General features: G+C 38.0%; 1 protein-coding gene across 1 annotated transcript; it reads right to left on the bottom strand.

The window, feature by feature from the left end:
• Window positions 1–1,591: 1,591 nt before the first annotated feature.
• NOX3 (NADPH oxidase 3) lies at window positions 1,592–42,101 on the bottom strand. Its single transcript, XM_066180466.1, has 13 exons — window positions 42,057–42,101; window positions 41,303–41,398; window positions 40,990–41,100; window positions 39,109–39,193; window positions 30,138–30,283; window positions 26,877–27,058; window positions 24,001–24,130; window positions 20,698–20,790; window positions 19,418–19,671; window positions 15,787–15,949; window positions 8,110–8,256; window positions 4,803–4,927; window positions 1,592–2,510 (listed from the first exon to the last, which is right to left on the bottom strand). The coding sequence occupies exons 1-13, from the start codon at window positions 42,099–42,101 to the stop codon at window positions 2,384–2,386; spliced, it is 1,704 nt and encodes a 567-aa protein (XP_066036563.1). The 3' UTR covers window positions 1,592–2,383.
• Window positions 42,102–61,708: the final 19,607 nt, after the last annotated feature.

The raw sequence follows: 61,708 nt of genomic DNA, 5'->3' as shown, positions 1-61,708 counted from the left end.
TCTCATTTCCTTCAAGATTTTCAACACACATAAAAAAGGAAGCTTAATTTATATTAGAAAATGTGTCAGCTTACCCTGAGGCTCAGCATGGGCACCAGGGGAAAAAATAAAAGATAAATGCCTCTAGGTGAACTGGCAGAGGCTCTAATTCTCTCCTCACTCTACTGCTAACACAGTATGTTCTGCATTAATCATTTCACATAGGCAGCCATTAAAAAAAAAACAAAACAACTTCAACTATTTTAAAACAAAGATGCATTGCCGTAAACTTAACAATAGTACAATGGTATGTTGTGAAACAATTTCAGTTCACACATACCGTACCTCTAATAGAAGATGTATAAAATTATATTGGAGTCTTCTCTTTCATAAATTTTATTGTTCTCTTTCTTTCGTCTATATAGTTATGTCCCCTGTAGTGGACGTATTTTTGTCTGTGGGTAAGGATACACATATAATGTCCTCTGTTTGTCATTCAAATGCTGACGTACACAGGATGTTTCCTATCTCCCATTTTTATCATGTGGCTGGATAAATGCATTATGTGATCCTAGTGAACTGTTACAGCTCAGTCCAACTCAAATATGGGGTGTTTTTACTCTCTGTGCTTGGATAGAGGGAAATATTTTTTCTCCCTTTTGTAGCTTATGGGAATGTTGCTTGATGGGGAGGGAGTGGATGATCAACAATCAAATGAAGGGGGTGGTGGACTGGAGCAACAAATAAATTGCACAGGATGATGTGAACAGGAGAGATGTCACAACCAAAAAAACGGGGCAGAAGGAGGCCTACTCCAAGGTATCCACACAAACTAGAAAGTGCCTACAGAAAAGCAGGTTGGAGAAATCTCTAACACCTCTTTTGGAAAATGCACATGACTGGATGCCTTTCTGAAGTGCATGTACACTAATACACATGGCATGGAGAGGACACAGGATGATACAATGCCTAGAAGTTTCCTATGCAGTGTGGTCCTAGAGAGAAGAGGGGTCAAGGGGAACTGGAGGATTTTCAAGAATCACCTTCCCCATGTTCAAATATGATCCCTCTTGCTGTGGACTAAGCCAGTCAAAGGTGGTAGTAGATCCATATGGTTGAACAAATCCCTCCTGAAAGAACTGAAGCACAAAAGGAGGCATACAAAAGGTGGAAGCAAGGACAAATGAAGCAGGGAATTTAGAGACAATGAGTGTGCAGAGATGGGGTCAGGAAAGCCAAAGCCCACTGGGAGTTAAATATGGTGAGGGAAGAAAATGGGCAAGAAGAAGAGCTGCTGTGCATGCCTTAGTAGCAAAAGGAAGGGTAGGAAAATGTTGCTTTGCTGCTGAATGGGGTGGGGGCTTGACACCCAAGGCCATGGAGGAAGGTAGAGGTACTCAGTTCCTGTTTTGCCTCAGCCTTTACAGCTAAGGCTGACATTCAGAGATCCCTGGCTTCTCAGGCAAGAGGGAAGATCTGAAAAAATTCATGTTTCCCCTCAGTAAAGGAAGATTAGGTTAGGGATATTTTAAACAAGTCCATGGAAACTGATGGGATGCATCCGCAAGTGCCGAAAGAACTTGCCATTCTTTATTTTTGAATAGTTACGGTGATGTCAGAAGGTTCCTGAGGAATGGGAGAATGCTAATGTCACTTGTCTCTTCACAGAATCAGCTCTCAGCAAGAGATCTGGCGTAGAAGCCAGGGGTCCCCTCCCACCTCAATCACTCTGTCATGCAACTTTTTTCCGCAGTTTCTGTTGCATGTCTCACAAGATCCACTTGCTGAGTGCAAAATTTTCTGGAGTTCCCTTAGCCAGTTAAACCTAAGTACATATTAAACCATGGGACACACAGATACCATTCCCATAGAAATGTCAAGTTTAAATGGTGCATAGCTTGGTAGGGCAAAATAAATTTGCTCCTTTGGAATTTGACAGAGTGTATAGAAATAGTATTGCTGTGGCACAAAAGGTAATGTGGATATGGATGTGTGTGCAGGGGAGGGGGGGGGGGGGTAAAATCAGAAAACCAGGAAGGAAAACTTTCAAAGGACATGATTTAAACAGCAGGAATGTATTGCCTGCAATCATACCCAACCGTAAATGCAGCTCTTAATGTCCATTTTACTTATGCCTTTTTCTTTAAAGGTTATGGTTTGTGTGTGTTTTCACACAGGTGTAGAGGGATTCACAGCATCATTAAGTAAGCAATGAAAAGGCCAAGGAAGGAGTCCAAATCTTTAGCTGGCATAGGATAGCATTTTTCTGCTGAAATCAATATATCTATTTCAATTTGCAACTCTTAATGTCTCGTCTTAATGCTGCAGAATGAGCAGAGGGTGGGAGAAGATGGAAAAAAATACGCAATCTGGTAATATCTATTATACAGTTAAGAAGTACAGCCTAGAAACTTTCTTTGTTATAGTGAAACTGAACTCCTCTTGGATCAACTGACGAATATGAGTTGCATGTCTTCTGCAGGATCTTAGAGAGAGCCTTGGGTCCACAGAAGAATACACCAATACTGTTGCTGTAATCACAATAACAACAAAAAACATGAGAGTAGCAGAGGAAATGGATACACTGTACTTTTTTGCTGCCTCCAGCTTTGTATCTTTGCAAATGGCCTTTTGAGATATACATTTGAAAAATCTGTTACTGTATACTTTGTTATGCACTGTATGATTTGTGTTGCTAGATTAGAGTATAATAATTTTAATACTTTCATGTTTATTATGTCTTATTACATTATTTATTAGATTGCTATATTGGAGGTCACAAAATATTTTAAATGGTAACTCCTTGGTTTTGATATTCATAGCTTTTTCAATCAGAGAGGCAAACATAGTGCTTGTGCTGAAAATTTTAAGTGCTTTTTCTCCAGCTGAGTTAATTTTTTCCTAAAAAATATTCAAAATGCTCAGTTTTCTTCTCCTCTCCCCCTCCCTCCCCCCTGTCCCCCCTGTCCCCCCCCCCCCCCCCATCCCGCACTGTAACACTTTTCTGCCTACGGACAATTTTAAAATGGCTGATTTAGTAACAACAGTTGCAAATAGGTACTTCTTATAAAATAAGAATGTGACAAATGTAACAAACAATTGTGTTCATATGTGCACGAGCAGGCAGGGAGCTGGTAACCTGGTTGCCTGCTAGAAACTGCCTAAACTGTTTGCCTCCGTGTACACTACACATATTGTTCTAAAACATATTGACAGACACAGATACACAGAAGTGCTGCACTGCTGGGGAAAGCTCAATCTGCAGAAATGCAGAGGAAGTGACAAGTGATAGCATGAGTTTAAAAAGGTTTGCTCCTGTAAAGGAGGAGCTGTGGATATGATTTTGGTTCCCTAGTCATAGCCCCCAGAAGTCGTGCCCATATTGCTCTGGTTCTCAGTTGCACCAGGTTTAAGCTGAAGTGGTGTATTCCACCTGAAGTGGCTAATCTGCTAAAAGACACTGTTGCAGCCAGGGGGAACTCCATCAACCTAGGCGCGGGGACACGAAATTTAGTCAGATCCTAAAAGTTCAGTGTTTCATCACACAATAGAAACTCAAAGAAGAGTCTGTTTGACTCTTGAATCTTCTGTGAGTCAGAGCAAGAAAAAACAGGTTATTCTTTTCTCATAAGCAATCCTTATTTCATGCCAGGGTTTTATTTAAAGGTTTAACATTGAACATAAACACGGGCATCTAGGCTCACAAAAAAAAAAAAAAAAAAAAAAAAAAAAAAAAAAAAAAAAAAAAAAACCACCACCTGTCAGTTTTGGACTGGCTTTCTATGGAACTACCCCAAGATCCAGTATAGAAAGTTAATGCCCATATCCCCTTTGAGCAGCAGAAAAACATTTTTATCTCATCTGTACTAACAGTTGCAAAAGTAACTAACAAAAAGTAATGTTTCAACTATAACTTTAAAAGCTCTGTTTATGTAGTAGAATCCCTATGAAAGGTCTTTCAAAAGTCATATTTTCTATTCTTGGCCTTTTAATGCTTTTAATCTTTCATATTTCCTGATTGTATTTATTTTGACCTCCATCAAGTGAATTCTCTATTACAGTTATTTTTGCAATTTTATGGTATTCTTGTAGCTTACTGTATTCTCTTTGATCTCCTCCCTTTCAGCTTTTTCTTGGGTCTTTTTCATCTTTTAAAAAAAGTTTTCTCCTTTTTCTTTTCGTATCTCTGTCTCCCAAGTGCAAGCCTTTATTTTGCATTAGCAGGTAAATGTTTGGAAATCACAAAGTCACAAAGATTCTGGAATTTTCTACTACTGAACACAAAATATTTCAAATTCTTGCTTCAAAGGCTTTCAGGAACAAAGAAGCTTTTCTCAGACCACTGGCAAATCCACCAAGTTCAAATGAACTGTCTTTGCCAGCAGAGATGAACTAATAACAGAACAGCATAGTCTTGCAAGAGCGGCCAAATATGTTAGGGGAACAAACATATCCTTGACATCATAAGAAAAAAATCACAGTTTATCTCTTTAATAACCATCTTCAAGGGAAATTAATGCTACTTTGTCCTTTGTGCAGAACAGTAATTGGATTGTGTGTTTCAATTATATCTGGACAAAGGCCAGGATATTGAAATACTTCTAAATATTAGATTTTCTTGTCCAAAAATTAGATTTTATTGGCATTCTCTTTCCGAGATTTCTTCATTAAAATCTTCATTAAGCATAAATCTTCTTTCCACACAGCAAAAAAAGAAGAAATTATTTTAAAAGGGTCATTTAGAAAGGTTTGCTCTCCCCTCCTCCCACTGTTTGTGCTGAGAGAAGAGTTACCTAACAAGGTTAGAAACCAGCCTGCCTTACCTAGGATGGTTTTCAGCTAGTTGCTTGAACTCATTGTCCCAGTTTGGCCTTCCATAACAGGTTTTCTGTCTCAAACCAGTAATTACGTCCATCTTGTCATCACAATGTAGGGCTATGTGAGTAGCCTAAGGCAAATTTACAAGATAGTAATTTTAGAGTCAAAAAAATATATTCCAAGTAAGAGGCAAAAGCAATAATGTTTCTTTTGCTGGGAAAGATGGAATGAGGGAAAGAAAACTGTAATTATCAAATGGGGGGAGAGGCGAAGGAGAGGGAGAGGGAGAGGGAGAGGGAAGAGGGAGAGGGAGAGGCAGAGAGAAGGAGATGAGTATTTGAGAGTTCACAATATTACTAGAATTGTAAAAAACATTTCCAAAGGTACCTAAGAGCTAGGTCTGGAGCATTCTGGTGCTGATGGAAAACACAGTGGATATACCAGCTCTGCAGGGGTAAAAACAGGGGTCCAGCAGAGGACCACAAAGATCATGAGGAATCTAGAGCATCTCTTGTATGAGAAGATACTGTGGGAGCTGGGCCTATTTAGTCTTGAGAAGAGAAAATGTGAGGGATCTCATTAATGCATGTAAGTAGCTTAAAGGCAGGTGTCAGCAGGATGGTGCCAGACTATTTTCACTGGTGTCCAGTGGCAGGATAAAGAGCAATGGCCATAAACTAAAACACAAGAAGTTTCATCTCAATATGAGGAAGAATTTCTTTTCAGTGAGGGCAGCAGAGCACTGGAAGAGGCTGCCCAGGGAGGTTGAGGAGTCTCTTTCTGGAGGTATTCAAAACCCACCTGGGCAAGTCCCTGTCTAACCTGCTCTAGGTGACCCTACCTTGGCAGGGGAGGTTGGACTGGAGGATCTCTGGGGGTCTCTTCCATCCCTAACTATTCTGTGACTCTGTGTAAAACCCTCAAATGTTTTGAATTTTCTCCTCAGGTAGAGGCAGGTGCAGAAAGTGAATCACCTCAGGTGAACAACTGAACCAAGTGAGCTCCTCAGCTCCCAAGTATGAGGAAAAAATATCTGATTTTCTGCATTTACTGTCCTTCAGCTCCTAAACTACACCCATCACCGTGCTATCTGAGTACTTCTCAGGTGCATTTAGAAACAAAAACCACTGTCACTCCTAACTGTGTAGGAGTAATGTGCTTGTTTCCACTATGGACTATCATCATTGCTGTCACTATCAAGAAATTAACAGAGGAAAGTATGTTTAAAAATGGACTTTGCATTTAGTCCAGGCCCTAGCATGAACTAAGTATCATTATCATCTTTTGCAGAGGTGGTTGCTGAAATTCAGATCCATTTCCTAGGAATACTCTATATTTCTTCTTCTAATGAGTCTTCCATGTTCCTTACCAACTCAATTATTCTCGTCAAGCAAAGTTGTCAGAAGAGGTTGTGTTTCTAAAAGCTTCTTGTTAATTTGAGCCACTGTCATGAAGGATTTGGAATAGTCTAAGAAAGAACTTAAAGTGTTTGGTAAGAGTGGGAGGTAGAAGACTGCAGAATTTTTGAATTTTTTTGCAGCAAAATTGTCCCATTGAGAAGATAGGCTGTTCTCATTAAGTGGAAGTTTCCCAGGATTTTTGATAATAGCCTTTGCAACTGCTCACAGTGTTAAGGTTGCCTAGGAGTCTCAGGGGTATTGCAGGGGGCTTGCCCAAGCAGAGGCAGACCATGTGCCTTATCTGCTGACTATCAGTCGCCAACATGGAACCTGTAAAAACTCAAAGCATTGAAAACATGTCTGATGAGTAGACACATGTCAGTAAAGAAGAGTGTAATAGAAGGTTTAAAATGCCCATCCTCAACTTCACTGTATGGTGAGACAGAGAACCCAGAGAATGTTGTTTTGTTTTTTTGCTAGGGGAGAAGTAAAACATCATTTAAATACTTTTGGTGCTGAAGCTCAGGTTTTAATGGGTGATGAACGGCAATTTACTAAAAACAACTGAGTCCTGTAAGATTAGGGAGCTTTGTGTGTGTGTCTGAAGAAGATGATGTTACTGAGCACAGTGCCCAGGTCAGAGTGGGAGAAACAGCCACTGAATAACATTCCTCTGACAGGAACTGAGATATTATGGGGTTGAAGAGAAGTCCTTTCAGAAAAGTGCAGGGCACATGAGTGAAGAGAGACAGATGCCCCAGCAAGAACAGTTGTCACCTTACCTGACTTCTGGCCTGATGTTTACCCAAGAGGGAAGTGAGCTGATAGTTGAAAATGACGGCAACTTTGTGTGTTCTTAGGCTCCCCAATAGCTTCTTTAACAGCAGGTTTTAGGTAATACCCTGTGATATTGCTAATGCAGAGCAGTAGTTTCTATAACTGCCATATTCTTCACAATGGCAGTAGATTTTTCGGAATACAGCTTTATGTACATACCTCATTACTTGACAGAAACTCCAAGGAAAGCAGAAAGAAACAATGGGGGTTCAAACAAGGGTATCAGCAGAGGCAGAAAAGGAAAAACTCTATGAAATCTGTATTTTTTTCACTCTACTAGGCAGTTCTTCATTCAACAGAGACAGCAGGAAATAAAACAGTAGAGCAAAGACTTCCGTGTTAGAGTTTTTCTGGCATGTGCCTAACTTATCACTGCATGATCTGAGTGATCTATTAAAAAGGGAAGAGAGAGAGAGAGAGAGAATCAACATATTTGTGTTCAAGTGAAGACTAAAGAAGTTGAATAATATTGACCCAGTCTAAGAATTAAGCACCTGAGGTGGTATGATCCAATGAAATTATGAGATGGAAAATTTGAAGTCAGTCAGAGAAAATGTCTTTTCAAACAACATTAATTAGACCATGGAGTTCGTAGCCAAAATGTTCCAAGTGCAGTACTTTTCAAAAATGCACTGAAAAAACATATATATGTATATATGAATGTGAACAACAGAAGCTATAGTAAATAATAAGAGTAAATGAAACCTACACTTTTTAGACAGCCCTCCACATTTCAGCACAAAAATGACAGAATCTAATGAAAGACTGCTCCTAAGACATAGACAAAATGTCCCTTCACGAGCTCCTGAAAGCTGTATGCTTTTTTTCTGTGAGACACCTGGTAACCATCTTTGTCCAAGACAAGACAAGATGCAGGACTGAAGCAATCACTGGTTTGGTTTCTCCATTCCCATTTCCCTAAATGTGTGATGTAAACAGACATCTTAGTGTCTTCGTATTTACAGTTCTTTGTCTTTGCTTCATCCATCACTTATTCAGCTGTTCCTGTTCCATATGTTACCATACTGGAAAAGCAAGGTACATTAACTCTGACTTGTAACAGTTTCATCATTACCTGACTTTCATCCCAGCCAGTAAGAAATATATGATAGCTTAGAAAATCATTTTTCCATTTTTCAGCCATTTTTGTTTCCAAATGGAACAGAAGATCAGCAAACCACTCAAATGCTGATGGGTCTCGACAAATCCAGTAAAAATAAACCTGTCAAATAAAGCAAAGAGATTTAACAAAAAGCAAACTTTCAATAAAACTTCCTAATTACTGGCTCAATTTGTTAACCATATAGTGTGTGATTCTTCACCACTCTAAATTTATAGTAAACATAATTAAACATCATTTTGAAAATTTAAAATTTTGATTTTCATCTTAAACAATGACTGAATATATTAATACACTAGTGAAAGTAGCCTGTCCTATATATTCCTGCCAGTGCATCTCTGCTTTAACTTATAATACCTGGCCCTTCATTTTTTGCAAATAATTTGATGATTATTTGAAATTTTGGATTTATTTAATTTCAGTTTTATTCGGCACCAAAGCAAGGAATTCTCTGTTTCTCAAGACCTTATGCCATAGGCTAACTCTTGGTGTTGCCAAAAGGTACTTTGTAAATATCCCTTCGCAGCCCCCCTGGGACTAGCTCAGTTTCTTGAGGGGCTTTGGAAGGATATCTCAGAGGGACAGGACAAAAGATTCCAAAAGAGGCTCTTACTCCAGGATTATTCCAAGGCGTTTATTCTTGAAGGGTTCCAGGGGGCAAGAGAAAGAACAAGGAAATACAGGGTCTTTATCTAGTCTTCCACTCAGGAAGGGATGGCTGGCACTCAGGCAATTAGGTCAAGAAAGGAAGGAAAGGTCAAACCATATGGTTACAGGCATTAGGGGTCTTGGGGGGAATAACCATTCCCCAGAGAAATACAACAGTACTTGTGTTCTTCAAGTCATATGCCCTGTATAAAACAGGTGAGAAATAGTCCCTATTCCTTTTTAAAAAATGTATTTCATGTTTAAATTGGAGCATTGAGTTCCTAGAGAAACCTGAAACTAAATTTACAATTGCCAAAGGGGTAAAATGAACTGCTATCCCATGATCGGTTTTCTATTGCTTTGAAACCCTCCTCTCTATCAAAAATTGACACAATTTCTCTCATCCAGATTTCACTAGTTTCACTTTTCATCTTTTTTGTTTCTTGTCTATTGGATTGGAGAGCCTGTTATCAAATTTTTGTTCCATAGATAGAAACTAGAGGATGGGATCAAATTATCCTATAATTGTGTCTATGGCAAACCAAACATTCCTGGGATCTGTCACTGAGAGGCATCCTTTAATCATTCCTATGGCTTAGTTTTTTCTACTCTACTGCAGTAAATCAAAAATATAGCAGAGTTTGTTGGGTTTTGGTTTTGGTTTGTTTTTTTTTTTTTAAAGAAAAAAGCTAATTTATTAGTATCTTGGCATAAAGAAATGCTTGCATAGGAAAAAAAATCTTTCAAACTAGACTGTTAGTCATTGTCCATAAGATGATGAGTTTCTATTTCTAGAGTCATTCCTCTGGCACCTTCAGCTGGTACAGTGGGAGTCCACAAGAAACTTTTTCTGTGAGGTTTTTATAGCCAGCTGGCCCAGGGATCATTGTGACCACTCCTGCATATGCATGATCTATTTTGATCCGTTGTCTTAAGTGCATATAAAGCATCTTCTAACTAATTAGTTATTTCTAGAAGGCTGTCCTATAGTATTATGTTCAGAAACCACTTCTGCAGGAATGGTTTCTGATGACCATTTGCAAATGTCTAGTCTTTGTGCAAGTTAATAAAATTTGCAACAGGAACTGCCTCAGGACTGGTGAAATTCCATTGTCAAGATCTTATCAATGCACTGAAACTCAGTCATTCCTAGGCCCATCAGGAATTACCTCAGGAAGTCTTTAGCACCATCATGATTTCCCAATTGGAAATCTCCTCTAGCAATGTTATGCTGTGTAGAGGACTGGGTCCAGTCTATCACCTGGTTTCAGCTCAGTGCCTTGTATGAAGCCAATACAGATGTGGAGACAACTCAGCTGTGAGTTTCTGTTCTACCCAGAGGATGCATGTCTGAAATTCACAGGCTGTCTGCCCAGGCACTACCCTAATGGCAATCTGGAGCACAGTTACAAGATAAATATGATTGCAATTCTTATTACTCGAATTCTGTAGCTCTTGCCACACACCGTACCATTATTTTGACCAGATGGTGCCAAACCTCGAATGGGCCCCTGCAGGCTGTGTATTTTCATAACTTATCCAAAGAAGAAATTCACAAACATAAAGAAGTCTAAAAATCAGTTTCAGATGTGAAAGAAACAGCAGGAAGGACAGTGTATAAGCTTATAAAAACTGAATGATTGGAACTTATTTTATTGTGACTGTGATTTTTATTTTGTTGCGAAATCCCTTAGCTTCCTCCAACCCACCTCCTTTTCTGTTCACCAGCCCCTCTGTCTTTTATTATACTGCAATATCAAAGGTGATCTGGAAGATATGTCCCCAAGGCAATCATTGTGGTGAATCCAATGTTTTGGAAATTGTAGCCCTTTTCCACCGGATCAATGAGGTAAAAATGTGTATTGGACACTTCTGAAATGAAAAACCAGAGAAAGAAACCAGAAAGCTATAAAGAGATTTCCCGAAGATTTAATATACTAGGTTGTCAGACTTCTGGTAAGGTGGTGGAAGAAAAATGTGGTAATACCATGCTTCAGTGGAGATTTGGTGGAAGACACTAACAGTAATTTGAGATGTTTCCTAGATCTGAGTGTACTGTAAGGGACCATCTGCGGTTTATGTAAGAAATATAAATGATGTATGATCCCAGGGGCAGAGATAAGGCATTCAGGGTTAAGTAGGGTGTTTTTACAGCCCAGGAATAAGACTGTTGGTGGAACTTTAGTACTAACCATCTTGGCTGTTTGCTTTTTCCCCTTCTGTTTCAATATTTTGTCTTAAATATGACCTCATTGCTTTGTGGAGGGGGTTGCTGATGATTTACACTGGCATAGGTTATGAGTAAAAAAGCAAGCCCACTGACTTTATAGAATTTCATATTTGTGGCCAACTATAGCATTATTTTAAATTACCAAAACTAGGTAAGATTTATAGCTTTAACCTTTCTGTAGCTTTTTTGTGTCTGAGTCCTAAAGTCCCCACTTGTTCTATATACTCAGCACCTTGAAAATCAGCCCACTGAGTGCTGTCAGTCTGTATCACAGCATAGCTGTTGATTTGTAGTGAGAAATTTCTTCCCCCAGACTCTACTTGATCATCTTATTTCTCAAGTTTTTTCAGCAGTTCATTTTATGGAAATGTATATTTAGTACATGTGTGTGGAGAGGAGATATGTATTTCTAAACCAATAAAGGATTGTTCATGGGGTAGCAACTAGGAGCATGTGGGCAGGACTGGGAGATAAGCACATTCAAAGAAGGAGGAAGAAAAGCTGGCGAATGAGTTGAGACAATACAGTCTTCGAATTTGGGAACTGGTTTCCAGAACATCAGACTATGGATCTTGAGGGAATGCTTTGAGCTGTTTGCAGGCCTGGCTGTCACAGTAACAGCCATTCCAACTGGTTGGATCAAGCCACCTCTGGCACAGTCCTCTCAGGAAAGGATGCAGCTTTCTGAAGCTGCAAAAATTCCTTAAGCTCATCCCGCGGCACCCATTGCATTGCCTCTGATTTTCACATTAGAGGTGGCAAGCATTTGGTGATGAAGGCCTGTAATTATTAGAAGTATTTTTGGCTGTGATTATAATCTTAGAAAGAAAAGAGATAGTGAAGAAGGATGGCCTATGGGTAAAAGGAATTAATTTCCCTTATATCAAAGAGGACTTCTAGTCTAATATGTTAAAATAAATGGTGTTTACAAAGAACTCTTCCTTTCTTTACACTGGCTGCCCATAGCACAGCACAACACATTACATACATAATTAAAATACAATAAATGCACAAAAATATTAATCCTCATTAAAACAGTAGAATAAAGTAGTTCCAGTACATTTCTATAATTAAAGATGATTATGAATCTTGTTTTTTCTTGTAAGCCTATACTATTAACTGACTGCAATTATTTAGGACCCTTAAAATCTGGTTTAGATTTATGTTTCGTTAGTCTCCACCCACCCTACTGCCATCAATTGCATTTGTCAGCTTGATGGCTTGCCCAAGTAAACTGTCTTAAATTTTCCAAGTGCTCTTTTTGCAAATTGAGTTAGATGCAGTATTGCTATTAATCAGATCAAAGCAGGGGTTTGAATAGTTGCTTATTTCTGTAATGCTCTGCTCCCTTGCAATTCATAGATATTTATCCTTCAGCTTCCCACATCCTGAATTTTGTACAATGGACAAGAGCAAGAGCTGTATTACCTCTTTCCTGTAAGGTGAAAGAGCATTCTTTGTAAATCAGCTTCAATCATGAGGAAAGTCATTAATAATTATCTGTTGATGAGCATCCGTCTGTTTCTCCCTGCTCCCTTAAGGCAGAGGTGGAGCTGCAGCTCTGGGCAAAGCCAGCTTTTCACTAAAGGGGTGTCCAAGGAGGACACCCCTCATCCCTGACTCTTGCTGCTCCCTCTTAGGCATGAATATCCCTGCAAAAAACCTCTTACACCTGCAGGTGGGCACCTCCCTGCAATCATTCAGTCCTTCATGCTCTTGAGTGTACGAAATTACCTGTGGGCTGTAGCATACAAAACAAAAAAAAAAACCCAACCAAACAAAAAATCAGAGGTCTTCCTCTGTGAAATTAATTCAGGGAGCCACTCAAGGTAAGGCACAACAGTGCCTGCAGCCTGGGGCATGCAGGGGGTGGGGGCTTGGCAGCCTACAGGAGGCACTGACCCAGAGTTAGGGTGGCAGCAAACGGCCTTTCCTATAAATGCAAAAAAGGTTGAAATCATATTCCTAAATTTGAAGCAAAAAGCTTAAACTGTTATCAAAAAAGATCAGAAAGATGGTTACATTTGACAGAAAAAAGGGCCCAGGTTTTGAGATTTTCAACACATGATTTTTGTGCAGAAGAACTGGGGGCTGGTGCAGAGATTTACCTCAGGCAGGGAAGTCAGTCTCAAAATGAATGGAAGAGGCTGATTGTGTTTTCCTCTCAGTATGAACTGAACTTACTGCCATACCATCCTGTGGTTTTCTATGGTCTACATGGATTCTAAAAACAATTATACTACTTCATGGAAGAAAAAGTCACAAAGAGATATTAAAAACAGAAGCGCAGCTCTTGAATCAAGGCATTACTGAGCTACAAGTCACTCAATGGTGAGAAAGTCTCCTGTGAAAACCAATCACCATCTGATTTTTCTGGTCTATATACTTTTCTCTAGGTGTTCATGAAGAGCCACCATTGGAGACAGGATATGTGGCTGGATGGATATTTGGTGGTACATAGTAAGACCTTTCTTATGTCTTTTGTAGGGAAGAGAAAGTGAATGTTTGCTAAGACTAGAATCTGATGGATCAGTACAATTTTATCAATTTCAGTAGCAATTGATCTGAAAAATGAGACCACTAATGTGGAAAAAAAAATCATATTATGCATAACTAAAGCCAGTAGAAATTTTCCAGCCATGACTAGTAGTACATGCAAAAAATGATGGGGAAATGAGGGCTCTAAGGCTATTTAATTGTGAAGAATCAATTAGATAAATGTGTAATCCTTTTGATTTGTTGGGTTTTTTAAATTATACAGCTGCAGACACTATGGAAACTCTGAGTATTTATATCTCAACCATATGTGGGCAACACTAAGAAATATTAGTTCAATAACCATAATGATAGCTGTACTCAAATCAAAACGAAGTTGTTGAAAAAAAAGAAAAACCTCTTATTTATTTCCTTAATAGACATTTCTATGGTACTCATCATGGCAGAAAGAGAGGGCTGAATACTTTGAGGGAGATTAAATTATTTGTAATTATACCACAAGTGGAAGCTTTTAACCAATGGGGAAAAAAAAAAGTGGAGCTACCCTGAGATTAATCGCTCTCACTGAGATGACTGCTAAATTTTTTTAAGTAATGCTGTGAACTTCCCCATGACCTTTCATCCACACTTTCAAAATATTTTACAAGCACTGATGAAATTTAGCCTCATAACACCTGTGAAAAATAAACATTGCTATTCCCACTGCACCAATAAGGAAGCCAAAATATAAAAAAATACAAGTAGAAATCCTGATAATTTTGTATTTCACAGGAATTCAGAAAAACTGAACTATATAGCAGAAAACCGTGGCAGAACGCACGATGCATTTATCTTTGCAGGCACACCTACACAAAATTCTTTCTAATTCTCCCTATGAATTAACACCTTAAAGTATACTATTGATGCATAGTTAAATTTTGTTATTTTCCCCTTAAGATAGCAGCAATGACAATAATAACAACAACACTTCTACGTCTATACATGTAGAATATACATAATCTACATATATAAAGTTTCTGTGCATATGCGTAGCTCTCCTTCCTGTGAAAAAAAATCCTGGTACAATTGTAGAGTTTGCAAATATACTTCTTTTCTCAAAAAGCATGTATTTCCATTTTTATTTCTCTTCCTTCTCAGTGCTTTTTCTGCCTCAAAGATCCCCCCGGCAATTTGAACCTGTCCTCAACTCCTCAGTTACTAAAATCCCAGATGCTTTTTCAGTGGCAGCTCGTCATTAGGATGCCAGTTTTAACACTCTTTCATTTAAAAGGATCAGCCCCTTGGTCCTGCAATCAGCTCTGTATGTATTGACCCTTTCAGAGATCTGTCCCCTCCAATGCAATTTCAATGCTTGTCCTTAAATGCGAAATGTTGAACAGTTCCTGATTCAGCTTTTACACTGGAAAATGGCCTAAAAGAAGCTGTAAGGTCCACAAGGTACCACTTGCCATGATGGATATGGAAGAGAATGTTTAATGCTGACTTTTTTCTATGCTACGTTCTTGCCCTCACCCCACTTCACCCATTGTGTCCTCTTCACCTATCTTCCCCAGTGCTGCCTCACATGCCATTAGAAGAGGGTGTATAACAGGTTAGAAAATTAAGAGTATGTTAATTTAATTGGTACCATCTTTACCTTATAGATCTGAACATATTTTTTCAACAAAATAATTAAAGTGGTTTGAGGGAGTAATATGCATCTTGATATATGCATCTCATCCAGAGCTTAAATGCCTTTTATATTCCTTCTGTGCTAGTTAATATCCTGACTTTGCAATGTGAGAAAAGCAGCAAATGGTTGCTTAATGCAGCCTTCTGGACCAGGACATGCTGCCGAAGGACCCTCATGAAACTTGCAGCTGGTCAAAGAGCAAGTGCTGCCCTCCACTTCTGATTGAGATGATGTTGCAGGATTTATTTTTGGTAAGAAAGAGGGTAAGTTTCTCTTGCAGCTCTCTAATTATCTGTCTAGCTATGAAAGACATTCCACAGTTATCTCCAGTTGCTGTTGAAAATCTGATCCTTCAATTGTCACTAAAAACACTGCAGCTAGGGCTACCTTCTTTCTCAGGGAATGACAGTGAGTTCAGGAGACTTCACCCCACAACAGTTCCTATGGCAGTTGGAAAGGAAGTGGCTGCTTCCCAGAGCGAGTTAAAGCACTCAAGTGAGCCTCTAGCTTTGAATTGCCTCTCTCCCCCAGCTAAGTAGGCTCACTTGTGCAACTTTTTAATGAAGCAATAATCTTTCCCACCTACCTTCTGCAGTGCCAGTACTGTGTTAGGGTTGCAGCACTTGTACCAAATGGATTTTAAAATAGAGGCAAATGGTGTGACTCCAATTCCTGCTGCAATGCACACACTGACTCGGTAGTGGAAGATGTCTGTGGTTGCAGATCCATATGGTCCGTCCACAGCCAGTCTACAGCAACAAGACATTTAGTCAAGAGTCTACAACACATAAAGTGACAGAAAGCTTAATATTTGTTGGGCTACACGTTGTCAAAACTGAATTTCTGTTAAAATAAAAGAGAAAAGATTTGTCTAGGATGGCACATAAATTGCCCATACAAATGCATTTAATTTTCAGTGGGTGCCATTTAATAGCAAAGCAACTGTCTTTTCTGAAATGAGAGAACAAGAGCACCCATGTGGATTTGGGGCCTGGCCATCTATTTAAGCATGCAATTGCAATTTTCTGGCTTTCTGAAATGTGATTAGTCATATAATTGCATGTCCAAATTTAGCTGTGGAATTTGCATATTTAATTATGAATTACTGAAAAGCATCCTGTTTTAGAGCTTTATTTGTTATATTGTACATATCAAAGTAAAGAGGAACAGATTATATTAATCATTTTTAGAAGTTCTGTATTTGAGTTAAAGTAATAAAAGAAAGCAAGAAAAAGGTCATCATATGCAAGGGAACTACTATTTTCTCATCTCTTTCTGGAAAAGCAGTATTTCAGGAATACATTTTTGGCATAATACTGTACTTAGTATCTGATGTAAAGGAAAAATGTATAAGGAGAAATGCTTGTTGGTATTACTACCTCCTGTAATCTATGTTGCTGATGCCAAGAAATTAATTTTGGTCAAAATTAGAGATGAAAAAGATTACTGAATAATCAGATTCATTCCTTTAGCAAAATGAAATGTAAATACACACAGTACTTCGCAGTGCTCTTTCCAGCCCTGTCTTTATACAACTTACATGCTTGGAAGATGGTTTCAACATCTTCCTTGGAAAAGTCCTTGGGAAAAAAAAAGGTTTTTTCTTCCTTTTAGATTTTCTGTTGTTTTGTTCTCTTTATTGCATGAATCATCCTTAAAATTTATTCTTTAAATAGTACAAACAAATAGGCACACATAATTAAAATGAAGTCTTATAACAGGAAAAGAAAGGGGGATCCTTTAGCAATGCTATGCACAAATATAGGGACACAACATATCTCAAATCTTATTGTTACTTTTTAAAAAGTCCTAGCAAACATTTTCCCTTTTATTTCAATATTCGAAATGCCCTGCAAGTGCAGTAACAAACGAAACAGCTACTCTGGCATAACTTCTGGAAATCTGACCCTAGACATAAAGGATTTTTTTAAAAAATATGTACAGTAATTTAGATTATTTCCCAGACCAGTATTTTTTGAGCAGTCAAAACTTCCTGTAAAAAAATATGGTTAATTTATGGTATATATGTATTGTGCCTAAGAACATCTTTCAGATAAGCTTTCTCTGTAGTTCAATGTGAGGCTGGAAGCAATTCTCATTGTTGTCAGTAGATTAAGAAAAAATTGATCTAAAAGAACTTTCAAGGAATCTCTAGTCTGTTGCTGTGCTATAAGACAGGTTCAATTGTTTCTGAGTCATCGCTTGAAGAGATTTGTCTTGTCAGTCTGCTCCTAAATCCTCAGGTGACAGTGATCCCATCACTGGTTTGAATGCCTTACTCAGCCATAGCTATACAGCTTAGCCAAATACAAAGCCTCAGAGAAGCAGGGAGGAGAAGGAGGAGAAGGAGAAACTGAGCTATGCAACTCATTCATTTGATCTAGATAGAGTGGACGAAGGTAGGAAGATAGTAAACAAAGTGACAAAAAAAAATTACATTTGCATTTGCCAAAAAGAAGTAGAAAATAGGGCTATGGACTTTCTCACTGTGGTTTGGATTGTCCATATTCTTCCTATCCATTTAATTAGAAAATAAATTAGATTTATGGGGAAGGCAGGAGAAATACTTAGTTTTGAAAAAGTATCATTAACAGATTCTATGACTATTTTTAGAATTTAAACATCTGCTGATCATCATGATGATTGTGTAGTACTCCTGACTGTAAGAGCAGTTAGATTTTGGGGCAATGTATTAAACCATCAATTAAGTCAGCCAAAATCCTGAAGAGACATAACATGAAACTTGATTATTTTCACATGAATAGTCTATTCTGTGATTTTAGCTCCCAAATTTTTCAGAAATCACAACTGTCTTTGCTACCTATATATATATGTATGAACATTTTACTTTAATTCTCTTTAAGTAATTTAAATCCACATATTTTATTAACCCTACCTTATTATTCAGTTGCTATATCTTCTGTCTTCTGCACAGTTTCTGCTATATGGTTTTTTTTTTAATATGGGCATCAATTTGGTGTATAACTTTAGATGCTGAAACTGTGAAAAGGACCTGGTTTTTTGCTTTATTGCTTGTTTAACTATTGAAATATTCTTTTTAGTATATTGCAAGAACGACAGTGAAGGATGTCAATAGGCACCCTAACAAGATTAAAACGAGGAGTGTTTATATATGACAGTACTGTTAATTTCAACCCTGCATTGTGGCAAGCAACATTTGATAACTTTTTTCTCTTCCTCATTTTTCACACTTGCTGTCAATCACTTTGCAAAATTTTTTGCTCCAGTTCTGCTGAAATGGCATACTTCTCATTCCAGTTACCTTTAACAAAGGCACTGATTTCATTTCTAATTCTTATTAACTGATACAATGCAAGGACTGGACCAGACTTTCCTGTCTGCACCCACCCTCTAATAAACCTCGGGAGCTCAGTGGTGTCTGTAAGCGTTCCAGGGGGAAATCAGTCCCTCCAGTCCCAGGCCCTACACACTCCACCAGAATTTAAATGATCCTGTGCTGGGCTCTTTGCTGAAAATCTCCCCTACTCCTGCAAGCAGTGCAGGATTAGAGCTACGTGGTTTGAATCCTTTCTGTATCGAGCCAGGTCCTTGGCTGGAGTAAGTCAGCATGGCTCCTTTGACTTCAGAGGATCCCCGCTAACTTGGAACAACAGAGAATCAAACTTTTGCTTGTATTAAGATGCCAAAAATACATAATTTGAACACAAATAACTTTTATAAAGTGGAGCAGGGTTTGGGAAATAGAGATGAGGTTGAAGGAGCCTGTCGGAAAGAAGGTTTGTGCAGACGTTTCAGGGACCACAAGATATCTAAGTAACTGAAAGGGAAAAACTGGGATTTTGGATGGTGAGTGATGGGTACCATCAGAGCATAAGCATAGAGGCACAAATCTAGCAGATATCTTCCAGTGTCATTTATTAAACAACCATCTTCCAATATAGATATCTTTAGGTGTAGATGTAGGTGTCAGAGATCCAAATGGTAGCAACAGAGATAAGGATTCTGGTATAGACTTTAAATCTTAGATTAGTCATCACATCCTCTTGATAGTTTCTGGGCCCAGTTCATGGCTATTTGTTTGTGGTGTTTTTTAGCATAATGTATTTATGAATCCAGAACTACAATGTAATAATGTATCATAAAAAACACATGCAAAATTAATAAAAATTAAAATGTTAACATTTCTTTTAAAATGTAGAAATAACATTTTAAAATATACAGTCTCTTATTCAAACCTTGGTAACATCCACAACTCCTTGAAAACTTTTTCCTCTGCTCCAAAGGCCTTGAAAAGGGCTGCAGTCCAATCCCCGACAACCCGTATGTGGACACTGAAGTAGTCCTCCTCGGGAGCTGAGGTGAGTGTGAAAGGGTGCCACTCCAGCTGTGACACAGATGGGCACTGTAGAAATACATATTGGCCAGCTCCCATTTTAAAGCCATGTTTCTTCATGTGAAGCTCAAGGACTCCAGAGGAATGTGTCACCACCTAAAGAATGATAAAAGGGCAAATTTTATTTTCATTCAGAAGCGTAAATGTTTTCATTGGGTCATAGATATCCTAACCTGCATGTTACAGTGTTGTTGCCCAACGGCTTGAGAGCATGTAGGTTATGTATTGTGGGAGAGCTTGACTTCTGTGTGCAGGATGCAGAGGAAAGGCTGTAACAATTCAACAGTTTGTCAATTTTCTTGGTATAACCTGGGCAAAACTATTTCTTAATTGATTAGAATAGTTCCTTAATTCCTAGTTTTGCTCTCATGTAACACTTATAACTCTGTGGGATTACAAAGAAAAAAGCACAGTGAGCTCAATTCTAATACTCTTTTATAAAGAGGTAATCTCAGTTGAGCAGCAGTTTTGTATGTCACATATAATATACTGAGATGTTCAGAGGACAGGCACTTTGTGAAATCAGCAGCAAGACTTACCCAACATCCTGTTTCCCTCACACAAGATACACCTGTTCCTGATCCCTGGCTTGATACACATGGACTCAGCAACATCCTCAATCTATTCTGATGTGACTTAAATAATCCCTTGGCACACAGGTGGGAGAAATTGTTACAGTGGTATTAGTGAAGTTTCAACTATATATGGTAACTGATCATATAACCCTTCAGCTCCTTGGAAGCCTCCAGATTTTAAAGTAAAAACTGTGTGTTACTACAGAAGTCAAGGTAATCTCCGGCATTAACTGCAGTGGAACATGGTTTTAATTCATTAAAAAGACAGACCACAAACAGATGTTTACATTATGGTGGTGTAAAATCTGGTACTTCATTAATCAAGTTTGGTCCCATACAGAATATTCTTATGGACTTGCTATTGGAATAAATGCAAAATGTAAAATCAATACTTGGCTGAAAACATGGTAATGATTGAAAAGTTGCTGAAGCTAGGAGTGAAAAGTGAGGTTCTAATATAGAGAAGTTACCTAAAAATGATAAAAAGTCTGATAAAAATGATAAACATAATAGGGGTTTTTTTTGCAGACTGAGCTACGTTACATACCTTAGTAATGATGACTTCCTGTCGAAATCTCCAAAACCTAACAATTCTTTCACAGATGTACAATACCATAGGACTTAAAACCCACTTCCAAGCCTGTAGAAAATTCCATATTAAAAAGCAATGTTTATTTGAATGTCTACAAAAATACTTTGCTTTCCTGGTTTAAATCAGCAGATAGCCTAAAATTAAATTACTTGATCTTCTGTGATTTTTGGTTTGTCTTTCTCAAGTGAGTATTTGTGTTGCTGCTGCTGCTGTTCTGGCTATCTTGTGGAACAGACATATGGGACTCCCTCACAAACACACTCCAAAAGCACTGCCAATATCTCTCTGTAGTCTGGCCAAGAAGAGTCCTTTAAAATCTTTTCCTGTTAAAAGGTAAAGGATTAATCTATTTAGGTGTTGTTATATGTAGATGTCATTGGACCTGAAGCTGTATAGATGCATGCATTTATACAATATTTCCCATAGCCTCACCTTTTTTTTTTTCCCCCCGAAGTCTAAAGAATTTCAAAGCAGTCAGATAGGAGTAGCTGTTATTGTTAGCTGTGAGTTTTCTTACGGTGCATGAGACAATATTCAGTCCCAAATATTCAGTTAGAGAAATGGGATACATTTCCATTTAATCCATTAGTCAAGTCAACTCTCTATCAATAAATGGTGGTTTTTTGGGTTTTTTGGGGTTTGTTTTTTTTTTTTTTTTTTTTTTTGATCTGGGATACTGAGTTGGTCATACTTCAAGTATAGCAGATGATTGCTGTGCTTTTACTTGCTAATGGTATGTACTGATCACTGTAACAATCAGAGATACTTGGCTATTCAAGTATATGAGCTGATCATTTCACTGAGTTGCACTGATAGATAAGATAATTAGATATAATTGAATCTTCATGATTTAAAAAGAATATTTTTTTTTCCCAGGGAAGAGATACTATTTTGTTTCCACTTTTGTTAATTACACCACTCATTCTAGCAAAATGAATACTCCACAATCATGTGGCTTTTAAAATGGCCAGAGAGTAACTTTACTTGCTGAAGCATTGACTTTGCTCCACAAGCTGGCTAGCAGGGATTATAAAGTATCTTTCATGAGAAGCAAGCCATAAAATTATGTGGCTTCCTTAGAAAGTGCTAAGAGGATGGAGTGGCAATTTCCCGAGGTTAAGTCTTGAAAATTAAATTAAAATAATAAAAAAAAGCATAATTTTATAATGGGAAGAAACCAGCATTAGCCAGAAGATTCTCAGCTAAAGCAGAAGCTCAATACATCCGTTGTCCCTAAATACTACAGGTGTCTCTGCACAGTGGGTAATCTCATGTCTTGCATACATTTGCATATATCAAGGCACAATAATGATGAGATCTGTTTTTTTCCTCCCTTCCATTTGGGCTACCTGTAAATAAAAGCATGTGACAGGAATGATAAGGTTGCAGGCTACCCTGTGTGAGAGCTCAGCTGGGATTTTAAATGTGCCATCACTCCAGTGCAATGGAGCATTCAATCCAAAACATCTCTTGGCTGGGTTGGGACAACGGGGCATCCAGCAGGAGAGATGGGCTCCTAAGCTACATGGCTCCTGGCTGGCTAACCAGGACATCAGTATCCTTGCCCAAGTAGCGTTTTCTCCTGTAATGAGAATGAACTGGGATGGGGCAGTGATGACTCAGGCAAGGCAGTGAGGACAAAGGTCCGGATGCAAGAGAAGTGCTCCATCCTCCTCAGCAGAAGCCAGACTGGGCAGCTTCCTACCTGCTGAAATATGGAGCAGGGGAGCAGGTGTGGTGTGACTGAGAGAGGGGCTCTGTCATGGTAGCCTCCCCCAGGAGCCATGGCCAGTGTGGTGTGCCCTCTGGTCACTTCACAGTGTCCATGTTCACAGCCATGCACAAGGCTGTCCCCTCCCTGCTCCAAGGCTGTCCCACCTGCACCAGCCCCTGCCAGTGCTGCACAAACCTCGCCATGGCTTTTTAGCCTCTGAGTGAATCTGTGCTGTTTGTCTGAGTGTCTAGCAGGTATCACACCATAGCACATTACACATCCAGCAAGGCACTGTTCGTATAGATGATCTATATGCCATATGGTATTATCACAATTCATTTAAAGTAATGTGACTTTGCAAATATGGCCCTGGGTAGGCAGGAAAGTGTGACAAAATAGGTTTAACACAGAGAAGTGGAAGTTCTTTCCAGTTAGTTTTATGATAATGAATGTCAAGACATGCTATTGGAAGCAAGCTTGTGTCTGTATTCATGGTGTGTAGCCATGTATTGATTTTTATGGTGACATTGTAGCTGAAATTTTTAGAGAGGCATTCATTTTCTCATTAATATGCAGGTTGGATAGTGGCTAACAATAGTTTAGTTTAAGAAAAATCTATGTCAGCCATTAAAAGAGCTACCAGACACTGAATGCTAATTTTTCTCCTTTACTTTAGGATTTCCTTTGGTATGTTTTCTCTTTTTGGAAGAAACAACAGAAACTTGCATATGAGCAACCTAAATCTTGAGCTGAAAATGTTAAATGATTTTGTTTGTATGCAAGACATCTGACATACTGTACAAGTCTGCTACTTAATTACCCCCTGTGGATTTGCAATCTTCTCATAGCAAAATCACCCTTCCATGGGACATTTTTCCTGCCTTTTGCCTTTCCCTTTCATAACTCACTGTTTCAAATTCTCTCCTTTTTACCTAACTTAAGACATCAAGACTGGACAGTATGAAGCGTGTGCCTCAAAGCAAGGACATGATTTTCTCTCCACCTTATTCTCCCTTGGTATTTAAACTCTCCATACTGAAGTATTATTAGTTAAAATAATAATATTAATTTGCATGCCTAGCTTTACAGTTCTGTTGTATTTTCTATATCTCTACCCTCATAGGGTTTTCTCTTGGAAATCACAATTTATCTTTGTGCAAGGATATTGGTGATACTGAATTATTCAAAATAAATGTATACAACAGATCCGAGAGAGTAAAATTTTGATATTCATACCCTTCAAAGAGAGTGTTAGTTAGTGTTCTCTAATGAAAGGATCTTCCAGATATAAAAATTGCTGTTAATGACATCAAATTTGTATACAATACTCTTCACCTGCATGTGTCTGTATTGATTACAGAGGAGATTGGGATCACTATCATAATGCACAGGGAGAGGTCATGGAACAGGAACGTGAAACTACTCTCTAAACATGACACTAAGTGCCAGTCACTGGCATATGCTCCAGCCCCCTGCTCCCCAAAACATTTGGTCTCCCAAGAAAGGACAGTAAGTTAAAAACAGAAGACAAGCATCACTCTTACCACAGGTTTGTTGCCAGAAAACTGTGGCAAAGGGCACTGAGTGGCATTCTCCCATTCCCAGTAGTGATCTTTACAGTAAGTGACATTGTGAAGCAGCAGGCTCTTGGGCGTCTGACCTCGGACAAGCTGACTTAAAACAAAAATGTCCATCAATGAAATGCTTCTTTCCAAGGTTTCTGTGTCTCTAGGCTTTGCAGTAGTAATCGAATGCCAGTTCTGTGACAAATGGAAGTTTGAGAACTGGCCATTTCAAACCTGTTCCGCTCTCCTGTTCAAATTACCTTTCCTTTAGTTTTGCAGTGAATTTTTGATGAAAGATGAGAAGTGTGCTATAGTATTGGTATCCATCAGTGCAGCTGAAGTGTAGAGAGCCTTTGCATAGAATATATACATTTTACTGTATGTGGCAAAATTTGATTTCCAAGTTCTTTGGAGTAAGCTCTTTGACCTCCTCTGTATTTGAGCATCTAGTAGTGTTTAGTAAAGCGATAAAATTTAATACTGAAAGACTTTCTCTTTCCTGCTTTCTAAATGTATTTTTCAAAGCTACGAATAAAGTTTGAGGAGTGTAATTAGGTGTATACTCTCTAAACATACTAAATTCTAGCTTACTTCTGAGAATGTTAATTATGTGAATTTTTAAAAATATATCAGTTCTGACTGCTCAGTTTAAATGGGTTTCATCTGGTGTTGATTATGGGCAGAGAAAGAAGATTTTTATGGAGAAATCCTATTTGTTTCATATTGTTACTCTGAATTTTCCCTTCCATACTTAATTTGGCTCTGCCACCTGTTCAGACAGAAAGAAAAGGAGTTAGTTTTGAGTGAGGTTAGTTTTGAGTGAGGTTTGTTCAGCCACCTGGGAAGGAGGAAGAAGTGGGAGGTGGATGAAACCTTGGGATTTGACTCTTTTTCATTAGCAGGGTAGTGGTAGGGATGTTCTGGGGCGGGAGGAAGCTCTGTGGCAGTGCACTCCCAGCCAGGAGAGAGCAGAGTGCTCATTGAATGGTATGGATAGGGCTCTTCAGCCAGTGCCCTGGTTTTGGGACAGTCTCTGGCTGAACAGTGCTGGTCAGCTGGCTAGACAGAGGGAGCTTACAAAGCTGAAGGTTTTAAAGGGTTCATTACAGTTTTTCTAAGTTAGATTCTAAAAGTTTTGCCAGAGAGGGACAGGAGGGGGAGCATTTTAATCAGGCCAGGATAAAGTTTATAGCATTTGCTTGCAGCTCTGCCTCTGTGAAATGGGACTAATTAATTGGGCCAACTTCAGGAACGCTCAAAACCAAACTGGATGTGGCAACTCTGAAACCACAAGGAAAGAGGTGGGAAAAGTTACACAACACAAACCATTGTACTGGCCTGTTCCCTGCCTCATGGTGTTGCCATCCATGTACCTCCAGAGAACGAGCATATGCACATGCTGCAGTGGGCTGGGAAGTTCCACTCTGTCAAATAATTGTGGTCTGCTCATACTTTAGTGGTGGGCAATAACATCCGAATATTTTATGAAATAGACATAAAAAGTGTATTTTGATCACCAGGGCAAGCTGATAGGCTTTTTAGCAAGTTGGCCTAGTGGGAGGTGTCCCTTCCCATGGCAGGGGAGTTGGAACTAGCTGGTTGTTAATGTTCTTTCCAACACAAGCCATTCTGTGATTCTGTGAACACCAAATGACTGTCCTCAAATCTGAAAAGCTTAACTACAAGGTAGCCAGCAGGAAAAGATCTATAGAGTATAGCAATCTTTGTTGAGGGCCCCTCACTGGACATTACTGAGGGCTACCTAGGGCTTAGGACTAGCTCTGGCTTGGTCCAGTGAATGGATCACTTGTTAATTCTTGGAACACAGAAATGTGTTCCTGTCAGTGTATTTCCACCTCAAACCCTGGGTTATGCCGCCCAGGGATTGTACCATGGTATGAGCCAAGTCCAGGGGGCGAGGAGGACCATGAGAATTGCCTCAAAAATGAATTAAAATGTGAAGGTAAATTAACATGAATGCTATCACACAGAAATGAGAAAAGGAAGTGGAGGATAGCACGCCAGGGAGAAGCAGATGATGCCAGTGGAGCTGGAAACAGAAGATGGAAGTGTTTTCAGCTCTAGCCCCTTTCTGCTCTCACTCTGCATTGACAGAGGATTTATCAGTCCCTGAGCTTCTCAGGGAAGGTCCCCTACATCTGCTGTCCCTCACTGTAAGAACCAAAATGTTCTACTAAGAGGACAGACCTTTCTTTTGTGCTGAGGAACAGGGAGACAAACAGCAACCAGGCAGTCATCTCTGTCCATAAAAGCCATCTGACTGGGTTAGTCATAAGCCTGATTTTTTTTGTTACTGTAATCATTGAAGCCTGGTTTGTAGTATAGTACCTGGCACTACTACACATTATGTCTGCATGGTGAGGAAATTTGGGGTTCTGGTCCTTGCAGAGAAAGGTCAAAATCACTTTACATTTATGGAGGCAGAGGAGAATGGCCACAGAGACACCTATAATAGGGTAGATGACATGCTGAAAGCTTCTCAAGCTTCTCTTGCAAAATGTCTTACAAGAGCTATGAGCGTAAGGTCTATCCCTTGCTAATTTGAAGCCACAAAAGTTTGATTCCTGGTCTGTAATGTCCTCAGTTCCCAAGCATGAAAGTTCATTCATTGATAAGGTACAGGTTTTAAGATGGTAGAAGAGTGGTTGAATAAACTGAGGGATGCTTTCATTCCTCAGAAAAGTGATGTATTTTAATTTCAGAATGTTTTCATTTTGTAATCTCACCAAAGATCCCAGCAGTTTGTTAGAAGATAAGCATGGGACTGTAGATTGGGATGGTGTTTCATCTCAAACTGTGTACATATATCCCATGTAGTTTACACAAACACTTACCCCATACCATGGATTATTAAACCAGTGAAGAAAACCACAAAGAGGTGATGGGTGTACCAGAAAACCTCATAGCATGACCTTCTGATGAGCTCAGTGGATGAAGTCATGATCAGAATTAAAGCCACAGTTATCACAACTCCAGTTATTCCAGCTATTGTGGTTAGTACTTGTCCTGTTGTGCTCTAGAATAAGAACACATTATTAGTATTAGCAGTAGTAGTTATTGTTGTTATAACTATTATTTTTATTACTATTTCTGTTGCTTTTATTATTGCTGCTGTTGCTACTATTACACGTGAAGCCAAAATCTTCAGCACGGGAACAAAACCAGAACAAGATTAGGAGGCAAGACCATCCTTCATTTTACCACAGAACAGCATTGAAATACATCCCTCTGCTCCATTTCTACTCAGGCTTATTCCAAACAGATATTTAAATATTTGCTGCCACTTACTTGTTCCAGGAATTGAAAGGAGGAAATGAGACAGTCTCATTCAAACTTTTATCAATTTTGGTTACTTAAACCCTCAATGAAGGTGTGTCACAAATAAAGAAAAATTATTAGAGAAATGAGAGGATTAAACCTAGAAGTCTACTAAAGAAAATAGCACTGGAAACCAGCTTCTTTATGTGAGGGTGATAAAGAGAGGTGCTAAGACACCTGCAACCATAAAGGTGTGGAACTCTTTAGTGCTTACTTTACTTCAAAGTTTGTGGGCCTGTAGCAGCCCTGAAATGGTACACAAAGATGGCATAATCCCATTTACCTACAAAACCTATCTTGTTTACTTACCTGTTTCTTACATTTATCTGGAGATACACTGCATAATACTTGGGTTTATTTTTTAAAATACATATTTATATTAACATTTCTATACTTGTCAGTGATGAAACATCAGTATGCTGGGCTGGAACATGTTCCTTCTTGTTCATGACTCGCAGATGTCAGCACAGGTCTGGTATATCTGTCTAAACTCACCAAAATAAACTGAGGTGAGAGTGAAGATATATTTTGAACACAACTGTCAGATGTTGATTGCAGTTATAAAGTGCAAATTGTGAAGAACAACAGTAAAAATCTCACACACAAGATGAGAATCAAGCTAAATATGCCATCAGAGTGTAAATGAAGTCCCCCTTTGGCCTACAAAGCATGTATATCTGTTTTCCCACTGCTGAAGCACAGCAATGAAGGAGCCCAGCATGTCTTCTGGATCCTGATTTGGTTTTACAGCTTAATACACTAGGAGAAAAAAAACAGCCCACTATTGTATTTGTAAAGTGCACTCATTTGATATGGAAATCCTAAGGTGATAAAATTCTACAATGCCATTTTTACAGTCACTTTTTACAGTAAAATCATTCTTTCAAATGCTCACACTTGACAGCACACAGTACATTTTCAAATTGGCACCTGTGAAGAGTGTGTTCATATCCTATTACATATTAACAGGATTGATCCAGGTATTTTGAACATTTCCACTACAGTGGCTACTTTGGATGTTGAGATGAAAAAGGTAAAATGTCAAAGACACTTAGTACATTGTTTCAATGGCAGTAGGATAAAACTGAAAAGAAAGCCTGAATTGTTGATCTCAGAACTTCCTTCTCTGAAGTTAGAAACAATCTTTTGTTTGCTTCCCTTCATAATTTATTAATTCTGAGTTTAGCTACTGAGACACAAGTGAGTGATAAAAGAAATATAAATATTAGAGGTTAGAGTAAAATGTAGGCTGTAAATTGAAAGGTAATTGTGGAGTGTATTGCTGTGAGAAATCTGAGAAAGAATCTCAAAATATTCTAGCCTTCCTCCTCAAGGGTATTTAGGATCTTAACGCTAATTAGAGGCCTACCTCACATTTATATCACTATGAGAATTCTTAGTGGAGAGAAAAAAGCTGCTTACTGAAAGATGATAAGCTCCTGCTCAGAGCTGGTAGCTTTGTTCTGCTCCTGGGAAGCACCTCATGGGCATGTAACGAAAGTGGTCACTGGGTGTACTGAAAGACTGGGAAGCTGAGCCCTTGGCTTGCTGTCCTGTTCTGATAAACGTGACTGCTTTGTCAACACTAACAGGAAGAATTTTGCATTCATACCACTGACTATGTCAATTTGCTTGATTTTCTTCAAATTTGAAATTGTTTACTTGTTTATTTTGAAGGATGAAAACCCCATGGTATCTAGACTAGAACGGAACTAAGGAAATGCAAAACAAGGTTTGCATCTTCAAAGCACTGTTGAATCCTATCAATGGCTGCCCAGTTATCTTCTCACTTGGCTTCCTGTTTCAGTGAAGCACACCCCTCATGGAAAGAGCACCAATCCATTGTGTTCAGGCAGTCCTTATTTCATGCTGACTGTGGGCATTTTCTAAAGAGCAGAACAACATGCATGGGAGTCTCACTGGGGCCATTTCAACCCTGGAATATGTAACTGTGAAACAGGCTACACAAGGAAACATACAGTATAAATGTGATGTGTGCTACTATGGAATACGGAAAGAAAAGCTGATTAACTTTTGCATGGTTTACATACATTCTCTGCATGCTCAGCTTTTCTTTATGTTATTAATATTATAAGGGAGAGCTTATAATGCGGTTGTGGGATATCCAAGAAAGCGGGCAGGAGGCACAGTCACTTTTTCCCCCAAAACAAGCAGAACCATTTATGGGTTGAGGGTCCTGTAGCTCTGCTAAGCTCTGAAGAGCACGCAGCAGCCCCCCTGCACTGCTTCCTGTGTGCAGCAACCCCCTGGTTGGTTTCAAAGGTGCTGTTCCCTGAGCAACCAGACTTGACACCTAAGGAGGCAGAATCAGCCCCCAGATTGGGAAGGTGCAGGTGCTGCACCACCGTGGGGAGAGACAAAAAGACTATGCAAAAGAGATATCGTGAAGTGCTATTGCTCTTTGGTTATTTTTCTTTCTGAAAAGAAGTTGTGTTTGTTCCATGTATTGATAGTTTAGTTTAGGGGTTTTTTAAAATTCTTTGCAGGTTTATTTAATTGCCTACTCTTCACAACACTCCTTATCCTCCCCCCACCAGCTGTCTCCTGACAAACTAATTAAAATACTATAGACATTTCTTTGAGCTTAGTAACCTGAAAATTGCAGCTCTGAGTAAGTGTTTTCAGCTGAAATTGAGGTTAACCTTTGGCAGCACCTTCTCACTCTGGTTAAAAGGCTTTGAAATACAGTTTTACTGACAATAGAATTCACAGAGGAAAATTTTTTGGATGAGGAAACCTAAAAAGTGTCATCTTACTGTTTCATAGGTCCTGATTGGGTTCACATAGCTTTCATTTGGGCTCTTGCCAAGACCAGAAAGTTTATTCCGTAACTCTCCAGCTTCTTTTGACTGGCTGGAATGATACCGCTCGATGTTGATGGAGTGGGCAACGATATGGATGGCTGCAGGAGAGATAGAGGGGTGTGAAATTACAGGCACACTTGTATGTGCCCACAGTGCCAGAAGGAACTTCATTATGCACACTGTGAACTATTTGAAAAGCTCAGGCATAAATTGAGAGTTTTGCATGGATTAAGCTGACAATAAAAAGAGAATTTTATCAACTGCATGTCTAATATGAAGAGACTGCTTCACAGTGGAGAGGACAGGAACAGCTCCAGGGTCACCTCCCAGGTTTACAGTCAAGTGCCCCACAGTCTCCAGTGTCATCAAAGGAGGACCTCTTGAGAGCTGATATAAAAGTGTATGCCTCTGACTTTAAACTGTTTGAAATTAAGTAAACTGACTAAAATTCCTATTTTTATTTAGTGTATTAGGATGTGCCGTGGCTTACCCTTGCTACACGGGACACTGAGTTGACTGGCTTAGACATGGACCAGTTTGCGAGTTGCACTTGAGATGCTTTCAAAATCTGTCTCCTATTAGCAAATAACTGTAGCATTACTTTATGCAGGTGGAGCCTGAGGAAGCCACAGGAACTATGATTTAAAGGGAGAAGAGCAAATCGCTCTGTTAGATCTGATTTGTCCTGAGTATCATATCTTGCCCATCATATATTGCCTCTGCTTCTGGCCTGCTCCCAAAAGGTATATGAAATAGTCAGATTAGAAAAATGCCTTAGATTGAAGTAAGAACTCTCCTGTAATTATTTTCTTAGGTGGAAAGAGTATAATTTCAAGAATGGAAAAGGAAGGACTTTGTTTTATTATTGGCTAACATAGATAAAGTTGTAATCAAGCTGGGTGCAGAGTTTCATTTTTCAATATGAGAGATTCTCAAATCCATTACATGAAAGTTGTAATTAATGCAAGATATTAAATGCCACAGGATGAAAAAATGACAATGAAAGATAATTATATGTTTACAGTACAGCTATTTCTAGTTTTTATAATTAGCTTCCTGTTATCATCTCTCCTTCAGTAGTTATCTGTTTCTGTCCCTGACCATTTAAAAAACCTTTCTAAAAGGCAGTATTTGTAGTAAACCAAATATGATCTTCTTCCCTGAGCAATATTCTCAAAAAAAAAATTCTTCTCTTCTCTTCTCTTCTCTTCTCTTCTCTTCTCTTCTCTTCTCTTCTCTTCTCTTCTCTTCTCTTCTCTTCTCTTCTCTTCTCTTCTCTTCTCTTCTCTTCTCTTCTCTTCTCTTCTCTTCTCTTCTCCTTCTCCTTCTCCTTCTCCTTCTCCTTCTCCTTCTCCTTCTCCTTCTCCTTCTCCTTCTCCTTCTCCTTCTCCTTCTCCTTCTCCTTCTCCTTCTCCTTCTCCTTCTCCTTCTCCTTCTCCTTCTCCTTCTCCTTCTCCTTCTCCTTCTCTTTCTCTTCTCTTTCTCTTTTCTTTCTCTTTCTCTTCTTTCTCTTCTCTTCTCTTTCTCTTCTTCCTTCTTTCCTCTGCATGATTTTCTCCTCTTTTTTAAAAATGTGGATGAAAGTAATGTCTTACTATACTAGTCACTGTTTAATCATAGATGCGAACACAGGATTAAATGCATGAGGACCTTGGTATTGTTGGTCTTTTATGTCTTTTATGTGCCTATCCACTTAGCGCGCTCCCTCTCTCCACGTGTTGGAGTCCAGCTCCTCTTCAGCACCTGGGGACAGGTGTGTCCATGGGAACAAGAGTTAAAGTGGGATGCTGGCTGTGGAAATGGTTAAAGCAGCCAATGCAAGAAGGTAAAATATTCCCCCCAACAGTAAGTTGTTCCATGTGTCCAAGCTGGAGAGAGGCTATTTTCACTCTACTTCTGAGGTGATCCTTCTAGAGCAGTAGATGTGCTGTGGTTGGTTGATTGTCAGGATGTACTTCATTCAAAATGTAATGTTAACTTAGGGACTCCCCCACCACTCCCTGACACCTGCTTCACCTCATTGCCTCATGGTTAGATATTCACTGGGCGATGAAAGATCTATTTTAAAATCCTTGTTACATTAAATTTAAAGTAAGGCTTTAAACCAAATCACATGTCCTAGTCACTGGGTTGACTGGTTATTCTCTTTTGAGCTGTCTCCTGATGAAGCCCTTAATAAAAATAATCCAATATTTATTGACATAGGCATCCCAAGTGAATATCCTGAGCACCCAAACTGCAAAATCGACCTCCCATTTCTCCTGAATCCTGAATAATAAATTATTTATACAAGCTGGAATAGCTTCAGCAGGATGGAGACTGAATCCAAATGGGTATGAATTGCAGAGAGATAAAATGAGCCTGGAAATTAGAAGACAGATTGAAGACATCAAAGGAATAAGACTCTAAAATAACCTTTCGATAAAGGGGATAATGGGCTCAAGCAATCTAAGCAGCTTTCAGCCAAAGGTTGGTCATTTTATGAAACTGTGTGTATGTCATGACTGTGGGCATCAGAGGGTTCTGGACTCAGTGGCCTGGCATGTCCTGCATGTGTTGTTATGGATTGATTAGGTGCTGCATGTGAAACAATCTTGCCAGCATCAGGTGAGAGATGCTTCCTGGAGCCTGTGCATGAAAGTGTGCTCCCAGCACCCCAGCAGTGCTGGGACACTGGAAGAAAGGTGGCACTGGACCACAAGCAGCAAATGAGATGTGTGGATTTAGACTGTCAAAACTCAAGAGTCCAAGAAGCTCTGAGCTGCATGGTTTAGGTGGCAGCTGTGTGGGGGCTGTGGCAATCTGTTCCCCAGTGTACAACTGGTGTATAAGCAGTGTATAAACACTGTTTATGTATTTAAGTGTAACAGCACATTTAAGTGCTGAGTGGGAAGGGGGGAAGTCTTCCTACAAGGGGCTTCTTTCAGAACAGATGTGTTGGCCTGGTAAGGATGTTATCTGATCCAGCTGGAAGGGAACCAAGTCACTGTTTGATGAGGACCTGATTTCTTTGACATCTGAAAGAGCTCACTCGTCGGACAGGAGCGTGGGGTAACAGATTGCTGTCTTTGATAAATTGTGGAGTCACATGCTGCACATTGTCTGGTATGGGCTAAGAGAAAGAGTAAAGAAAATTTTCAAAGGATTGAAAACTCTGACAAATGAGTCTTTAAGTGGACATCTACTAAGCAGTTTTATTTTAGCATCTACTAGTAATTACTGTAACTTGGGCCTCTTGCCCTCTATACCTACAGGATGTTCTTTATAACTCTGGTATGATGTAGTAGTCCCCATAGCCTAGGGACCACGGGAGTTTCACAGAGTCAGGATCCATAGTGCTGTTTTACCAGAGCTTGCCTGCAGTCAGCTGCAGGTTTTGGATTATCTTTGCTCATTTAGAATTGTGACACTGACTAATTGCAGAGGTTTGAATCTGTGTTCATAACAAAAGACACTTTCTCCCTTTCACCTTCAAAACAGTAGATTTTTTTTTAAATGATACTGCATACTATAAAATATTCACATGAAATGATGACATTTCTGTTCTTTAGAAAGCTGCAAAATCTTGTACTTTTCCCAAAGTGAAGGATTCTACATAATTTGCACAAGGTCTAGTCATGTCAGCAGTGACAGGATATCTAATGCTATCTGTTAAATGCTGAGTGCTGAGAGTGAAATGAGGTGCTAGTTTTCTCCAGACAGACCGAGGTCCACATTTCCTAACAGAGTATTTCTAGTCTTGGACAGAAAAAAATGGGTTGAATGGGTATAGTTTCTCAAGAAGGTCTTGAGACTATAGTTGATGAGGACTACTCATGTTGCAACTTTCCCCTGGAAGAGATTCACTTCCAGCAACATAACCTAGTAGGATTTTTCTGCAGGCTATCAGAGGACACTGTCTTTTCCATCTGCATATTGTTGTATTTCCCTGTGTTTCTGTCAACGGAAACATCATCATAACTTCTTCTTTGGGATCTACCACACCTTCCCTTATGGGTGACATTCTCTCCAGTTTTCATCTGACAGGTAGAGAATATTACAAGTGTAAAAGACTTCCAGAATGAACAGGAGAGTTGTTGTTTTTCTTTTCTGCAAGGTATTCTGTGGTAGATGTTAATGTACAGAGCACAACGATACATTGAAAAATATTACATTCGAACTAATGATGTACTGAATATGTTGGTTTACCTGAGTCTCCCATGATATTATATATTGCCTGGAGTCTTATTAGATTAATACTTCTGAGGGATTTTTTGGGCTGCTAGCAAAAAACGGTGCAATCTAAAAATGAATTATAGCTGGATGGTAAGTGTAATGCAAAGATCTAATTCCATTTTCAGTGTGGTTCATTTAATATATAATAGTTGCAGCAGAATAAAAAGTCTGGCTCTGAACACATTGCCATTAACTACAATATTTTACATCCCTAAACTGCATTTTCTAAAGGTCTTTACATCTGCAGTGTATAGAATTTACTAAGCAATTCCAAAACTAATATGCAGATTTCTGAAATCTGAGCTTACCACAGTTTGTAGTTCTCTCCTCTACACCACTTATCTAAGTTAACCATGAGGGCAAATTTTAAGGGACTACGTCTCAGAATTTTCGGTTCAATTTTTTCCTCATTCTGCATGTCCAAATATAACATATGGAATAAATCACCCAATCTTTTAAACAAAGTTCTTTTTTACAACAGTTCATGAAGACTGAAGGATTTTTGTTGTTTTTAATGACATCTGGAACCTCTGAATCACTTAACATACATTAATTTGTATTTGACCCTGAGATGTTCTATCTAGTCTACCTCTGAGATCAAATAAAAGGCTTTATTGGAAGGAGAGAGGGAGGAAAAGGGTTGCTATTAGATCATGGTGTTTACTGTACATATCCTTAAATACAAAGAGATTTAATTAAATTATCTTGAAAGTATGGTCAATTTAGTTACTCTTATTCAGCCAATTGTGCCTTCAGTGAAGCATGCACAACTCTCATTGAACTAAACAGAAATTTCATGTGTTTATCTGTGGACAAGATTTCACTGTCTCTTTTTCTGCATGCCTGTACAGGATAATAATCAAATTGGAGCTTGCTGCTAGCAGTTAAACATTTTGATTAACCAGCCTATAATGATAAAGTCAAAGGGTCAAATCCTGGCCTTTCTGCCCACAGCAAAGAGAGCAATTTTGCAGGCAGATAACCCAGGCATGGAAAATTCTGCTCCTGACCAAAGCTGGCGTTCTTTTTGCACCCACTGTCTTGTGCCATTCCTAGTTATTCAGACCCCCTAATTTAACTTCATTGTGTCTTTGTAGACTAATAAGGTGCAGGTTGTATAAAAATTAAAATAGTGACCACACGTGTACTTACATTGTATTTTAAGAATAGTTATAAACATCAAAGAAGAACAAGACTTGGACCATTTTTTACCCTAACTGGAAGCCTATAATCTTCAATTTAGTGTAATTTCCTTCCTAAAAAAAAAAAAAAGAAAAAGAAAAAGAAAAAAAAAGTTTTTAAACGTTTTCTTTCTCTTTTTTTTTTTTTTTTTAAAGACTGAGGAAAAAAAAGAGGTTTAATGGAAGTTGGATTTTTTCTAATTTCTGGAAGTAAAACACTGACGTAACAGCTAAACCTCTTTTGAAGATAGGCATCTTCTTCCCTGAAAACTTAATCACTTACACAAAAATGTGACTCAGTTCACCAAAGCCATTCACATAGTTTACCAAAAAGTGGTTGAAAATGGAAAGATTTCCTAGTATTTTTAGCTATAGATTTTTCAGTGCTTGTCAGAAGCCAAACACACCTGGCATCACCATACTTCTTTCTGCACTTTTCATGTTTTTAAAGAAGAACATATTGCTGGAATTTTTAAGGAGCAGGAACCACCATTTCAAACATCCTAACTCCAACAAACAACCTTGCTGTCCTTCCTCTATTTTCCCTGAATTGCTTACACTTCATTAATATCATAATTCAAAGACTGATGGAGCAAAATATCTATATGACCTTTCTGCAAACACCAAAACAATGCAAGTAGTTTCTTCTTTAAGATAAGCCCAACATATCAAAGTAAAAAAAGAGAAATCCCTCCAACACTCCCCACTTCAGAAAATGTATGAATGTGCTTTTTTGAGAGGGTAAAAACAGTACTGTAAGAGGTAGGTGTTGTAGAAAACATTATTACTATCTTTTGCAGTGTCTTTCAGTTTCAGTCCACTGTGTCTCAGCTGAAAAGTCTCTTTTCCATTACAAAACCAAGAATTATTTGCACTGATCAAACTGAGAGTGCATGAAACTTTGATTTTATTCTAGCAGAGTTACGGGTCTATAAGGAAGATTTATTAGTGGCTGAATAACTCCCAGACAGCTCTTATCAGAGACAGGCATGCAGAACGCAGGAAGCCAAACTAAGCAGAATTCCCTTTACTGAATTTTCAATGATGCCCTTGATTATAGATAGCATTGTTTACTCTCTCTCTTTCCTCCAACCTCCCTCTTCCACTAGTCTCTAATTATATCCCTTTATGACCTGACCAATTAAAGCCTGCTCTTGAATTTGTATTAGAGCTGATGAAAAATTAAAGGTACAGAAGTACTTTTTCCAAGGCCAGGCCCACCTCAGCTGAGCTAGATGCCTCTTAGAAGCCAGACAATACTAATGTTGCACTGACTATTTTTAGCACACTATTAAATAAACATGCTGGAATAACACCACCTGGCAAGCCAAGATGAATACATGTTACTTTAATAATAAAGGAGTTTATAATTTTATATTGTGAGGCTGAGCTTACTGATCTGATCTTCAAATTGGTTTAACTTCTTGCTGCCACATTTAGTCTATTGATCATATACAGGTGAACATCCATTTGACTAAGAATTACTAAATTGCAATAGACTAATAGGAGCTGACTATGTTTTTGTGTAATAACAGGCAATATAGGTAGTACTAGGATAAATAATGTGTCAGTTGAGAGGAAAATGGCATCTATTTAACATTCTTAGATTTTATTGAAAAGGATTCAGTGTACTTGTGGGTACCAGTCTGAAATGTTGCTTTTCTGTCACAATGTGTTCTGTAGATTTTATTTTTCTATGAACTTAAAATTTTATTTCAGGCAGTTGAGTTTCTGGCCATTCTTTACGCAAGTCTGACTATGCAGTGATGTAGTGTTTTTTCCAAATATGATAAATGTTTCTCACTTGACTGTTAAAGAAGCAGGAATTCATAGGTTGTCATGCTTTGTTTATTAGACTTCTCTGTGTTGTCTCTTCTTTCTCAAATATCTCATCAACTATTTTTCCATTTTTTATTTTAGAAAAAAAAATCAACCAATTTAAATGAACCCTTGATTTCTTCTTAGAGAGTGATTTAAATGAGAATTATATGGTCGTGCCTTCTGTCATTTCACAGTGGCTTCTGTGTCTTTTTCCTTGAAATTAGTGAAGCCATTAAAGTAATCACTTTTCTGATAGACTTGCACTTCCAAAACTGTCCACATTAATGTACTAGCAAAGATTTTAATACTAATGTAAAAACCCAAAACATAAAAGGTTTGACTGTGCAGTTTTGCTTTCTTTTTGGAACATGACCTATTATACACCAAGTAAAGTTGATTCATTTATATTCCTAGGTTGGTTTATTAATTAAAGAAGCAATGTTGCACTCTGTAAGAATCTGTTTTGTGGTGAAACTGATCTTTGATGAATGAATGGACATGACAGATAAGTAATTCAACATAATACACTGTAAGATGAATGTTTGCATCCTGTAACCTTCCTCTCAGAATTCTTTAGCATGACATACAGAAGACAAACCTTAGCTATTGGTTCCTGTTGGCAATCCTGACTTCATGTTCTTGTCTCACTGCATAAGGAATTAGCAGCCTATACATGCAAAAGCAGCTCCCTCAAGAAGGCTGGAAAAGATATTGGGACCAGAATCCATCCTGACAACCTGGGGGTAGAACAGTTACCCTGCAACATCTCACACTTGCAAATAGCCCTGATTAATTCCTCTGTCTCCTTCCCATTTTCTAAGAGAATGAACTATCTGTCTATCTATCTATCTATCTATCTATCTATCTATCTATCTATCTATCTATCTATCTATATCTCAGATACCTCTCCATCTCTGTGTACTCATGTCTTTCTTCGCTCTGGCTTTTGTCCATTCCTCTCTGTACATCCTTTTTCCTCACACTATCTCCTGTTCCCCTCATGTCCTCTGAATTCCCACAAACTTCAGTCTTCTCCAGGTCCTTTTACTACTTAGAGAACAGGAAGGCGCCATGTCTTTTTCCCAACCAGGTGAACAAACACCTCAGTAAGTCACTAGGACCAACAGAATAGATAAATTTTGATCTGAAGTTGCTGTTTTTCCCTCCAGGAGGACATTTGTTTCCTGGATCAGTCACCTACTAAAAACAAAAATCTAGAAATCCATAGGTTTTGAGACACCTCCCTCTCTCAAATTCAGTTTAAATTTATTACCTGGTTTTAAAATCAGTGAAGATGTATTGGTGGTCAGATGTGCCGTGTGACTCATAAGCATTATTTCCTCACAGAATCAGACAGTAATGCTATGTCATCTCCCCAAACATCTACCCTCAGGGATTCAATGACAGTTATTTACACTAAATTTTAAGAGCACACAAGTTGGTCAGGTGAACTAAGTGGCAACTGGTGTTTACTATTCAGAATAAAATTTTATTTCCTTAACAGTCAAACTCTTCTCAAGCGAAAAAGATTACAAATGGTTAATCAGATAGAGCTCCTACACACATTTAAAGCTTTAGTCAACAAATGATTGCACTAAAATATCACATCTCAGAGCTGATGGGAATTACAACATTAGGCAGAATCACTATGAAATTTGAAACAGTTCAAAGGCAAAGAAGAAAAAAATAAAACCAAAAAAGCTTACTTGCATTTAACGCTATTCCATAGGCAACCATCTTGTGAAATGTGATGTTTTTGTCAAGCTGTCTCCTCAGTGCTCCTCCACAGTACTTGGTGAAAAAGCAGAACTTGTTTTATATCATTCCTATTGGTGTTTACAACTCACAGTTTGGAGAGGAGAACAGTTCAGTACATTTGAAAATGGAATGCTGAAGGAATTCAGTGGAAGTTCTGGGTTAGTTTTAGGACTCAAGTAACTTATCCTGAGTGGCACTCCAGGGTTTCTGAAGCTATTCATCCTATACAGGGGCTCAAAAAAGGGTTTGATAAAGCTCTGCTACACTTAGCTGTGATTTGTGAGTGGTTTATCCGAGCTGACATTAACTCATTTGCTGTTACAAGGACACCAGGCTGGGCCACCACTGCTTTGTGAGCTTAATATAACAGAGCTGAAGTGCTGGCAAAGCCAGCTTGCAATGAAAACATTTTCTCTGCTTTGAGGAAATGCACACCCCAGGAGAGTGAGGCTATCTAGACCTCAGGTGGCTGCATGCTGGTGTGCTCCTGAGCCATGCTCCCATTGTTGGAAGGGCTCAGCAGTGCCGCGCTCACGGCCAGCTGGGAGCCCCAGTGCAGAGCCAGCCTGGGGCCAGGGGCTGGCTGCACTGAGCCAAAACTAATACACTCTGCTGGAACCCAGACAGCACTCACGGACAGAATGCAGTCTCTGAATGGTGGTGTGGGTGTCTGGATTGCTTACATCACCTGGCATGGCACCATGCCAAAGTTCCTGGCATGTATCCACGTTGTTTGCCAGCTAATAAGTATTCCAAAAATCTGGAGCACCACAGGGTGCGATGTCAATACACAGCGCCTCTTTGGAGAGGCACTGGATCCAGCCTGGTGCTGGCTGTGCTGGAGCAGTCAAGTTGCTCTGTCCCATGCTCCTCAAGAGCAGAATATTGTCCAGAAGAGCAAAATATTATCTGTGAGAAGAGTTCCAGTCCTCTGGGTTCTTATTCAGCATCTAAGTGGGCATGCATATATTCTGTGCTAATTCACAAACTGATTCAGAAGGCCAGGAGACCTTTTCTCTATATTTTTGTAAATGTTCAACTCCTGCACTCAGACAATTATGTAAGTGTTGATTCCCAGCCTAAAGACTGCTTAACATGTAAGCCTAATAATCACAGAAACAAAAAATGGCAAAACTGAAATAAGAACCAGCTTACTATAAAATAACTGTATCTTACCATTTCTGAATTCCTGTTGTTCCTGGAGTCATGAAGTGATCAGTGATTTTTTACCCAAACACGTGGCATTGGGATTGCTCTAACTATAATAATTCAATGCAAGGTGAACTTATAGCTAATAAAGCTAAAGCCTTAAGTACTTCCTCTCTGTGATTCCAAGGTTAATGTGAACACCTCTGTTACAAAAATGCATTTACCACAAATGAAGGCCTGAGTGGTGGCCACTCAGAGAGAAGTATTTAAACATGTTCATTATTATCCTTAGAACAATTTTATCTATCTGAACATTTTATTTCTCCAATTTTCACTTTTCAGCTACAGGGAATACACATGATGGATATGAATTTTCTCCATTTGGCCAAGTGGCATTATTATGTCCCTTTTTTGTAGCTTCTCACTTTTCTCTTCATGACACCATGCTATGCAGCAGCTGCCAAAATCAGTGTTGCATTTAGAGCACTGTGTTAAACAAGTCATTTGTTTCTTTTCAGTCTTGAATACTGACAATTTAAATCATAATAACTAGGCAATAGTGTACAGGCTTCTCTATCAAAAATTAAAATTCCTTGGAAAATGTTTCATATGGATAATACTGCTGAACTACAGAAATAAAAAAGAGAGGATAATATGGCTATTTGAGAAATGGTACTTACTATGCTTGCTCCTCTTAAGAATGAAATAAGGTTTCTACAGACTGGTAACAGGATTAGCATGCAGTTAAAATTAAGGCACGTTGCAGAAGCTCTTGCCCAAGCCAGGGTTGACTGTACATATAAAAGCATAAAGAAATTAAATTACAACCTTTTTGTAGGAAGAGCAAAAGAAAGAAAATACTGTATTAATATAATACTCTTCTATGGGAAAATTACTGTTGAAGTATCAAAAGTCTTATGAAGGATGTAAATAAAATCAGACTATGAATGCATTCTTCTTATGAAGCCCTTTAACAATCAAACTCATACTTACTCCCAGCATAATCCGTGTATAAATGTAAGCATTGTCATCTTCGTACCAATGGAAGGTATCAATAAACAAATAGAAGTTCAGTCCCAGCCACACCAGCTACAAAGCAGAGAGGCTACAGATTAGTGACATTTACAGTATTTTTTAATGCATATAAAACTGGTTATGGTTATAGTTTTTAAGAGAATCTGAGAGATGTTTCAAAATCAGTGTGCAATGGAGTTCTTGATTACAGATGATAGAAATCAAAAATGCCTCCTGGAATGAGGCTATGTTTTAACAAAATCAGGGTTACAGTCCTACCCCCAGAACCCCAGTAAAGGATATAAATGATGTTTTCTGTGTCATGGTAAACTTGCTTTTAAGCACTGGCCTTAACCTGGTCTCTAAAAAGGAAATAAATGCTGAAATTAAAAAATCACAGAAATTGAGGGAATAAAGAGCTCAGGAAATTCCTTTCTGTGCTCCCCGTACACAATTCACCAAACTCTGAAAATATAATTTCAATTAGAATTACAAACGCCTGCTCCCTTTATCTGAGGACTAAAGTACATTGACTTAAAAATAATTAAAAATAAAACACTAAGACTTTAAATTGTTTTTAAGGCTAGTTATAAAAAGGCTGCTGAATATTTTATAGCGAGTTTTACATTAAGCTTGGGAGTATTACTGTAAGCAAACCATAAAATATCTTTTAAACAAGCTTAAAATATTTATATCTATCCAATTAGATTTTTTTAATGCTAAAAATACTCACTAATAACACTATTGAGAGTTTTTCATTCAAGATCCAGCATCCCATCCTGAGTGTCTCTCCCTATGCTGGCAGCAGCTGACTCTTGCCATTCAGTGTAACCTGAGTTCTCTGTCCATTCCTTGGGCTTTTCTACCAATTCCTTTTGTCTTTAGTTTTTAATAAGCACCTAGTGGGATCATGAGTTCTCTCTAGGAATTTTCTAATTAAAGACTGCCTGACAAGGACAGATCACCTGGGTGAAATGTCTCATGATCTGTCTAAATAAAATGCTGGTCGTTGTCCAGTCCTTTTTCTCTCCAGAGTTATTTCTCAGCAAATGAGAGATGCTGTCATTAAATTGTCCTCTTGTACTAGCATGTATTTGGGTGAGGGTTTTTTGCTTTGTTTTTGTCTTTTGAACAGGATGCAACTTTTCTTTATGATTTGTCTTTTAACACAGTAGCAAATGGCAGCATCCCTGATGTGTGTATCCTATGGTAGTGTGTCCTGGTGAGGGCACTGTATTTACCCTTGGTTCCCCTTGCCAGAAATTGTGCAAATTTTGCCTGTAGTAATCTCGTTCTTTCTCTAGTAAAACTGTTTCCTTAAGGCTTTCCTGACTTCCCGGTGAAGGAGACCTTTCTGTGACAAAACAACTGAAAATTTCTGGAAGTTTAAGTGCTATCAAACTCAGCTATTTTATAAACCAGTGCTAATGGCCGTTAATGCGAGTTGACAGAACCATGAGAATGTTGTTACAAATGCTTTGAATGTGAACATTTACAAAGGATTTGCTTTGAGCTTTATTTTTCTTGGATGGTAAAATTAAGTATTATTTAACAAACTTTATGACAAACCATGTGCAGTAATTGGCCACTGTCCATTATGTAACTTGATATCGGCTGTCCCCACAACCACCCCCTCTATAGCAGCTTTGGTAGTGCAGGGGCTAACAAGATTGTGAATCTTGCTGTATTTTCCAGAGGTCAAAAGATGAGGAAATAAGGGAGAAGGGAAAAGAATGTGCAGATGGTAAGGAGAAATACTAGTAAGGTCAGATGCCAATTTTAACTACTTAAAAAAAAAAGGAGGGAGAGAAAATCCACTATCTGGATTAGCTGTACTTCAAAGGGAAATGCAGCACTGCGATGTTCGGCTTTGAAGTTCAGCCGATCCAGACAGCAATTTTCTAAACTGAGTAAAAACTGGCATCTGAAATAGATTTTTTTTCAGAGTACAGCAGATTCATATGCTGGTGTAGGCTCCAAAATTTGTCTGGATCAGCAGCTGTACTTCAAAGCAGCACATCTCAGTACAGCATTTGACTTTGAAGTGCATGTGGTCCAGATGCCAGTCCTCTTAAAGGAGCCAATGAATCAACTGCACTTTAACTTTTGTCTGTTGAAACAGCTATGCTTTTTCTCATATATAATGGTAATGTGTGTGGTCTCAAGTATGGCATCTATCAATAAAAGCATAAAGTTAACAGAAAAGCTCTTTATTGCTTCATTTCGTACAAAGGAACTGGTCAACATCATTTTATTATACTGATTTGCAGTGATCTTAGCCAATTTCTAGCACAAACTATTCAGACAAGACTCAGGAAAGGACATTTTATTGATTAAAGATGTAATGGTATTCCATTTTTTTATTGTTTTATCATTATCATGAGCTACAACTGTCCTAAAAAAGACATAGAAAAAGGATTAAAAAGGGTTCATTCCAGCAGTTGGGTAGAAAGCAATTCTGGCCATGCTGAGTTCTCATGCAAGAGACAAGCAACCCTGTCATTATCTTAAAAGGTCAGTTTTTGCATGGAAAGAGGTTTATGAGGTGCTGAATTCTTCCGTGTAAGTATCTCAGCATTAATGTCAATGTTTGTATCAATTACTGCTACAGACCTCAATCACAATTAGTTCTATTCTATTTGACAGCAACCTCTATCTGAGGTTGTAATTTTTTCAAAGTACTTTGAACAGTGCTTACCCTTTGCAAGACTAATTACTATCATGAGACTGCATACACATACCTACACATATTTCATTTTGCTAGACTATTCTATTTTTACTATTAGACATGCATGCCTTGTTTCTCAAAGGCAAAATCATTTCAGTTGGCTCTGAACTCTGCCCCAGCCCTTTCATAGTTTTCCTGTGAGCTTGACTTTATGTATGTTAGTAACCTGGATTAACTTAATAAGCTTCACGATGCTGCTTACAGAGATGGATATAGGTAAACAAGTGATCCTGGGAGCCAGAGTGCTCTAAGTTTGCAGACCAGCTGAAGCCATTTAATTTTAATTGCTGAGTGTAGCAGGGAATATGCTTTGTATTAGACTGTACAAAGTGGTGGCACTGCTGTGTTGTCTAATTTTTACATAATCTTGGCTGAATATTTCCCTAAAATGTTCAAGAAGCAGAAGGCAGATTTGTGTCTGATGGGTGAAGAAGATGAGCAATATATTGGGTAAACCATTTTGTGAAAAGAGAAACTGCGGAAGTTAATTAGAGATCAACCTTTTTCCTTTTTTTTTGTTTTGTTTTGTTTTGTTTTGTTTTTTCTTTTGTTTGGGGTTTGTGTGTAGGGGTTTTTTGGGGTTTTGTTTGTTTTTCCGTATGAAGACAATTTGAGAGAGTAGAGGCCAAGGTTCCTCTTTGGTTATTCTGTATTGCTCTGATTCTAGCTATACAAAAGAACACTGAATTTCCATAAACAGTGTCTGAGTGACTAGTAGCATTAAAAAACAGCTATATAATTTTTAGAGATTTTTCTCATAGTGGGACTTTATTTTTTATATTTAACTGCCTCATTAATGTTAATGGTTTTTTTCCTTTTATGAACTGCACTCACATTATGGATGGGGAAACTGTTTTGCAGTTTGAGAACATTCATAAAATTCCCAAAGCTCTAAAAGACTAATGTAATTCCAGCCTTGTCAGTGCCAGATTCAAAAATCATCAGATTGTTCTAAAATTTATGAAAGTAAAAAATAGAGTGTGCAGTTTGGGGGACAATACTGAGACTTCAAGGGCATCTGGCTTCCCATTTAAAGCTTTTTGTCAGTAACAGTGTGTTTATTTTTTAATGAAATATTACCAATCTTGGCCCTAAATGTGGGCTTGAGCAACAACAAAAAAATGTAGTTACCAAAACAGTTATGATGCAGCTGGCAGAATTAGTAAGGGTATAGCAAGTATTGACTATATCCACAAACTCAGTCATTTGTCACAAGGCACAAAATTGAGAGAAAAACTTCTGTTTCTATCCAGAAAAGCAGAACAAAGTTTCATAACCCCATTAAAAAGAAGAAAAGAGTTCTGGTTGTAGATTCAGCTCCTCTTGAGCTCCCTAAGCCCGTGAAATAAAAACAGTTCCTGTCCTTCTGTTAGCAGACCTGATACTGGTTTTAGGAATATCTCAATTGATGGGCAGTGCCAGGATCTGGAATCACAGTGTACAAAGGGGATGCCTGCAGAGTTAAGAGCAGGATTCAATAGCATGGCAAAACGCAAATGATCTGGGATCAAAATCCAAAATCATGCTGGAGGCTAAAAGGGAATTGGTCACTGACCAGTGTGGGAACAACTACTGTTTCCTCCTAAATCAGGGCTCAGCTCCCTGTTTGCAGACTCTGGCTCTTTTCTCAAGCCAATAGAAAGGTTTATCAATGAGGAACCTAACAGCTCTGTCTTGGGAGATAATCAGTTCCCAGGAAAAAAAAAAATTAATATTTGAATCCAGATATTTTCTCTCTCAAGGGACTTTTTTATTGCCATGCTCACACTGTAATCAAAATATATTTAGGAGCAATTTCAGATGTTCAAAAGCTATTTGTTTCAGTAAGTGCCAAAATCTCCCAGCTCTTGACTGCATCTCCAGAAATAAAGTATCATACCTTCCTAATTACATGTGCAAAATTCTAGTTTTCCCACAAGAGCTGTTTAACACCTTAATAAAAGGAAAAAAATCCTTCAGAGCAGCTGAAATCTTGTACAAATAGATGATTCCACAGGTTACTCAGAAGAATTTTCCTCTTAGCTATTTTGTAGGCAGCAAACTGTGGAAAACATTTTAAGGATGCGTTGAGAAAAGGGAAGAATAAGGAACAGGAGGAAAAACGGATGAGTAGCATGCATGATTCACCTCCCCCAGAGCCAGGGCATCACCAACACAATGGAGAAATTATTGAGAGAGACTCCATATGGGTATAAAAGGGTTGTTCAGGTTCCACATCAGCACACAACCAATTCCTTAATACTACAGCACGTACCTAGTCCTCTCCATGATCTCTAGCCCTGGTCAGATTAAGGATGAGACCTGGTGACAAAGGACATGGCAAAGCTGAGGAGCTCAGACCCTTTTTCACCTTAGTTTTTACCAGTAAAACTGACTTGCAGTTATTCCAAGCCCCTGAGGCAAGCTGGAAAGTTCAGAGTATCAAAGCTGTACTTTTGGTGAAGGAGAATCATGTTAGGGAACATTTGAGCCAACTGGGCATATGGAACTCTTTAGAACCTAATTGAACATGCCCAGGAGTGCTGACCTGGCTGGCGTCACTGTGAGAACACTCTCAATCATCTTTGAAGGGTCAAACAGGTTGTCCAAAGAGGTTATGGAGTTCCCCTCCTTGGAGTTACTCAAAAAAAGATACTCAAAAACTGTCTGAACAAATCTCCAAGCAACCTGGTGTACAGGACCCAGCTCTGAACTCTGAGAAGGGAGGTTGAACAGGGAGATTTCCAGTGGTCGCTTCCAATGTCAGAAATTCTGGAGGTCTGAATTTTCCATTTAGTTTGCCAGAACAAAGTGAAGGGAGCGTTCTGAAGTTTCTTACCCTAGACTATATGCATATTTAATTTAACTAAATTAATTTGTCTTTTGTTAAAATTTTAATGAAGAAGTTATTAGATTAGTCTGATTTTATTTCTGGCTCTAATTCAGGACTTCGTGATCTCATTAGCAGTCCGTTCTTATGAGGAGGATATGTTTTGAAGTGCTAGATTGAGCATTTTCAGTGGAAAGTTTTATAGCATTTTTGGTTGATGCGGTATTAAATTTTTCAGTGGACACACCAAAAGTAGTAAGAAGGACATGTAGGTATTTAAGAAACTTCATATACCCTTAAAATGAATAGGAATGACACAAATAAAGACTTCAATTGAATTAATATAAGGACTTGTGTATAGGTATGTTTTTGTGACTGTGTGCTACAAATCATTTTTCAAAAAATACATCACCATGCAAATTCCTTATTTGCATAGTAGTAAAATTACCAGAGATGATAAAATGGTATGTTATCTGAATGGTTTTCAGTGAATGATTTCTCCTCATTTAGACTTTATATTCTTTCCTAAATTCATTCTGAGATTATTATTAAACCCTATTTCATATTAAATTAAAAATGAAATACAGTTTGCCCAGCATAGGAGCATTAAAAGGTCACTCCTATGTACTCCTTGGTGTCAGTAATCATATGCACATGCAGGAAGAGTAATAATATGTACAACCTTTCCAGATGGCTGTTCACAAGTGTGCACAGAACCGAGGTCAAGAGCTAAGAGTTCACCTAGTTGAAAGCATTTTTCTAGGATGTTCAAAGTGGAAATTGTATTTTAAAGTAATTACAGCCCATCATTTTTAACACTGCAGTATAGCAATATATAAAAGCATAAGCTGTAAGTGTTCTGGACTTATTTCTCTGCCACTAAAATGTAATTTGCTTCTATTACCTGAAATTCAAATAAGTCAGTGGCACTGTCTGTAAAGTATCTTTCTGTTGTGAGAAGAAGCGGTGAAGAGGCATAGGTAGGGGTGAGTAATGAGGACTGAATACATGAAGAAGAGGTGAAGAAACAATGAATAAAGACAAAATGGGAGGATGACATACTTAAAAAGTATTTTCATAGTTTAAGCAACAGGGCTCTTGTGAGCAAAGGCTTCCAATTGATGCCTTTCTCCTTTCAACACTTTTCTCCCCACACATTTCTTCTATATCCTGAATCTCTTCTAAAAACAGTGTTCTGCAGCTAAGAATAATTAGTCCTATGCCAGACTTCTCCAATGTCTCATACCAGTGGGCCAAATAGGTAAGAAGCCTTGCAATTTGTGGCACATTTGATTTAACTTGCTGTGGGCAAAGAAAGAAATGAAGTCTTAGGATAAAAACCTTAGTGGCTGCACATGTTCAAATAATTTCATTATTTAGTCCTTGCATTCAAATTGTGAGTGGTTCCTTGTAATAAGACCCTGATTTCGTTCATTTGCACCCATAATGGAGTAATTCCTAATCAGTGGGGGCACAAGGCTAAGCATAGAAAAGGAAGCAGCAGACCAGCTCAAGCTCTTTTTTCACCTCCCTTCCCCTTTGGGTGTGGTGTGGGAACTTCTCCTATCCACAACATTCACTGGCCATGCCGTGCTTTATTTAGAAAGCAGCACCAGCAGCAAAATCAGCTCCCATCTCCTCCAGACAGTCAGTGTGTGTCCCTGCTGATGCAGCACCTCCACAGGCAGCACCCCACTGCTCTGGCCCCGTGGCCTCACCCCGCCCACACCTGCTCTCCACAGGATTCCGGGAAGTCAGCCCTTACATCATTTTGTTCCAAATTTAGATTAACATTGCAAGTTCTTTGAGGTTTTGAGATGCCTGCAGTTTCTGTGGAACTGTAAATTTGCCTTATTGTAAGTATGAACATAAAGGTAATGGCAAGGAATTGGTGATTATAGTATTTAATGTGTCCCTGTTTATATTGTACTTACAACTTAAGCTAATGAATTCAATTTCTTTAAAGACTTTCCCAAAATAGTGCTTTAAACCAGAAGAGATTAAAGTTGGTTTATATTCAGATATTGCTCATTTCAGATCTTGTAAAGGTTCTAACAACTGCCTATGGTTTGAGAATAAGGAAATTAAAAGACGCTTAAAGGACTATAAGTAAACTACTATTAATTTAAAAGTTGAGCAACATTTTTATAATGTATTTTATAGAAATAAAACCTTGGGGGAAGCCTATTTACAAATCATGCTAATTTTTAAAGGTTTTAACAGCAGTTCCGTTCAAATGTTCTGTTTCATTTACTTCAATATTCACTTCATTGTATTTGAATGGTGCATACTTTATTGTATAATTTTTAAATCCTATAATAATATGATTTTCTTCTATAATAATGTATTTTTAATTGAAAACATACACTCATTTTTGGTGGCTCTTGCCATGCTAAAAGTACTGTTCAAATACATCTATTTAGTCTTAATATCAAACATTTTAAGACAAAGATGAGTTATTATTAAAAGAAAAATCAGAAGGAGAGATAAAGTGATTTGTCAAAGAGTCGCAGCAACTATGAACAGGTTGTGGCTCATAAGCACTTTTTAAGTCTTTTGCTATTTGTATTTTGTTTTGAAAAAACCTGAAACATTCTTCATATAAGACATTAAAACTACACTCTCAATTGTTATTATAGTAAAAAAAATGGTAATATGTAATTACTAGACCCAAATGTTTTTATGTGATTAGATAGATCACTTGAGAGAATGGCAGCAAGAAACAAAATGAAGATGACAAGAGATTTATTGCTTAATTTATTATTTGTCTTCTAAGGATTTTTCAGCCCATGTATTATTAATACTTTTTAAAAAATGGAAACTGCTACTATAGCTTGTGAGACCTGCTCCAGCATCCCTGTCCTGACATTATGGCTTTTTTAGATTGGGAACTTTCTCTGGGACAGGATCTGCTGTGAAGGGAGCGTGTCCATCCCCTGCTCAGCCTGGGGAGAAAACACCGAACACATTCACACATGTTGTTTCATCCTGCAGCCTGGGCCATTTTGAACAAAATGCACTCTGGATGTCTGTTTATATATGTAAGAATAAAATTGCATGCACAGCATGAAGCTTTGTTTTCTGGCACGCAGTGACTTCAGAAAAGCTCGTGGTTTTAGCAGAAAACTGACTCACTCTGAATTCCTATTACAGTGGGCGAGACAATGGCTAAATGGTTGTGGGAGTCCTGAGTAGGAGTAGGAATATGACATGCTTAATAGCATTGGTAAAATCAGTAGAGAAAAATGCACCAGAACCAAAAGTCAAAAATTATGTAGAAAAATTGGTAACAGTAGAGGAGATGGCCACAAAGATCAGGGCTGAAGATAACGCCATCCTTTGAAAAACTTCTGCACACACTCAGTTCTAAATATTTTTCACCCTTTCCCCAGGAACTGTGTTCAAGAATGTCAGCTTTCAGTTGACAAATAAATGAATCACATCCTAGACCTTGTTGTGGTGACAGCCTTGAGAATATAAATCGAGAGTAAACTGATCTAGTGATGTTTTCCAGACCTTAAAGACATCATGGGATGATTGCTGAGGAACATGAAGTGTCCTACACATGTGAATGAACTACTAAACCTACAAATGACAGCCTGTAGTACATTGAAAACTGAAATTGCATGGACAGTATGCAATAAATGGAATTTCAGACACACCATATAAATCATGCTGTGCACAACAGTGTGTATGTACTGCTATATTTAATCAAATAAGATATTCCTTAAAAATAAATGTTTGCCATAAAACTCTTACTGTATTTCTAAAATCATAAGTAGCTTTCCTCAGATTGTGCTTCCAAGACAGATTAATCAGGGCTGTGGTTAAGTGAGTGAATCTTCCATCAAAGCTGGCCTAAGTTTAGTGATACCACAAAGAGTGGCAGGCAGTAAACTGAGCCTGTCAGAGAAAGGGCATATTTATTAAAATATGTAATTTATCCCTGAATGTAGGTGCTGAACCAGACTGGTGTAAATTTAATGAGACAGGGCAGAAGAACCTACTAGAGAAAAGCAGTGATGAGGGTAGATAATTAAAGTTCTAAAGGAACAGATTTTGACTTACACCATCCCATAATTTGTTTTTTCATTAATGACTTCCCTCTGTCTCCTATACATGTAATTTACATTATCTGAATGTCCACTGAATGCTAAATTGTACTTTTTTTTTCCATTTCATTCCCTTTCATCCAAAATCTTGTTCTCAAAGCCATTAGAAAATTTATTGATTTTCAGTTTTCCACCACAGAATAATATTTGGTCCAGTCTGTATTGGTCAAAATTATGGCATTATATTTGGCAATATTTGTTCACACTGATCTTTTATATTCAAAACAAATTAAAATTTTACATTTTTTGAATTTTCCATTTTTATTTTTCTCTTTGAAAAGAAAAAATATCAGGAATTACATTAAAGTAGTCAAACACAGATGCTTATATTTTGTATAATTAAAGTAGTTTAACTGTCGTAAGAAGCTTTGGAGATGAAAATTTCATGAAAATTGTTTTCTCACACCATTTTGAATATAAAATGTTTCACAATCTGAATTTCTTTTTGGCGTTGCTGTTTATGTACAAAGAAAACTGATCATTTGGTATGTTTGATAAATGTGATGCGTCTCACTAAAACTTTGTGGCATCTTTAGTCGTCTGCCTGATAAAGATTTCATAATTGTGACTCTATTTTTGTTTATTAGTTCTGGCTTTTATCCATGAATTTTACAAATACTTTGATTTCATTTTAGCGTGTACTTAGAAAAATACATGCAAAAAGTCAAGATAGGAGGTTGTTTGTCTGGTGTTGATTATTTTCCTGTTGATGTTGAACAAATCTTAGACTTTCTGCCTAAAATTTTCTTTCTTTTGAAAGAATGGGTTGTGAGTGAGCTGGTTTTGTATATTATGTACTCCTTGCCCAGCTGGCTGTGAAGGATGTGAATCTGACCTCACCCTGACCTGATCAGTGTCATCTTTGGGACAATGGTTTAATGAACCTGTCTACACAATGTCCTGATTTTGGCTGAGACAGAGTTGATTTTCTTCCCAGTAGCTGGTACAGCGCTGTGTTTTGGATTCAGGATGAGAATAACACACTGATGTTTTAGTTGGTGCTGAGCAGTGCTTACACTAGGCCTAGGACTTTTCAGCTTCTCATAACTGCCTTGCCAGTAATTAGGCTGGAGGTGCACCAGAAGCTGGGAGGGGAGCCAGCCAGGACAGCTGACCCCAGCTCACCATTGGGATGGATATTCCACAGCATATGGTGTCATGCTGAACAATAAAACTGGGAGGGAGCTGGCTGTGGGGAATGGAAACCTACTGCTCATGGACTAGCTGGGCATCAGTCAGCAGGTGGTGAGCAATTGCACTTGTTTGTTATATTCTTTTATTATTATTATTATTTTCCCTTTCTGTTTCTGTCCTATTAAACTGTCTACCCACTGGTTTTACCTTTTCGTCAATCCTTTTCCCCATCCTCCTGAGCGGGAGTGATCATATGGCTGTGTGGTGTTTAGCTGCCTGCTGGGATAAACTGCAACAACACTTTATGAGTTAAAGCTGAGGCTAAGAAATTTTCAATATATTAACTTGAACATAAAGCCAGTTTTCTGCTCTGAAGAATTAAGACCAGACAGATACAGCCACACTATACCTAGGCTAAGAGCTGTTTGTCTGCACAGGTCCTCTGTGAGTCAAAATGTCATTGTGAGAGGAGGAGTCCAAGTTTTATGAGTTTTCATTACCATCCTTCTTACCCAGCACCTAGCTGCTGTCGGACGATGGTGGGTGGAGTCAGACTGCGGGGGGAAGTGGGCTGTGCAGTGGCACAGGGAATGTGCTTGTGTAAAGGAGGGACACTTCCAGTTTCATTTTTACATATAATTTTGACTTCTATTATTGTTTGGCCAGAGAGGGTTGCCTTAGGTTCAAGACTGCCGTGTAATTGAGCAAAACAGCATGCAGCTGATAGGCCTAAATTTATTGTGCAAATGAACACATCTATCTGAATACCCACCATGAGCTGAGTGCTCCATCAAGCCTTAGAGAAAACTGGACACATTTCATTGACGCCCTGCAATGGAAGGAGGTCTGTTTGTATCTGGCCAAAAATGGTGCCTCAAAGGGACTAGGTTGAATTAAATGAAATACTTTGAAAAATAGTCTTGAGGTGATGGAGGAGTAAGTTGGAGAACAGACCATGCAGGAATAGTTTGACCTTTGTTTTGTTTGTATTAAGGTGCAGTTCTCTTCAAAGACACGGCAGAAAAACCATGAGTTTCTGGTGCGTATTTTTAAACATGAATGGATAAATTGAGAAGGTTAAAATGGCCTAAGTTACACTGATTTCTGGTGGTTTGTTTTTGAATAGCTTCTCAGCTTTATCTTTCTGAGTCAAAAGTAACGATGCAAGCAAATGTAATCCATTATGGCAATCTATGGTGCATCTCTATCTACCTGTAGCTTTATTTCCGTCTTTTCTGTGTGCTTATAGCGAGCCTTCTACAGATTTGAAGTGGAAATCAGTCAGCTCACAGGTTCAACAGGAACAATGGGAAAGGACAGATTTGTATTATGGTAGAGAGTAATAAAAACAACCAGGTGATAGGAACAAAAGAAAAGGACTAAGTGTCCCTTGAGGTCAAGCTTGACAGAGTCCCCTGACCAGCACAGCAACAGCCCCAGAAGGAGCAGGGGCAGTAAAACATGGACAGCATCTGGCCTCTGCTGAAGTTCTTGAGGCTTGAAATATTTGGGTGATGGAGTAGCTACTCTCACTGATGGCAACCTGGTGACTGGTTGACAGGGAGTGCTAAGCCAGATTCTCCTACAAAGGGATGTTTTCAGTGTAATAGCTAGAATCGTGCATATATTTAATTAATGGGTACTGTTTCCAAGGTTGACAGTGAACGCACCCTTTAATCTTTTCTTCTATGCCTTTCATAAACATATTGTGAAAACTTGCCATAGGTTTCTTTTTTCCAGATTAAAAATGGCATTTTCAACTTACTTTTAAAAACTACTGTCTTCTCATGGGAAATTCTGAAAACATTTTCTGTAGAAGTAATTCTGTTTCTAGAGCATATATGTTTTTTTATCACATTTCCCTATTGATTACCAGATATATTTGCATAAAAATGTGCACATAGGAATTTATCATCTGCTGCTGCTTTTTTCTGACTTGAAATAAAAATCCCTGTGGAACAAATGTACTCCTAAGCAACAGAAATTTTCATTGGAGTGTTTCATTTTAAATAAAAACAAGCAGAGAAAAAATACCCTGAAAATATTACTTGCTACTTTTGGAAAATAGTTTTTTACTAATGGCTTCCACAAAGCTCTTAATACAATAATCATGCTTTTAAAGCTCTCTCCTAATTTAGTTGCAACCAGCATAATATAATGCAGAAAAATTATAGCCTGTCCCACATTAGTATCGTTTTGGTCTGTTCAGAAAATCTTGCTCTACTTGGCAGGATGCTCTTGCAATTAAATTTTGTCTTACATCTAAAGCTGGTCAAAAAAGGAATTTTGCAAAACTGCCCAGGCTGGGTAGTAGAACAGGGCTATGTTATGTGTCTATTTTCCTGTGATATATTTTTTGTATTCTCATGTAGTCTGTAAAGGCAATTAATTAAGTCCATATATAATAATTTTCTTGTCTGAGTGGACCCAGGCCTTTCTGGTTATTTTACATCTGTTTCTTTAATAATAACTAGCAAAATGGAGACACCTAACAAGCTAAGTTATTTTCAAATCTTTTTCCCTTTTCCCCTGTTACAAGGGTTGGTTTGGTTTCTTTTTTTTTTTTTTAATTCTTATCCTAAACAGCAAGATCCCTTGTTCATAGCCTGAGACACTCAAGGAATAGCAAATTCAGAAAACATTTCACTGCAAAGATTTCTAAGGCTTTAGAAAGAGTGCTAGACCAAATACTTCTAGTTTCATGTAACCTCCCTGACTTTGCATTGGCAGGGATTCTGCTCACTGATATGTTCAGCAATGACATTTTAGAGCTCTTCCTTCTCCTCTCCACCCAAGCTCCTGTGTGATTTCTCTTCCAGGCCACCCTCAGGGCTGCTTCAGGGGCAGCCTGAAGGCACAATTAGAGGACAAAGTATAAACGTCACCTTCTGACAGTGTGCATGATGGGGGAATTAACACTGGTTTGGCACAACTTCTCCGGTGAACTTCGATTGATTAGAAATGAAAGCTGAATCAATATAACACTCCCTAACTATCACAGACATAGTGAAGTTTTGATCATAGCAGAAATATCGTGTGTCTTTGGGAAAGTCTGAAGACTAGAGCACACCACAAATAAATAGGATCTCAGAAGAATGATATTTTAACAAGAAAAAATACCCCAAGAATGCTAATGACAAGAGAGCCCTCTTCAAATTTATTTCCAGGCTCCAGAACTGAAGTGAGAGCAATTGGAAATCATTTGGCTGCATAATATCAAGTGGCACCTTGGGAAGCTTACCAGAGTGGTACAGACAGGGAATGTCAGCATTTTTCTGTTTAAAATTTTTAATTTATTTTTAATTTTGTTATTTAGTAATTTATGGTCTATTACATTAAGTTTAAAAGAGTAAATTCTTCTTTATTTATTTATTTTAGAGTATGAAATTCACGTCTTAGGTTTGGATACTAACAGGCTAATCAAGAAGTTTAGTTTAAAGATTGAAGATGCATGACGCCAGAGATTCAATAAGCTTAAGGCAGAAGTACACAGTGAGGGTTTATCCTCCAACTGCCTTTGAAAGTGGTCTCCAGAAAAGAGGGGAAACCAGCCATGTAGTCCTAGCAAGGAATAGTCACCCTGGAGTTCATCTCTGCCAACAGAACCTGAACCAGAAACTTTTCCTGTGTTTGCTCTAAACAATGCTACTCATTTTTAGCTCATCCCTTTTTTGGAACAACTCATTACAACTTTACCCTACTTCCAAATCTCTGATGTACAGGGGAAAAGAGTAAAAAAAAGTGAGAAGCAAATTCATCTGAGTGACATCCAAAAGCACAGACGAAGGTGTGTGATGATTCCAGCTGTACTGTAAGTGTTGAAACTGAACTACACCACCTCCTTGGACTGCTAAAAATGTCTGCTGTGTCACTCATTTCCCCCCCTAATGTTTCTGAGGGAGATGACAGCCCATGGATACTTCTCAGTGTACGTCCCAGTTGATAACAGCAACTGGGGCTGAAATGAGTTCCTTGCAAGGAATCGCTTGTATGCTGAAAGGTGGAAAGGTATCAGAGTTCTTCCCTAGTGTGCTGGTGTAACTTTTAAAATGATGGATTAAGACGATTAAATGAACTTTTCTGTATTAGAGAAAAATATTACAGAACTCTCAGCATTCGAGAAAAGTACAGGAACTCTTATTTTTAATGAATTCTAAAGAGAACATTGATTCTCTTAGTTCCACTTACTATTGAATTAACTAAAGGTTTTTATATGATTATTAATTATATCTACAACAAAGTGTAAGTACATTTTGCAATTAGGTTAGCGATAAAAAGACCTAAATTTGGTGATTTTTTTCTAAAAGGACAATAGGTAATCTTTTTATGTTCATGTAAGTAATAATGGGCACCTTTGTAACACATTCTTCAGCTAAAGACCAGTTTAAAGTATGTATAGGTAATATATGACCTCATATATTGTTTTTATCAGAACAGAACCTCAACTGGTGAATTAGTAAATGAAATAATTTCATCCAATTTTCCAAGATTCTACAAAGTGGAAGTAGAAAATTTAGTCCTTGATGTGATACTAATGTCTGGTAATACTGAGGCAGTTTTTGTCCTCTCTGGCAGCTAAAACAAAATGGAATATTAAAATAAAAATATTAAAAATAAAATATTAGCCTGGAATATTAAAATACTGCAAGACATCTTATGGAATGTCTTGGTACTACACACAACAGTCCATTAGATCTGTGGAAGTAAGATGCCCACAAGAGGTTTCTCCCCACAGAGGTTTTTTTTCAGCTGCTGACAGCTCTGAAGTTAGTCATACAATAGGCACAGGATTGACTTTGTCTGAGTTAAATCTCCCAAAGTGATCTTTAATCTCTGTAGTTGTCTAATATAAATTCAAAAGTTTAAAAATACAAAGATATTTCTCTCTATATGAAACCAATCTGCAATTCTTTGACATATAAAATCAGATAAGAAATAAGACACACTGTATATGTAAATTAGAGGGGTTTGTCCAGTGATTTCTGATTTTGTAATTATTAAAGGATCTCTCAGTCTTTGTTCATTGTGGTAAAAAACTCATAGTAAATTCCCTAATGAACTGACAGTATACAAGGTGCAAAATCAAGCTGCAGGTATGTGCTACTGACTTGGCTGATTTCTGGTACCATTTGCACAGTTTAGCACCCCATTTTCCAGTCAGTATTTCATGTAGTTTGGGTACTGAATTACTCAAAACCTACTTCACTATGATAGCTTCAAACTCAGTGACTTTTGAAACAAAAGAACAGAAGAATACCTTTATTTCACAATTTAGTTTCATTATGAAATGGTAAGGGAAAGATTTGCAGTTAACGATGGTCCAAATACATGATTCAAATTGTTAGTTTAAAACAATTCTAGTTAATCAGCTTTCACATAGGAAAAGAGAAAGTATTTACTCAAAGCTGGAGTTAGGAAGTTCTTTCTATCAGTATAAAAAATCATAAATTTGTCTCACAACTTTTCAGCAATTTAGATGTGTAATTGGGCCTTCAAGACACACTCTGCGTTGACATGTGTAATATTAAGTTTCTATCACCATGATTTATATACCTAGCTAGTAGTTCTGAGAGCTACTAAGTATAAACATTGAATTTAAAAGCATGCCCTTCCACACAGGGATTGAAATTCTGTTACCTTTATCATTGACTCAAGCAGAGCAAAGTTATCACACAGTGGTTTTCAACTTGCCGTGAAGGTATCGGGGCTTTAAGAGAAAATCAAATTACATAAAACTAGTGGAGAAACTGCATACAAAACAGCAGCTATTTCACTACCCATTATAAAAAAATGGAAATAAAGGAAAGGAAGAATGTAAGAAGCAACATTTTTTAAGCCTCTTAATTTCTGAATTGTAAATTCTTGCAAGAAAATAGGTAACCTTAGCAAGATTAAAAGGTACTTAAGCCCATCTTCTGAAATCTGATAGTCAAGTAATTCAATTGCATTCTGTTTCACAGAATAAATCTGGTAGATAAGGCTCTGCCTGTGTTCTTTCTGCTTCATACTGTGTGTCATGTTATACTTTGGCTCTGGCATTTCTGGTATTCCAAAGGCTAGTGTATCATTAGATTAAATTATGTCCCCCTGAGATAAATAAAACAGATATTATTTAAGAAACCCAAAACAATAAAAGATACTTTTCTATCTATAATTCTGCCTTTAATGCAGTATGGAAACATTGATTGTAACAACACTGACATTATTTCTGACTACTTTTATATTTTGTTGCTTTTTTGTTAAATATTTTCAACATGTTAATCTGAATAAGCATCTAACTGTATTTAACTCAGTTAGGATAATATTAGAATTTTAAATTAATTCTATGATGGCTATTTTTCTGAATGGGCATACTGGTTATCCTGATGTCGACTCACCTGAACTGAGAAGTGAGAACTTGCTAGGATTTGTCTAGGAGGGCTTTTTTCCCCCTCTCAATATATAAAAATATGATGCAAGTGCTTTTCAATAGCAGAATTACTTTGCGAATTTCCACGGGGACACTGCTCTGTCTGGGAAATAGGTAGGATGTGTGGTTCTTGAGAAATGCTCTAGGAGCTGACGGTGTTGTCTGGAAAGGTTTAGGGAAGCTAAAGTGAGGTTCAGATGTGCTTCTCATTTGTGGAGGGAAAAGAGGAGGAAGGAGAGTTAGGACTGTTGCTGGCAGAGCAGTGTTCACTACTTAGAGAAGGAAATTGTACAGGAAATTTACAGAATGAAAGGTACAAATTGCTGAGGGACATCTGCTTTGCTTTTCATCAACCTCACTGCCTTTAGTTGTTCACTCTAAGTGAAATCAGCACTTTTGAGAAATTATTAACAATATCAGAATGAGGTAAGAAAAAGAGTACACCCAGACATCACTGCAGGCAGGTGCACCGACTGGTAGAACCGCTCAGAGTTTCTCAGAAATTATTAAGGTTGCTCAAAAGCTGCAGATCAGGGGAATGAAGTTCTATCCAGCACGAGGCTTCCAGACTTGTGCTTCCTCTGGGTTATAATGTATAGCCTGTGATGGTGGCAGCAGGCTGTGGTACATCATACCCAAAGGAGGAGTCCAGAGCTTGTATCACTGCTGTTGAAAGATTCACACTTCCACTAAATGGAAAAGTTAATATTTGCTATGATAAGCTGCCCTCATGAATAAGTCTATGTTAAGTGGTTAAATGGTTAATTTTACTAATAATGTGTCTGCTATAAACTTTAAGTCTATTTGTTTAAAGGGCAACTGGTTACAGAATCACATTTCTGGCTTGTACCACATGCTTCAAATTAAGATTAAGAGCAGTGCCAAATATTATTTGGAAGTGATTTTGAATTTCTGTATCACTGATCACTAGGAAAAAAAAAAGAGAGAGAGAGACTCTAGTATATGCAGTTTCACTTTGGTGACAAAAAGAATTCTTGTGAATAAGCTTGAGACTTCTTGCTGCCTGAAAAAAATAATTTGTCTTCAGGGCTCCATCTTTATACATGCAATCATTTAGAAATAAACATTTTACTTCTCAAGTGTCTTGAGAACAAAAGATCAAGAACTGAAGCTCTACACAGGGGGTTTCAGAAGAGAAAAACTATTTCGTCTGCTTTTCCCACTTCAAAAGTAGATCCTCTCAGACACCAGGTTATGACTGAGAAATTTGCAGAGATTTATGGAGAGCTTTATTATATCTTCCCTCTTACTTCTTTTTAAGCACTTCTGGACAGGAATTACAGTAGATGAGTGGGCATTAAAAATAATCCATAATACTTGTAAATTGAGTCAAAGCCTCTGCCTTTCCCCCTTCTATCTTCATTGCCATTACAGAGCATGCATATGAACCTCTCCAATGTAGGTATAGATTTGTTATTTCTACTAACAGAAAAAAAGAAAAGAAAGAGCTGACACTGAGTCCTCCTGCTCAGACATTCTCCTCTCCACTTAAAAAAAGGAAGCGAACTGAATGCATATACTTCTCACTGATGACCTATATATATTTCATTACTCAAATAACTCATCTTCCACACGGTGACTCCTACTCCAAAAATGACCATTCTGTAAACCATAAATTTGTGGATACTAACAACTGCATTCACAGCCTCTCTTGTTAATAACAAGTTATTTGTTTAAACTGAGGCTACAAAGTACCTCTAAAACACTTTGGCTGGTTTGTGAAAATGTCACAATTTCTTTATCGTGTAAATGGTGCTGTTTTCTTTGCTAGGATCTAAAGTCAATACAAAAAAATCACATATAATACCATACCAACTAAGCCAATCTGTAAAATAATTATAAATTACATTGGCAAAATTTCACATTCACAGAACAGATTTTAGACCATATGTCTGTTGGTGATGCAACTGAGAATTCATCTTTAGTTCTCAGACAAGGTATGTGTAAAATTACTGTGTCATATGGCTTTTTATGTTAGGCATTTCCATTACAACATTGTCATGCCATCACTTCAGATGCCTTCAGTCACAGGACAAATTCATCTACTGACTATACATTCATAGCAAGATATATAGGTGCAAGAATTGCAAGTCGGAATCCTACAGTTCTGTAAGTATTCTGTGTGGAAAAATGCACCAAAAAACCCCAATTCTGACAAAAATCTTGGTGCTTCTAAATAAGTACTGTACAGAGAAGAGGGGTGTTGGGATCAGCCCCACGAAACAGACCACTGAAGTAATTGAGCAGTAGTAATTTAACTCTATTTTGTTGCTCCATCTGGGAAAATAATTCAAGTACTTAAACAATATAGTAATGAGGTACATAAGCATACAAAGAAGGGTGAAATATTTTGGCTTTCTGTACCAGTCTCCTGCAGGATTAGTAAAGATAGGACTGGCCTGCCATTGTCAGAGAAGCTACTGCAGTCTTTAAGAAGAGCAGCATTCTTTAGAAGTCTAGGAAATAATAAAAATAATTTCTTACGGTGAAGAGATGTTCAGATTTTATTGAAACCTGTGGCTAAAAGTCTTGCAGGTCACTTTTGTTGGGAAAGAGGGAATGCATCTTTCCCTTTGATTCCACTTTCTTTGTGTTTTGTAGGAAATGGTAGTAAACTCTTCTGCTCTAAAATAGCCTAATTGATTTACATTTTCAGAGATCACACATTTTTCTACTCCTAACTCTGCAGCAACAAAAACAATCAATCTTTGACACCTGGGAGATGATTCTATGCTTACAACCAAGTTTTATGCACCTGTCTGTAGAGACTCTATGTGGTCAGGACTTGTGCTATGCAAATGTCAGCCGACTTGGATGCAGGTTCTATGACCTTCATTTTCCTGGCAGCTGTAAGAAATCTGATTCTGTTAGCTAGCAGCCTGATCTTCCTTCTTCTGAAGCCCCTAGTTATACTGTCAATTTTATCAAATGCAGATCACATTCTAGAAGCTAAATCATTAGCCATCATTTTTCAGCATTTAATTTTATATATTCTTGTGTGCAGAACACTGTAAAATGTTTAATGTTCAAGAAAATTCCTGTGTTCATCCAAGGAAAAAGGGAAGGATTGAGCTGCTGCCTATTTTTGATTTTTGAGATTTTTCTATAATCCTATTTATCTAACATTTGGTTCACAATTGTTTCTAAATACATGTATTTGGAATGCCATAAA

This window comes from Chamaea fasciata, unplaced genomic scaffold, assembly GCF_029207755.1.
Source record: "Chamaea fasciata isolate MVZ Bird 193981 ecotype frontalis unplaced genomic scaffold, bChaFas1.0.hap1 SCAF_3, whole genome shotgun sequence".
Classification (NCBI taxonomy): Eukaryota; Metazoa; Chordata; class Aves; order Passeriformes; family Sylviidae; genus Chamaea; species Chamaea fasciata.
The sequence above is the reverse complement of the archived record's forward strand: the minus strand, read 5'-3'. Positions and strand labels throughout refer to the sequence as shown.

What these genes read in the sequence shown, in the direction of transcription:
- NOX3 (XM_066180466.1), bottom strand. Translation starts at nt 42,101, where the DNA reads ATGGGATGCTGGATCTTGAATGAAAAACTCTCAATAGTGTTATTA. An exon ending in ATACACGGATTATGCTGGGA is followed by an intron (nt 41,101 to 41,302) that starts GTAAGTATGAGT and finishes TTATATGTACAG; the next exon opens with TCAACCCTGGCTTGGGCAAG. An exon ending in CAATCAGGACCTATGAAACA is followed by an intron (nt 27,059 to 30,137) that starts GTAAGATGACAC and finishes TTCTTATTCTAG; the next exon opens with AGCACAACAGGACAAGTACT.